The 72,089-nt window shown below is 36.3% G+C and overlaps 1 protein-coding gene across 1 annotated transcript; it reads left to right on the top strand.

Annotated features, from left to right (window-relative positions):
- The first annotated feature begins 13,385 nt into the window (after positions 1 to 13,385).
- On the top strand, positions 13,386 to 50,856 carry LOC138934799 (homeobox protein B-H2). Its single transcript, XM_070298887.1, has 3 exons — positions 13,386 to 15,318; positions 31,626 to 31,848; positions 48,255 to 50,856. Exons 1-3 carry the CDS (start codon positions 14,856 to 14,858, stop codon positions 49,141 to 49,143), a joined length of 1,575 nt encoding a protein of 524 aa, XP_070154988.1. The 5' UTR covers positions 13,386 to 14,855; the 3' UTR covers positions 49,144 to 50,856.
- The last annotated feature ends 21,233 nt before the right edge of the window (positions 50,857 to 72,089 follow it).

The raw sequence follows: 72,089 nt of genomic DNA, 5'->3' as shown, positions 1-72,089 counted from the left end.
TTTACTTACTCGCAATTCTTCAGAGAGCGATAAAGTTGCTGTCTGTGAAACTGAAGATGTAATGTTGCAAAGTGCCCTTTACCTGGGTTTCAAGGCACTTGCTCGCTATCAATGCAAATTGTCCGTAATGGAGGCTCTTAGACGAAATCCGATCTTCTCGGGAATGGATAATTCGCGAGTGTCGCGATAACTATCGCAAATCGCACAGCATCGAATCGAGAGAGATACTTAATTCTTATTATTAGACTATAGACCGGAAGAATTGACATTGAAATTATATAAACAGGAATAAAAAAAAATATATATATATATATTGACTTTGCAGATATAACATGCAAATTTTACAAACGACCTACAAGAAATTTTTAGTTTTTAATAGAAAACAAGATGAAAATTATGCAAATTAGAAATTTACACGTTGCTCCTTAAAGCGAGCGAGTTTTTCAAATTTGGCTTCCTTATAGAGGAAGCAAATTCAATCAACCGACTATCCTTTAATGATACTTTATTCATATAGAAAGATTTAACTCGATATCTTAAAATTTGCAAAAGTTAAGATGTGTACAGACGTTCCTCAAAAAATTAAAAATTTTATAAAAAAAATGAACCTCCTTATCGATTCTCACCAAATTCAATACCAATCATCCTTTAACAATACTTTATCCATGTAAAAAGACTTTAGCCCGATGTGTCAAAACTTGCGGAAGTTAGAGGTTGTACAACGCACATACACACAACTATACTAACGGTCGGCGAAATTTTTTTTACTCAGATTTTTTTGTACGAAAACAAATTCAAGAAGGTACCCGAAGTCTTACCCTACTTTCCCCTACATACATACATACGTATGCAGACATTTTTTCAGGAATATAATTTTTCGACGATTTTTAGAACACATCGGCATAGAAAAGTTGAAAAAAAATTCTGTCACGAAAGCAAAGCTTCCTCTATAAGGAAGCAAAATTTTTGTTACGCTTTTTGACATCTGTTTTTTTTATTTGTATTTTTTTACTTCTTATCTGTCAATTATCTTAATATCTAAATAAAAAAAAAAAGGTGTATAATTTCATTTTTATTAATTGTCAAAATTTAATACCACTAAATTAAATTCAATTATATTAGATTAAATTAACTTGTCAATATTGAATATTGAATATTAACGATAATGTAATCGAAAGATTTAATAGAGAAATTTTGCTGTGCAATATATTATTTTGTTAATTACTGGCTATGATGCACTATGGTATACTAAATGTATTTCGTAACATTCATTAATATTTGAATGCAAGTACAATGTTAACAAATCCATTTCATCAACCGCGACGGCGAATTACCGATTTAGAAATACGCTTTGAGCAACATCCGCTTTGGAAGTATATACTTCCTACCGTCTATCCTTTTTCATACAGAACTTAATTAATTTCTCATGCACGCCTTCTCATATAGAAACTCGACTGTCTTGTGCAATTTCGTGCGTAATGAGTTGACGCAAAAAGATATTAACAAATCGACTAGCTATGCATCTCTTAATTGGCCATTGACTTTCCATCCGATAGCTCATTATTCTTTGAATTGCTAATTACGGATTGTTATATAATCACTAAATTACAAAATGCAATTTATGATTAGTCTTTTATAACTTGACTGCGTAGTAAAAAAATCTGCGTTATAAATTAATATCCATTCAAAACTTTATATTTTTACATATACATAACGGTAACGAATTAGCCGTAACTTTTATCGTTATTTTTTAGTTTTTATTGTCTTATATCTATTTAATAGATGTATTTTTTGAAAAATATTTTGTAACCTTCTATCATAGGCTGTATTCTGATAGTCACTGCTGTCAGTACTGAAAATCTATACTAACGTAAATTATAGATTTTACAATACTGATAGTGAATATTGGGATACACTCTTAATAATATCAATATTTCTCTTATCAATGTTTAAAAATAATGTTTGATAAAAATTTTCAACATAATTGAAATTTGTAAATTACAATTTAAATTCTTATAAAGATAAGTGTATTAAAAAGTCAAGATATTAACATAAAGAATTAGAATCATTAAATAAGTTTAATATAAAAAACGCCTGCTATATAGAGACTAATTTAGAATTTTTAATTGTAACATAGATTATTACATTTAATATTGATTATTAAATAATTTTATAATCTAATCCCATACAGCACTGAAGCTTGCAACAACATTGCTGCAACATTGTAATATTGCACATTGCAGTTTAATGTTGCAGAAATATTGCAAAGACATTATTTTACAATATAACTTTAGCAATGTTACAGCAACATTCCGAAAATATTACAAAAAAAGTATTCAATAATCGCTAGTTCATTCGTTTACCATTATGCGGCGCATGTTGCGCTATCTATTCCGCATTTAATTTTTAGTCATGATGATTATAGAAAATTTACAAAGAGCGGCTAGTATGATTAAAAAGATATAATAACTATTTTTGTTAATTTAAGTCGTATGATATGGCCCCAATACAGGGGCTCAGACATTGGACTAAGAATTCTTTTAATAGTTTCCATTCTTATATAAAATCAAAAATTTGATAATAATTTTCTTATATGCAAGATACTTCAGATTTTAATAAATAAATTTTGATATTATATAAAGATAAGAGAGATGTGAAAAAACTCGTATGCGTAAATTCACCACAATCTTTTTGCATCCGGATATCTGAATATTTCGGATACAAAGAAATTGTGAATTTACACAATTGCAAATTGAGTTTTTTCTTATTTCTCTTAGATATTCTGTCAGTGAAGGAAATCGAATGTGTACTGAAAAATTTACATTTTATAATTTCGTTATTATTATAATACAGAAAATCTATATACACGCTAGATACTGACTCTTACAGGCCTAATTTCTTATTATTTTTTTCATATGTTAAGGATATTATATCGATAAATATACATAAAGCATTATTGCATATATATTATATTGCTATGTTGCTGCAATATTATATTGCAATATTTCTGTAGGCGGACATTTTACTGTTGCTGCAATATCATAACAACGTTGCAGCAACATTTCGCAATGTTTCTGCAATGTTGCAATCTTGCAGAAAAATGTTGCTGCAATGTTATTGCAATCTTGCGGTGCTGTATGGGATAGCTTATTTTAGAATTGCAAAAAACATAAACATAACGAAAAAGTAACGAATCGTTACTTTCCAAGTAATGGTAACGGTAACGAGTTACTTTTTAAAAAAAATAACGCTAACGGTAACGCATTACTTTTATAGAGTAACGTCCCCAACCCTGGTATAATCTTGTCTAATTATTTCTTTCACAATAATTCACAATAATATACGTATATAATTCAAGCGCGTACAAAAAACTTTATATATATATATATATATATATATGTATAATTAAATATCATATATTTTTTATCGTAGAACAAATACAAGTTCTCGTTTATCCGTTTATACACAATATATTTTGTACTGAAAAAAAAAAATAAATAAATATATATTATTATATACGTATACATATATTATATATCAGTATTATATATATAAATATAATAATATTATATTAAATTAACACACACTTTCTCTATAACATAATTTCGCAATTACTCAAGTGTTTAAAGTGACATTTAATTAATATTAGTTTACATTAAAAATTTATGCAAATATGATGTAAACAATGTGTATACAATTCATGTAAGCGTAATTTTGAAATCTACGACACAACTCTGGTGCAATCTCTTTATTTCTGGGGTACGCTATTAAGACTTCTCGATTAATCTTCAGCCAGAACGTATACGGTTTCTCCCTCGTGCGCCAAATTTCCGTCGTCGCGTCCGTGAGAACGCATTACGATCTTAATGAGCACTTAGCATAACAAACGCAAGATCGGATCGGGTTGCTAAGCGGAGAAGCGCACGCACGATGAGCAAGAATGCGCGCGAGCGCATCGGGTGGGCTCCGCCAGAAAGGAAATTAGACGATCGTCCGGAGTCTCGTAAATGCAACGGTCTCGTAATAAGTCTGTTAGACACGTATGTATGCCAAATCCTTAACGTATATAATACAAGTATACAAATCTCGAAAAGATCGATAAGATTCACGCACTAAAAAAATGGAAACCCCCAAAAATATTCTTTTATCAAAAATTAATTTATTCAAATACTTGCAAAGGCATTAATTATTTCAATCAAGCAGCAAATATATTTGAATTGACGAAATATAAAATAAAAACAAAGTATGCCTTTATCTGCAAATAAAAAAAAAACAATGTTTTTTAGATTTGTTACGCTAAAGTACTTCCCCCCTCCAAAAAAAAATAATAATAATAATTTTTAATTGCCTGTTTCAAAAACATATTTTCTTTATTTTAATAAATAATTTTTTTTTTCAAATATAAATATTTTTTGTTATTAAAATTTTAAATGTTTTCAAAATTATAATTTTTATTGCATCGAGCTTATAATTTATTTTACATAACAAAACATTTTTCAATCAAGCAGCAAATATATTTGAATTAACGAAATATAAAATAAAAACAAAATATGCCTTTATCTGCAAATAAAAAAAAAACAATGTTTTTTAGATTTGTTACGCTAAAGTACTTCCCCCCTCCAAAAAAAAAAATAATAATAATTTTTAATTGCCTGTTTCAAAAACATATTTTCTTTGTTTTAATAAATAATTTTTTTTTTCAAATATAAATATCTTTTTTATTAAAATTTTTAATGTTTTCAAAATTATAATTTTTATTGCATCGAGCTTATAATTTATTTTACATAACAAAACATTTTTGGAAACAAAATATATATTTGTTTAAGTAAAAAAAAAAGAAATCAAAATTAATAGAATAGATTTATTTAATTGAAGAAAATTCATTATAGTGCATGTATAAAAAAAAAAACGGGTTTTATGAACATAAAAATCTTGAGAATTCTCGTATATTCACAAGATTTCTCACGTATGATTCATTATCGCTTAGAATATCTTGGCAATTATTAACAAATCTAGTCTCAGACGTAATGCGTTTTTAACGATATTCAATTATAAAACGTAGATTTTTCAAACGCAATATGTAAATTAGCTAAAAAGATATTATTTCTAATATTCCAGATATACTTTTCAGCGTTACAACGTACCAAAATCATTTTCGCTATTCGAACATTTAAAGAGCAGAATATCCCTGGTATCACAGCTCGCGTAATTCAGAATGCCCACTCAAATCTTATAAAAATTCTGCGATTTTGTAAATATTTTTATTCAAAATATCAAATAAAGAGAATACCTTTTAGGCAAATTTTTAAAATGATCTTTTTTATCGTATGCGTTTTCTAATGTTTCTCTCTTACGCAAGGGAAAATATAAAATCTCTAATAAATTAAATTGCTAGATTTATAAATGAACCTTAAAAAAAAAAAAAAAAAAGAAATTGAATAACCTTCGTAAGATAAATATTTTTCACTTGCATAACATTTTCATTTTTTTATGTACTGCATATTTAATATTTCATTAAGACATTGAATATATAAGCAGAGAGAGAGAGAGAGAGAGAGAGAGAGAGAGAGAGAAAGAGAGAAATATATATTTAAAATATATATGTATAATAAAAATACATAATTTTCACTTGGCTTGCTGACTGATTACAATATAAGAAAAAATTAAAGAGAACATTTTTTTAAAAAAATTTCTCATGTCTCAATAAATATTCCCTTGACTTTTCCAGGTACGAAGAAAAAATTCTTGAGAAAATATTTCCACGTTTTTCCAGAGGGGCGAGGGGGAAGGGGAGGAGACGTCCTATATATATATATATATATATACATATATCGAAAGTAGCCAAAACGGAGATGACGTGGAAAGCGATCGTTGGAAGCGGCCTCGCCGCGTGATGCGCATGCGAGCGCCTTTCGACTTATGGAAGTTTAGCCGTTAACTTAACCGGCGTTTACCTTAATCTAAGATCAGCTACGCGGCCCAAGCCGTGCTCTTGCGCGGTATAATATATGGCCGTATGAATATGCATTGGATACGGTACGAGGTCTTTGCCGCGTGCGTGTGCCGAGTGTATGTACGCCCCGCGTTGACGTGCTTGCCCACGCTCACTTTGCTGATACACACGAGCGACGATACGCTTTACGCGGTGCACGTTACACTCTCGCGCGCGCGTGTGTGTGTCGCGCGCGATCAGTGACGTTGCTGTCAATCGGTATGGGTGGTGAGCATCTATCTCTCGGCGTGCGAGAGAGAAGCTCGATATGCGATTATTACTTGGACTTTAGTTTACAACGTAATAATTCTACGACATTCTGCGAAAAGTATTTATGGAAAGGAGATCTCTCGCCGGTGAGGAAAAACAAGCAAATATACATGCGATGTCGTTAATCATTCAGCTTTCAGTGCTTGTTGCACGATAATCATGTACATTGTTATCTGAGGCGTCGTTATCAGACAGTTCGCGAAGATATTATTCATACAATTGCATATGTTATTTATAGATATCGTTGAAAAATTTCTTGCATCTTGTTTTTCGTCCGTCGTGAAATATATAAATTGAACTCTAAGCGGAAAATAAAATTTTTGGAACTCCAAAAAGAAGCTGTTTAGTTGATGATTATTACACATATCTAATATATAGGAAGTTTCTTTCTTCTATCAAATCTACTTTTTTATTCAGTTTTTAAGAGATTTCAATAACTTTAGCGCAATATGATAACAGAAAAATTTATTTTCTGTAGGTATTTTTTTTTATTATAAATATAGCAATATAGTACAAATAAAATCAAAATATTAGTTAAATTTGATAATTTATTTTTTTTGTCAATATATACATTACATAATTATATATAATTTGCAGAATTCGTTAATAGAATTAGACTGGATAAAGTTAGGTTAGGTTAGATTAGGTTAGGTTATGAAAAATACATTTAAAGGAGACTAATTATGAAATCTTACAATCTCTTTTCAATATCTATTGATTGTGAATTCATTTATTTAATAAGACACAAATTTGTACACATATATATGGTATATATCGTTTATTGTAATTAAATTTATCAGTTTCTGATAAATAATTAAATCATTTAAAATTTTATATAACGGTTTCTTTTTTAGTTTAAGCGATAAATATTTTTATACCGACATTTTTTTCCATGCAATTAATAATAATACTTATAATTCAAAAAGCTATTGCGCTCTCTAGGACCTGTTGCATTGTATTATATTTTGTTTCAAAGAAATAGCACTTGGAATGAAGAATAAGAATTGTTAAATCGTGTCGTCAAAAATTATCGGAATCGTACTTAGTTTCTATAAAATCTACTTTTTTATTCAGTTTTTAAGAGATTTCAATAACTTTGGCGCAATATGATAACAGAAAAATTTTTTTCTATAAGTATTTTTTTGTTATTTTATAAATATAACGATATAGTAAGAGTTCAAATAAAACCAAAATATTAGTTAAATTTGATATTATATTTTTTTTGTCAATATGTACATTACATAATTATATATAATTTGCAGAATTTTAATAAGAATTAGACTGGATAAAGTTAGGTTAGGTTAGATTAGGCTAGGTTATCAAAAATACATTTAAAGGAGACTATTTATAATTATGAAACCTTACAATCTCTTTTCAATATCTATTGATAGTGAATTCATTTATTTGATAAAACACAAATTTGTACATATATACCATGGTATATATATATTGTTTATTGTAATTAAATTTACCAGTTTCTGATAAATAATTAAATCATTTAAAATTTTATATAACAGTTTATTTTTTAGTTTAAGTGATAAATATTTTTATACCGACATTTTTTCTCATGAAATTAATAATAATACTTATAATTCAAAAAGCTATTGCGCTCTCTAGGACCTGTTGCATTGTATTATATTTTGTTTCAAAGAAATAGCACGTTGGAATGAAGAATTGTTAAATCGTGTCGTCAAAAATTATCCGAATCGTACTTAGTCTCTATAAAATCTACTTTTTTATTCAGTTTTTAAGAGATTTTAATAACTTTGGCGCAATATGATAACAGAAAAATTTTTTTCTACAAGTATTTTTTTGTATTATAAATATAACAATATAGTAAGAGTTCAAATAAAACCAAAATATTAGTTAAATTTGATATTATATTTTTTTTTGTCAATGTGTACATTACATAATTATATATAATTTGTAGAATTCGTTAATAGAAGTAGACTGGATAAAGTTAGGTTAGGTTAGATTAGATTAGGTTATGAAAAATACATTTAAAGGAGACTAATTATAAAACCTTACAATCTCTTTTCAATATCTATTGATAGTGAATTCATTTATTTAATAAGACACAAATTTGTACATATATATATGGTATATATTGTTTATTGTAATTAAATTTATTAGTTTCTGAAAATAATTAGATTATTTAAAATTTTATATAACAGTTTATTTTTTAGTTTAAGCGATAAATATTTTTATACCGACATTTTTTTCCATGCATTTAATAATAATACTTATAATTCAAAAAGCTATTGCGCTCTCTAGGACCTGTTGCATTGTATTATATTTTGTTTCAAAGAAATAGCACTTGGAATGAAGAATAAGAATTGTTAAATCGTGTCGTCAAAGATTATCGGAATCGTACTTAGTTTCTGCTTACAATTAGTTTACCAATACTATTTTTGATAAATAAAAAATGCCACTCGCGATACGAGAAAATATTGGGCGTCTCGCCGGTTAGCGAACGAGAGCGGAGTGCGTTACTTTCGTGAATGCGTGTGGGAGTAATTTGTGAGTAGCGGACGCGATACCATGTGCGGACGTCGAGCAAGTAGAAGGTGTATTCTTATCTGGGCGAATTTTACGAGCGTTTTAAAGGATCGTTAATTCCAGGACTTTTATCGTATTCGCCTCGGGCCTCTCATTCGCTCGGGCATCCGCTTCCAACGGCAGCTGCTGAAAGCGGATTGTAACGAAAGTTGAGCATCCATGTTTCGCTGCTACGTTAAATTAGCGACTCTCTAAATCATCGAAACGAATTTACGTTCGAGTGCGTTTAACCGTTCGGTTGAAGATCAACGATAAATAAATTTATTCGTCTTGTGTACGTTTTACGCAACATATGTCAGCTTCCGATTGTTTACTTGACACGAAAGATACTTTGTCAAATATTTTATCCTTTTAATGACGAAACACACGTTTACACAGAGCATCTTCTTTCAATTTTGAAAGAGATTAAACGTGCGCATTGGAAAAAATTGATTTTAATTTCAGATACATTTAAGATTTTTATAAGCAAAGTCATTTTGCTGGCATCTAAAAAACATTTAATCATAAATTTAAATTTTGGGAATATATAAATAATGAAATAATTAAGCAAGTTCTAAATAATATATTATTATCCTTTATTAAAAAAAAAAAAAAAAAAAAAAAAAGAGAGAAAAGCGACATGTGTACTTTGTGAAAAATTCATAAAACTTTGATAAAAGGAACAGTGGAGATAAGATGATGTATGTGCAGATTATGGAAAAATGTTCCCTGAATACGTTGAGCTTAAGTTTATACATTGTTTCAAAGTGACTGAAAAAATGTCGTCCAACCGGAGCGTCTGGGATTTATGAGACTTAATTGACACGTTGATGGGAGCAGTTTTAACGCTCTTAACTTTTCACTTCGTCTTTCTGAGTCGCGACACTCAAGTCGCAGCCTCATGTAAATTTAATGACGTATACACATGGATGTTACTTGTCCAGGGATTAACGCGATACATCCATATTAATCTCTTCAGACAACGTTCCGCTCTTTGAAAAGTTCAAAGAGCCTGGAGGAAATTTTCCTCGAGATTTCCAAACACCTACTTTAACGATATTAGTTTCTCTGAATTTTTCAAAAGATATACAACATTCTATGTACATTATGTTAACTATATTCAATCATTTTTGGCCGTGTTTTTTTTTTTTCTTTTTTTTTTTTTTTTATGTGCACATGAATTAAAACATACAAACCTACGTATTTATTACTTTCCTTGTGGTGGGGCAAAACCGAGTATTTACACATGTCATTGATTTTGATTACAATAAACCTAGATTTTGTAATTACACGATGTTTTGCGTATTTTCAAATAGGTACCCGGTTTGACCCTACCGAGTACTTTGATTTCTCCACAAAATCTTGTTATTCTTGATATCGGAAAAATTTTTTTTTTTTTTTTTTTTTCAGCAATCAACTTTATTTTCTCATAATTTAAGGTTCACTAAAAACTACTAACGGTCGGCAAATTTCTTTTTTTTTTTTTTTACTCTCAGATTTTTTGTAGGAAGGCAAATCCAAAAAGATACCCGGTTTTACCCTACTTTCTCCTAATTACACATAATTGATAAAATAATTAAAAAATTATAAATATATAATATGATATTAGGTGTACAACTTTGCTTCCGCCGTTTTCCTATAGATGGCTTTAGCGGTAAGTAGTGGTCGAAATAAATAGATCATAGACGTCATGCGATAAACTTGGGCATCTGTCAACATAACCCCATAGAAACATTAGTCGATTTGTGTCTGCATCATAAAGTTATTCTTGATTGAAAATGTCAGTTTATGAGCCAAATTCTCGTCATTTGCGGGAGGTTTTAATTTTCTGCTTCAATATGAAGAAATCTGCGGCTGAGGCTCATCGAATGCTCTCAAATACTTATGGTGAAGCCGCTATTAGTGAAAGAACGTGTCGTGAGTGGTTTCAACGCTTCAAGAACGGTGATTTTCACGTCGAAGACCGGCATAGCGGTGGAAGAGAGAAGGTTTTCGAAGATGCAGAATTGGAGGCATTACTTAATGAAGACTCGAGTCAAAGTCAAAAAGAGGGAGAAAGTAGTGGCCAGCGATGGACAATACTTTGAATCATAAATATATAACCAGTTTTTTTACAATAAAGCCTTGAATTTCGGAAAAAAACGGCGGAAGCAAAGTTGTACACCTAATATATAATTAAAATATATCGTACATATACATACATGTTAACGAAAATAATTTAATATAATATATGATATTAAATAAATAAAAGATTACGATTGCTTTCTTATAATAAACTTTTTATAATATCTCATAAAACTTATCTATTTTTCAAGATCCATTTTAAAAAGAGACTTTGTGTACCAAGTCTCCTTCGCAAAAATAAACGTAATAAATCAACTATATTTCGACATGTGTATAATTCAAAGTCACGTATATCTAACATGTTATTATTTACGTTGTGATTCCTTTAATCAAGATCATCATGAAGTAATATCATCATGAATCGGCCTCACTTTACTGGCGCGTGTTCATAAGCTTACATCGAAAATATTTAGGCGTTATAAGATAAGAATATGTAGCGATATAAATGACGATTCCTGATAATTAGCACAAGGAAAAAAAAATTTTCGCTACCATAGCTAATTATGATTTGCAAAATTAATTTCTAAACTGCAGCGAAACGGTTTGCTGTTGCACCTAATAAATAGGTATCACAGCTAACATGTTCGCTGTTGCACCTAATAAATAGGTGTCACAGCTAAGATATGTTCGCTGTCCATATATTACAACTGAAATCTAATTACCAGTTCTTAGCTACGGCAGCTAATTTTTTTTTCCGTGCGTCGAGTATTTTTTTTACACGTTCAAGTTGCATTCGAAACTTTCTATGAAGATTTCAGTAAACTAATTACACACCAAGAGAGAGAGAGAGAGAGAGAGAGAGATCGTGCGTTTATAAAGTTTACAAACCTTCGCGCGTATTTATAATATACAATATGTAAATACAGTCTTCTGTAATTAAATAATATCATCATCCCTAATTTCTGTACTTCTATCATTTTGTATGTGCGTGTACCAACTCCGCCATACCTAACTCTCTATTTCAATTCGATTCTGCTAATGTCAGAATAATGGCTCGTTTCAATGTACTCATGTAACATCACAAATTGCATTTATGTTACAGAAAATTTTCTTTAGACCTAATGATTCTGAAAAAATTTTTGTATTACGAATTTCAGATATATATATTTCCGCCAGTATAGTTTTTTTCTTAATATTTAGGAGGTCGAAAGATATAATTCGGATCGCGTTTTGAATAAAATAAATGTTGCTTTATTTTCAGTTTACTAGATTTTAATTGAGATGAATTAATTGAAAAAGAATGTGCAATATTATTCAATGCTGCTTAACAGAAATTTCTGTTCTTGCTCACCCACTAAGACTGCAAATTATTTTAAAGTAGAACTCTTTAAGGGGTAGACTTTCTTTCCGAAAATTACAACAATATCGTTTTTTTACACTGATTTTTTTTTTTTTTTTTTTTTTTTTTTTTTAGATTTAAAACATTTATCGTATGTGTGCATGTGTCATGCAAATTTATTCAAATGACGAGTACAAATCATGTTGTTAATTGTAGTAATTGTGCGATGTATATAAAATGTCGTCATTTTTAAAGATTTTGCGATATCTATTACAGAAATAGTTATCATTTCTTATCAGATTTTTTGTAACTATTTTCTTACTATTAGGCTTCACTATTCAAAAATATTCCAGCGTCACGATTATTCTGATCGACCCTATCATGGCACAATTTAACGCTCAACATCACTCTACGACGACATTGGTAACACGGCCAAGTGTAGTAATCAACGCGCTTCTTTGATATGCTTAACGAGCCTCTTCTTGAGCCTCGACGACAGGGGAGGGATGAAAAAGTTCACGTGGCAAAAAACTCGCTCGCTCGCTCGCTTGCTCGCCCGGACTTCCGGAGCTTCGCTCGTCGCTCCGTCTCGTGAATTCGTAAATTCGCAGAGTAACTTCGTCGGAGCTGGAACCACCCTTCTCCCTTTCGATGGCACTTCACCCCTTCCACGTGGTCTCGCTGGACCTTCTGTCCCCCTCTTGTTCCGCGACGATCCATCGCCGTTCCATCTCGAAGAGAGCTCTCGGAGGAGAGTAAGCTGGAAATGGGAGGCCCAGTATCATCGCCCGCTCCACCCTTCACTCCTGCTCTATTCTTTCTCCTGCTCTATCCGATCTCCCGCCGTTGTCCCGACACCTCCCACCATCATCGTCTTTTGCGCGAGGCAACCTGGGCACCCCCTGCTCCCCTTCACCCACCCGGACTATAATGAAAGATATTAACTACAATTTTATATCGAATTACCGCTGAAACACATTTCAAATTACTTGGGCGTAGCCGCGCCACGTAACGGAGACGCCGTGGTAGCTTTAGTTGGGATTGGCGGGATACTTAACGGCGAAACGCGGGATTGGCCGGGGTTGAGCAACGGTGGGGTGATTGTGGGGCGTGCCAGAATCTCGATATGGCCGCCCAGGACGAGCAGAGGTGCTCGACGTCCTCAGTACGGACAGACCAGTCGTGGCAACTCGGTGCACACGTACGCACGCGACGCACGCATACCTCGCGTCACGATTACGGTTTCTACAGTTTTGGAAACAGACCGATCAGAGCAATTCTTCTTTCAGCAGAGTGTCTTTCGCGCAACGGATTGATCACTGCATCGAGATTGTGCGTTCGCGAATCCAGAAGACGCTGTTGATCGATCAATCGGATTGTGTCTCGAAGAATCTTGTATGGTTCGTCGTAACGAATGCTCAGACTTCAGAGCAGGCTAATAAAAGTATTTATCAAAATTCGACTCGAATAATCGCAATGATCTAACGCAACAATCGAGTGATAGTGCGACTTGAAAGAGAACAGTGCCAATAGGCTGTAATGGTGTATTGACAGTTCGAAACCAATAAAAAGCCTCGTCGCGAAAGTGATCAATTATGCCACGTGTGATGGGTAACCGCGACAAGTCCTTAAACATAAACACTCGAAATAAACACGAATCGAAACAAATCAATCCGGTGGACGGTTACTGAACTGATAGAGCTCTGATAAATGTGATTACTTGTGGTCGTTTATGCAGCACGCACAACTGTAGCAGGATAAAGACGAAGGCGCGCCAATGTTTAGGAATTATTTCTTAGAACTTTTGTCACGTCTGTTTCATGCTTGAATAATCAGTCAGCGAACAATAAAAGGTCAAAGTCTCAAACCCATTTGAACAAACAATTTGTCATTTTACCATCGTATAATTGTGCAAAAGTGAGAGGGGGGACTTATATAAAAGTAATTAATAATTAAACGTGCAAAAGGAAAAGGAGAAAAAGGAAAGCGGAAATGGTCGGCGGCTTCGCTCTTACGCGCGGCAATTATGTTAAGTGGCCAATTAGCAATTAACCGGGGAGCTGAGCCGAGCGGCCCCTTAATTGCTTGGGAAGAAGGTGGTAGCAAAGGTGGAGCGACCAAGTGAACGGGAGGAAGTGCAAGGTGCACACGCATCCCGACGCGAATATCGATTTCACGCGCCATTTATGTCAGATTTTCCCCGCATGATTTTTGCCAGCAGATTCACTAAACTGTTTTTCAATATTTGCGCCATTTCAAGGCCCCTTGATGCCTTTGTAAATCGAATATTCATCTCTGATAGACTTATTAAAACGATAAGGGTGATTCATGTCCTCGATGCGAACGAAGGAGGTTTCTTGACCTTTTCAACCAAAAATCAACGCACCGCAGCGAATTCGAGATAAGCGTCAAGAATGTCAGGTAATTACGTGCTCGTCGCACACGTAGAAGAGGAGAAGTGATTCAGAAATCGAGTCTATCCGGAATTACAGTGAAGTGAAATTGAATTAGTGAGGGCACGATCTTCTTGGCGTAGATTACGTCGTCACCGTCGGCAAGATTCTGTCTCCCAGGTACCGGGCAAGTCCTGGGGTGGCGACAGAGGCACCTGCAGGTGCCCGTAGCCCGAAGGAACCACCTGCGTCTACCGTGATGACGGTCCATCACCAGCAGAACCACCACGTGGCCGCTCTCAGTGGCGTTGCCGTGGCCAATAACGGCCTGAATCTCAGCAGGATGTCCGGCCTGGAGGCGCATCGGCTGGAAAACATGGTCGATCGAAACGGCGTCGCCGTCGAACGTCTCTCCAACGGGTTGGACTCGCGCAATAACAATCTAAACAACAACAACAACAATAACAACAACGGGCTGGAAAGGGGCGACGCCTCGACGACGATGCCGCAGAGATCGAGGTTTATGATCACCGATATCCTGGGCGGCGCGTCTAGCAAGATGCACCAGTCCAGCTTGCCTAGCCAGGAGCCACCCGGAAGTCCACCCTCGACGCCGCGGGACCTCAGTGTCAGGCATCAGTCCAGAACGTCCTTGAGCACCAGTAATCTAGACGAGGACAGCGACGCCAGCCACCACGACGGCGCTTCCGTTACGTCCAATGGTAAATCAGCCTTTATTACGCTTTCGAAACTGCTCGTCGCTCGTTATAACGATGTAATGAAACCGCAACAATATCGATATGTATGACCCATTCTAACGATATTTACATGTCAGTAATAGAGAGAGAGAGAGAGAGAGAGAGAGAGAGAGAATCTTTTAAGCGAAAAAAAAGATTATATTTTCGACACAGTCGGGTAAAAAACGAGTTACGGGTCAGCTTATATACGATACATTATAATTTTCGAATCACACGCGATGTGGAAGAAATAGAGTTCGATACACGAGTCAATTGATCAAAATTGAATATTTTTCTAATAATTTTTATAGCAAAATTTAAATATCAAAACATCAAGCAATTACTTTAGGATCTATTCAGTTTTATTCCTGGTTCCTTACTAAATTTTTCGCATTTCTCACAAACTAGACTTTATATGACCATCCGATAATTTGGTAAACTCCGTCTCTCTTCTCAGGACGTATAATTTATAATGATTGTTTGAATAATTAAAGGCTTTATTCGATTGAAAGATGATCAAATGAGTCATAACGGCGCTATCTTTCCTTGCGTTTTGAGATTTTGTCCACTCATCTGATCGCTTGCGTGGATTTTTACGAAGGTGTCAAGGATATTTACGGGGTACATGGTCCCTTTCGACCGGATGTTACAATCGGTGAGATCACGTCGACCGTCGCTGATTGTGATTGTATGGAGTGCCTCTCTTTCGAGAATCAGATATATCTCTCTCTGCGGAGAGAGGTAAACGTTTCTCCTTTTCTTACTCTTTCTCTCTCTCTCTCTCTCTCTCTCTCTCTCTCTCTCTCTCTCTTTCTCATTTCAAGTTGTTGGGTCTATTCGACCGACAACGTTTAGGAATTCTAATGGTTCTAAATTGGAGCTCGGCATTTTCGAAAGCTTTAATTACGTTACCCTCATTTGTTTCATTCATCTTTTCTACCTGTGCTGCTGTGTCCTCCGGAGTTCAATCCCTGCGGCTGAACAAGTGCTAAATCGTCGTTAACTTCTTCGATCGGATGACGCCGAATTTTGTAAGATGTCGAAAACACTCGTATTACGCAGAAATTCGTACGCACACATAATAGAGACGCATATAAAACGAATGGAACCGATTCTTAATCGTAACGCAGTTATCGCGTTATTGATTGTCCGAAGTGGATATGAAAATTACTAGTCCTATGATGCGCGTAAATACAAATGTAAATCGTCCGGAAAGTGTTACCTGCTAACAAAAAATTGTTACATCGCTACGAATCACACAATGATCGTAGAAAACCGCGTTGCGTTTCCTCTCCATGAAAGGGGCTATTAAGGTGATCTATACCAAGCGTAATCGGCAACCAATCTCCATTAATTCTTTTACCGATCCGTCCTCCTTTTCGCCCGGGATAGTTTGTTTTCTAAACGCGAAGCCGCTCGCGACGGCTGTTTGTCCCGTAATCGGCTTATTTTCTCAAAGAAGCGCATTACCAACAATTACGCGGACGATGACGATGTGATTAGAAGTGGCGACACCAATACTGCTTCTCGCTCGCGGCGCTAAATTCAAAATGCTGCTTCGTTGCGAAAACAAGCAGCAGCGAACTGTCAACGGAGGCGCCAATATTTCCACGACATTGACTCGCCGCGACGGCTCGCACCTTGCAACGCCTGCGTCGCTATTTATAAACCGCCCCTTAAGTGTTTCACGGACAAGACCAACGACGGTGTGGCGTTTGTTGGAAATCTCGAGAGTCACGTCACGGTAATCGATAATCGTCGTCCTTGCCTCGGTGACACGAGAAATAGGCAAAAGTGCCGCGTGTGCGATAAAGGGATATAGTCAGGGTTGGGAAAGTTACTTTATAAAAGTAACTCGTTACCGTTACTCGTTACTAATTTTAAAAAGTAACTCGTTACCGTTACAGTTACTAAAAAGTAACGAGTCGTTACAATTTCCGTTACTTTTTTACAATACAAACTAATAAATTATTTGGCATAAGAAAAACTTTTAAAAAATTGTAAGCAAGATTTCATTCAAGGATTATTACAAAATAAATGATTAAATTTTATCGAAATTCTTTATTAATTTTTAATAAAATTTGTTGCTCCATAGTATCATCATTTAAATGCCCTCTTTGTGGTGTTAATACAGAGCCACCGATGCTAAACATTCTTTCTACAGATGCACTGCTTGGTAGAGCTGTATTATATTTAATAAAAAGTTTTTTAAGTTTTGGATAGTCGTTTAACATTTCTATATTACAATTATTTGATTTTAAAAACCGTTGCAATTCTTCTTGTTCAGATTCATTTTGCACCGTTTTTTGCTCAAAAATTAAAAAATCATCGTGATCGTCAGATTTTCCAGCTTATGAAGAATTTTCAGTTGATCGGATTCCCAATAAATCCTCCAAGTAATTTTCAGCACGTTTTCTTTTTTCTCCGATTAATTAGTTTAATTTAAATTTTGGATATAAACATGCTGCTATTATTAATTCTTTTGTTTCAAATATTGTAAGAAATCTAAAATCAAATATAATAAATTAAACGACATTGTTTGTTTTATTGAAATTAATACTTTTGAATCAATAGTTTAAAATAAAATAATATTTTTCAATTAAATCCTTATTTAAAATTAAATAACATATGTATTAATCAAATTAATAAGTTACCTTTTATTTAAACCTTGATGAATAGCTTCAACTAATGAATGGCAATCTATAAGGTCAGATTTATTGAGATTTTCTAATTTTCGTTGCAAGGTACTTAGAACTGGTAGTAAATGAGATTACAACATAATAAGAATGCTAATTGGTCGATTTGCTTACGGCTTTACGGTTAAGATAAAAATTTTATCACGCACAATAGCAAGAATAATATCTTAAATAAATCAAAAAATTTGAAAAAAGTAACGATAAAAGTAACTGTTAAATTCGTTACTCGTTACCGAAAAATGTAACGAAGTTACTTTTTCCGTTACAAATAAAATTTGTAACGCGTTACCGTTACAGTTACCGAAAAAAAGGAACTGTAACGGTAATGGCGTTACAAGTAACGCGTTACTTCCCAACCCTGGATATAGTATATGCTGAACTGAAATCGACACGATCGTATGTGTTTTCGTTCTAAAGTTTAAACTAGGATTAAATATACAATAACTTGCAGAAGGTTGAACTAAAAGAAAATACATATATATACCATATATATATTTCGACATTTTATATATAAAATTCTCTTCCAAGAGCAAGCCTATGATCATGATTCATATATTTGTTTGAAGTAACACCTTGCAAAGTAGCATTCTACATTTATAAGAAATATGTTTATAACACACACCAAATGTTTTTTTATAAAATATTAATACTTCATTTCAACGTAAGAGTCATAAAAGAAAATCCATCAAAAAGTCATTTATGTATAACTAATTATTATTGTGATATATATATATATATATTATATTTGCGCAAGATTGCCTATATTGCGGTCAAACCATTCAGTTCCTTACACGAACCGGAGCCCTTATTCCCATCAAGACGAAGAAGATCTTGTAAAAAGTTGGTAACGCTTTTACGAGAAAAAGCGCGAGCACACGAGCGATATTAAAACGCGGGGTGTTCTTCTTTTGATTATTATCTTTCTTCCTTTTAAGCTAATAACGCGCGTTCGTTATTGGTGTTACCAGTCAGCGGCCGACGCGCGCCATCATAATCGTAAATGGTATCCACCTTCCGTGATACGCCATCCAGGGGAGATCGCGGAATTATTAATGAAGGACAATTAGGAGAGGAGTAACGCCGACGTATAATTGCACGCTTTCACGTACATTGGCCCAGACGATTTTTTTTCTCCTTCCACTTTTTTTTTTTTACACGGAGGAACGTTCATTCCAATTTCCCGTCTAGATTATTACATTTCGCCATCATCGTGCGGCCAGCAGCAGCAGCAGCATGTCACGATACAAATACGATCGATCCTTCACACGGCGTTGATTAGAAAATTATTAACGTCGGACTAACAGCCAGACGTAATCGTCGACGGATTTACGCATCGATCATATACGCCGCTGATTGCTCGTTATGCTGTTTACATCTCCCTGAGAGCCCGAACCCTTAATTATCGTATCTCCGGGTATGTCCTTAGCGACAATTACACTGCGTTGATGAGCGAGCAAGTGTATGATAAGCAATAAGGGCAATTTAATGTAGCCGTTCTAATCACAGAGCGGAATACATATATGGTAATGCGTATAAGAAAAGATATTGTATATTTAATTCAATTTATATTTATATTTATATTATATATAGTATGATTCTAAATAAGTGTAAAAATTTTAGGAGATGATTCTTTGTCGAAAATTAAGGGGGGGGGGTCTTTCATATAAATATATACTTCTACATCCCTCCCTAAGAAGTTACACTCTTTTAAAGGAAGAGGTAAAAATTAGCTGTTTATTTTTTTTCTCAAATTTTGGACAAGTTAAACAAATGAAATTTGAGTGACATTTTCCACTAGTAAAAAGGAGATACTTATTAATTTTGTTTTATTAATTCAACTTCTTGTATCTCAAAACCTATGCCATTTAGCAGCATGCTGGTGAATAATAATGGTATTCTTTTTTATTTCTTGAAAATTATTAATTTTACGAAGAAAAATGAAAAACATTTCTAAAGAAATCAAGCTTCCTAATGCATATTTCTAGATGATCATATTTCGGCCCGTTAAAAAGTTTTAATAAAAAATTTAATAGGGGTTGCTAGTTTCATCACCTTATAACGATACGGAAGGATTAAAAAAATGTTAATAAGTATCCTTTTTTACTAGTAAAAAATGTTCACGAAAATTCATATTTTTAACTTGTCCAAGATTTGAGAAAAAGATAAAACCTAATTTTCACCTCCTCCTTTGGAGGAATGTAACTCCTCGAGGAGAGATATAGGAGTATACATTTCTATGAAAGATCCCCCTTAATTTTCTGATTGCTTTCTCAGTCATATATATATATATAATTGATTTTTTCCACGCATTATTATTTATTTACACGGTAGAATTTGTATTGATAATTAAAAACTTATGTATATAAGATTCGTGTATTATTACTTGACATCAATTAAATTTCTTACGAATCAAAAGAGAAAATAAGAATGTGAGGAGGAAATTTTTCATCCGACAAGTTTTTAAATTTAAAAGAGGAGCATTAAAATCTCAATCCTTTTATGAAAAATATAAAAATTATGAGTTTATATCGCTATAGAATTTATGATTATACATTCCTCGAATGCATTGAATTTAAAATATAAACATACACACACACACATATACGTGCGTTTGAAACATAATAGATATTTCTCTCATTTCTACTTTCTCCTACATATATTCCTCTTTTTAATACAAATCTTAACGTCGGATCAATGCATCGCCGTTCTAGCCGGTTAAGAAAAACGTGGAAAAAAAAAAAAGAACCGATCTTTCTCCGCGCGGGAATATCGTTTCTCGGACGCGTGTGCAAGTCGTTTGTAATCCGCTTACGAAGCCGGCACATTCGTCCCCGGGATCCACATTGTTGTCATCTCCGTATCATGGATCTGTCCGGAAGGTCCTGCTGCCAGAAGCCGTTTCACTCCCTTACGGACGAGCTCGCTGACTTTTCGACGCGCGACTAATCCGAGAACCGGAAATGATTGGCAACCGTTTAGATCCCGGCATGGATTAGCAGTCCTATATCCGAGGGACTTTCGCGAGACGAAAGCAATTTCGGATCCCGAAGGCGCCTTTTTGCGTGCCGGCTGTCAGACTTTTGACGACACAATCTACGAGGAATTAATCCCGCGATCTGAATATCAAGAGAGATTCAACGACGAGCGAAAGCTTCGACTGACTCGTATAAAATGAAAAGAAGACCGATTATCTGAGTATCCTGAAGAGTGACTGTCTATTTTGCAAAATAATTGGAATTATAAAAAAGATCTTTAAGATATGAATTTTTTTTTTTTTTTTCAACAAAACGCATACTTTATGGGCCTAATTTAATTATTTTTGCACATTCATCATTAACGATATGTCTGAAGGGAAAGAAAGAAAGAAACTATTGATTTTTTATAAATACTTGAATCTGTATAACAATGAACATATATCCAATGTACAATAATTTTTTTAAATATCTTAAATTTTTCACCAAAATAGATAATCATTTTAGGGACACTTTGTTCATAGATTATACAGAAATAAAATATAATATAAAATAATTTTATAAAAATATTTCTGAAAATATTTATGAAGTTTTTAAAATGTAAAGGATTCTCTCAATCACATCTCGTATCAACGAACCAATTGACCAATGTTTAATCCTGCGTTTCGACGTATTTAAGATTTGTGGCAATTGTCATGATTTGGCGCTGCACAAAATATCCTGGATAAATCTAATCGTAGATCGCGAGATTTAGCTTACGACGCGTAGGAAGGGTATATCGTGTTTACAAAGCGGGTGATCTTAGATTACGGGCGGGTGATTAATTATTCCGTCGGAGGCAGACGTTTACGTATATGTATAACAATGCGCAGGAGCGCATCGTTTGTTGTACGATGATGTAGAATTTCGCGGTATTCGAAACGAAGCGATCGTTTAAATTTTCGTGACTCGAATCGACTCTTCGCTCGATGATCATTTCCAAATCTGCTCCACATTAAGGCGACTCAATCGATCGAATTAATCAATTCTCCCCGCAATTCTTGCCGATAATCGCCTGTCGGGCATGATCTCGAAGTCGGTATCGATTTCGAGAGAGCGAGGTCAAGTCTGTCAACGCGGATATGCCAGGCGCTTAAGAGGATTTGAGAATCTCGTTAGGCGAACGCTGGAAAACAACCGCGCGAATCCCGACAATGACGGTAAACACCTGTCGGCGAGGAAGTTTTTAACGAAGTCCGACAGTATATAATGTGACTCGAGCCGTGTTCGTTTAAAATAATCAGATAATTATTCCTAATGTATCGCGGTAGATTAAAAATTGTCCAATTATGTCGATAATCGCAATATTCTTTTGTTCTGACAAGAAAATGAAATTTGAATTGTTTCTCACCGATTTTGATGGACTTTGGATATGTCATAGAATAGTTAAAAATATGAAACATACAGGGTGTCCCATTTTAAAGGACCCACTCAAATATCTCAGAAACACTGCGTTAAATCGGAAAATGTTTCAAACAAAAGTTGTGTGGCTTCAAGGGGGCCATAAGATGGTGACAATGATTTGACTTTGGAAAATCATTTGAAGGTCATGTGAAGGTCAACTTTAAAATTTTTAACAGAAACCCCCATTTTTTATTTAGTATTCTTATAGCTGACATCGAGAACTTTCCAAAGTACTATAATAAAGTATTTTTTTATTAAGTACTTTTTGAGTTATTTTATATTTTAATCTGACATCTTTTGATATAAAAAATTAAATATCTCATAAAATATTTAGTTTTCGATAATCTTACCGTAATACTTTTGTGTACAGAATAATGAGACAAATCAATTAGTGCAAAAAAAAAATAAATAATTGTTTAAAAAAATACATCGTAAATAATTTTTTTAAAAACTATTATTTTTTTATACTAATTGATTTGTATCATTATTCTGTACATAAAAGTATTACGGTAAGATTATCAAAAACTAACTATTTTATGAGATATTTAATTTTTTATATCAAAAGATGTCAGATTAAAATATAAAATAACTCAAAAAGTACTGAATAAAAAAATACTTTATTATAGTGTTTTGGAAAGCTCTCGAGGCAAGCTACAAGAATACTAAATAAAAAATGGGGGTTTCCATTTAAGATTTTAAAGTTGACCTTCACATGACCTTCAAATGATTTTCCAAGGTCAAATCATTATCCACCTTGAAGCCACACAACTTTTGTTTGAAACATTTTTCGATTTAACGCAGTCTTTCTGAGATATTTGAGTGGGTCCTTTAAAATGGGACACCCTGTATGTATGTTTTATATATGGGCTTACAACTCGGAAATTATTGACGTCCCGACATTTTCGCTGAGGAAAAAAATCGTCTTCGAATAATCTCAAGAGTCTGCCATTAGGAAATAATGCTATGATCCTTGGAATACTCCGTATATAACGATCTAAAATATAATTTATATAGCTGACAATATTAAACAGTATTAATTTCCTGCAGCTGATTTATTACAGTAATACCAATATTTCTTACAAGACGTAAAACTGCAAAATCTCATTAGTATTTTGACAAATATAAAATTCTATAGATAATAAAGAATAAAAAAATAAATAAAATTCACAAATGTTAAACAATATGAATATAATATTGATAATAATTATTCGATAATTATAATTCGATAAACATAATTAGATAATTATCACAGTCTTCAAGACTTTTATAAATCATTTAAGATTAACATACAAAAGATTACAAAAAAAGAATATATTATTTGAAAAATAAATATGAATATTTACATAATTTTTAAAATTATCCAGCAGACTTGTTGAAATCGATCTTTGTAAAATGGAGAACTCGTGTGTTGATGTTTTCGCAAGTAAACCGTTGAATGCGCTCGTGAAATTTGAGAAACACGAGCGTTACGCACCCCGTGGAAACCTTAGGCTCAAGTATAATATGATCTGACAGTAACATTCGATTGCATTTTTTCCTATAATGTTTCCGCGCTGCGATAGCTTTGTATCGTGTAAACCGACACCATCGCAATCCTTATTCCGCTATATGATCCTTTAAATAAATTACGAAGCTATAACTATCGAGGAATTATTATGATCGCGCGAGATAATCGCCGATCTTACAACGTTACGACGTGTAACTATATCATTTATGTATGACGTAATAATGCTATTATTGCCTGTCCGCAAATGTTATATAATATTTATCTGCATTTATATAGATTCTTCGTTTACATATTTCTTTTTGCGTTTTGTATAATATATATGAATTTAATTATTCTTGCTCATTTATCATTAACGATATGGATCTAAAAGGAAAATAAAAGAAACAATTGATCTTTTATAATTTGAGAATTTGTATAACAATGGACGTACAGCCAGTGTATAAAATTTTTTAAAAATATCTTTGATTTTTCATCCAAATAAATAGTCGCTTTAAAAACACTCGGTTTATAAATTTTATAGAAATAAAATGTAATATAAAATAATTTTATAAATGAAATATATAAAATAAAATAATTTCACAAAAATTAACGTAATATTATATTATATATAATAATATTTTATCCTGTATCTTTATTTTATTTTGTATCTGTTTCGTACATATTTATATACTTTACGTTTCACACACGGGATTGAAACGTTGACAAGAGTATTGAAAATGTAATACACTTTTAAAGAATACAATCAAAAGTCGACTTAATACGACGTATGGGACGCTAATTTGGTTCAACCCCGTAAGTTTGTTTTTAAAATTCTCGCCGACAGTTTGTTCCCCCCCGTGGGATCGCTGCGAAATAGAGTGGGCAGGCAATAAAACGTTGCCCCCATAACATTATCCCCAGTGTTTTCTCCCCCAAAGGTGGTGACGCGGTAACACAATACAGAAGAGGGGTCAGATTCTGTCCCGTCGAGGGCCACCGCCTTTGTATACGATATACGAGGGGTTGTAGGTGGCGATGGTAAAAGAACATCCCGTACGACACGGGGCCAAGCGAAGAGGTGTGACTCGCATTTGTAAGCAAAATTCCATAACAGCTTTCATATATAAAAGCTTCTATAGAAAAATACCCCCGAAACTTTAATCGTTAATTTTTTTTCCTAAGAAATTTGATCTTAACTTGTGTACAAAAGACATGCATGCGATATAAATTAATGTTTTTGATATTGTCTGGGGGAATAAAGATTTTATTCTTTAGGGAAATTAGATTAGAGAGACAATGTGCACGAAATACTTTTGTCCATGTGTCATAGATCCGTATCTGGAATATTTTGCAGTAGATATAATTATCTCTATTAAATCTATAATTAAGAAGCGAAGAAAAAAAAATCCATGCATCTTTATGTCTCTTCCAAACCGCGAGCTTTTTATAATTTTTCCAAACGATCACGATACTTAATTCGTGTATAAAGGCAACAACATATTTAACCTATACTTACATTTCTCTTATGCATTAATAAAGATTTTATATCGTAAAAATGTAGATGGTACCCAAGTTCCCCTTAACTCTCTTCCGGATTACTTACGCGACGCACTCGGCGCGAAATAAAGCGATAAGCAAATAAAATCGCGCAACACACAATGGGAAACTCCGGGCTTTTCCGTCCCCCTCTCTCTCTCTCCCACCGAGATCATAAAGTGCGCGAGGCAACGTTTCGCGAAAGTTTTATTATTCTCATTTTTACGATCCGTCCGGCTGATTCTTCCTCTCTAGCTGCAGCCACTAGCGCCCCCTGCACTCTTCTCCGCATCCTTCATCGCAATGTCTGCGAGTTTCGCACAAAGTCCTTGGCCCAGTAACGATATAACGAAGAACGCGATCGCGCCTGGGAAGTTGCCTGCCGTTACTCGTGCATTCGATATCTATTCGATACAGTTTCTTTGTGTAAAAGAAGATCTACACGAGTTACGCTTACGCGACATATTTATTATTAACAATCGCTCGAATATATTTAACAAAAAAAAGAAATCCATTACTTTCGACGAACTTGATATTAAGTATGCATCGTTAAAAGTCTTGGCGAGAAAAATGTAAGAGTATTGCAAGAGAATTTTGAAAAAATATTAATTTATTATAATTAATTAAAAATTTTTTAATAATTAATTATAGATTTATATGTATATATATATATATATATATATATATATATATTTTAGGTTATTTTTAATTTTAATTTTATTACATACCATTTAGATTTGAGATTTATAAAAGAAACAGAATAGCAATGCAATTTCTTTTTTTATTAATTTTTTAAGATTTTACTTTTTATAGATAACCATTTATTATTGTAACAATCACTCGAATATCTAACAAACATAAAATCCATCACTTTCGACAATGATCTTTGCGATAAAGATGTATTGCGGGAGAATTTTGAAAAATATTAGTTTATTATAATTAATTATAAATTTTTTCATTAATTATAGATTTTTATATACACATTTACAATATTTTTTTTTATTTTTTTTATTTTGAATTTTATTACATATCATCTAGATTTGAGATTAATAAGAAAAACAGAAATGCAATGCAATTTTTTTTTTTTTTTTTTTTAAATAACTTTTAAGATATTTTACTTTTTACTTCAATCTGATTATATTCCGTTAAAAATTTGTGGACCGTTTCGTTTATACAGGGTGTCCTAGACGACCCGTACATCCCTTTTCTTTCAAAACCTACCATAAGCATTTTAGAGAAAAATGTTTTGAACAAAAATTGTATGGTTTTGAGGGGAACGAAAGATGGTGTCATTGGTTTGACCTTGGATGGCATCGTTAAGGTCAAGTCAAGGACACCTTTAATTTCTCAAATGGAACCCCCTATTTTTTATTGCATATTCTTGTAGCTTATGTCGAGAGCTTTCCAAAACACTATAATAATGTATTTTTTCATTAAGTACTTTTTGAGTTACTTTATATTTTAATCTGACATATTTTGATATGAAAAATAAAATATTTCGTAAAATATTAAGTTTTCGATAATCTTACCGTAACACGTTTTTGTACAGAATAATGAGACAAATCAATTAGTGCAAAAAAAAAAACAAATAATTGTTTAAAAAAATACATTGTAAATAATTTTTTTAAAAACAATTATTTTTTGTACTAATTGATTTGTCTCATTATTCTGTACATAAAAGTATTACGATAAAATTATCGAAAATTAATATTCTTACAAGATATTTAACTTTTTATATCAAAATATGTCAGATTAAAATACAAAATAACTCATAAAGTGCTTAATGAAAAAATACATTATTATAGTGTTTTGGAAAGCTCTCGACATAAGCTACAAGAATATGCAATAAAAAATAGGGGGTTCCATTTAAGAAATTAAAGGTGTCCTTGACTTGACCTTAACGATGCCATCCAAGGTCAAACCAATGAAACCGTCTTATGTTCCCCTCAAAACCATACAATTTTTGTTGAAAACGTTCTTCTCTAAAATGCTTAGTTTTTGAAAGAAAAGGGGTGTACGGATGGTCTAGGACACCCTGTATAATGTATCGCGCTGCAATATCGCGGAGACCATTGCTATTAATGACGTGAACGATTTGACCGCGACGTGGACGACGACGGCAACATGCTGGCACTAATTGCAGCGGCGCATAATTGCTCGATAAACATCCTGTTAATCTCACTTTTATGTGCCATACATTGTAACGCGGCGTTGCCTGCAGCACGCAAGTTCCCTGCCCGCTCAGCCCTCCCCTCCCCCCCCCCCCACCATCCTCCTTTCTCTCTAACCCTCTCGTTTCCTATACCCCTTCCTCCGTCTTTCCCCTTCGCTCTTTCTCCTTCGGCGTTAATGCGTCTTGAGAAAACAACGTCATGATTTTCACTGGCGCGTATACGCGACGCATCCGTTACGGTCGCCATGTTTTCGAGCAACCCACCTTTAAAATATACATTTCGCTCCCTAACACAGTGGAATTGGAATGTTTACCATCATAACTTACGGAGATACAACTCTGTCCGCGAGTGTTGGCGTTAATTCACGCGAGAGTAAGAACGGGGAAAAACGAATTCATATATTTGAAACGTTAATTTTTCACTTGAAAAATTAAAAATCGAGACCCATTAATTATAATCTCAACATTATTAAAGTGCCATAATGGAAGAAAATATACTACGTATTAATATTGTTAAATGTTTTTATCGTTATAAATAAAAATTATCTTTATGCGTCTTTATACATGGCATCTGGAAATTTTTCGAAATAACGCCAGCTTCGAAATCCGCTGGAAAATTCTTGGAATCGATACGAAGATCTAGGATCAAAAGAAAAAAATTATTAATGACGTATAATTAATGTATTAATATACATTTACAAATAAAAAAGTGTAAAATATTTAAAAATTTATTTTACGAACTGAAGATAAGGAATGATTTGAGAACGTACGATTAGTGAGATTTTATCAATGAATTGAATAATATTGGATGTGACTGATGATTGGCTTTATAGCTCTATAGCGTAATGAATTATGTGAGATTTGTGACGTTAAAAAAGAGAGAAAGGGAGGGTCGGGGCGAAAAGAATTATTGTTACGGATAAAAAAGATATGGATCATGTTGTGGAAAATTATTAAGTTACAAAATTAAATAAAATTACGATGCCGAATGAATTACTACACGAATGGGACTTGAAAGAATTTTCTTACCATTTCATAATTTTCGAATTTTGCTAGACGCGAACGGTATTAAATTTTCTCTTAACCCACAAACATACAGCAAATATACAGCCGTGACAGCCATACGCAGATATTACATCAATTTTGATGGATAGCAAAATTTCCATTATAGATATTTCGGAATAAATTATTTTATATATTAAATTTTAACTCATTAAATTCATAAATTATTTTCCTTTCTCCTTCAACAAAAAAAAAAAAAAAAAAAAAAATGCTTATATAATTTAAAAAAATATTTTAATCGATAATATTTTTATTCTTATTTCGCGCAAACGTTCATATGACGTATCTGCTTTTTTTTTTTTTTCATTGTTGCATTTTGAATTTTATAAAATAATACATAGAGGTTGAAAGACGAGTGTCTCGACGCGAAAGGTTAATGAGATTACTCGTTGACACGTTGCGTTTTAATTTCTTCTCTGAAACTTTCGTATACGATACGCGAAGATCGAAACGCAGGTGATCGTGTGACTTCAACTCTGGGGTAGAAACCACTTTGCGCACAAGCCGATCCTCACGGGCGTCGCCATTTCGCGTGGAAGTGAAAACGCGGAGTGAGAGAGGGTGGTGCGCGCGAACACGTCCTCGGTAAGGACCAGGCGAACACATATAAGCCCCGCGTCCGGGGGACGGGTGGAGAGATCGGGGGGCGGAGAGGGGGGGGGGCTTACGCGCCACGCAGACGAACGTGTAGCGCGGAAAAAAAAAGAGACGGATGTTTCCCGGCGCGGATGGTTCTCGAGTTTCGCTGCGCGAAACGTAGCGCGGATCAGGAGGAGGGGAATGAGCGAGGGGGGTAAAAAAGTTTCGCCTAACGTCTTGGAAGTGTCTCTCTCGAAAGTAGAACTTCGACCGGCTCTGTTCGGAGGGCCCCCGCCCCCCATCCACCCTCCACCTCCTGCCCCTGCCCCTTGCCTGGCCTCTAAGTGTATATCACATAGTAAATTTAATTTTCCAACCTCCGTTTCCACCGTTCCGCTCTTATCCTTCCCCCCCTCCCCACCGCCTCTCTCTCTCTCTTTCTCGCTTTTTTTTTCAAACCACCCCATTCCCTCTCGCAGACAAGTCTCGGGAGTCGAGCTGCGATGCTAGGATGCAATGTCAGGACGAGGTTTCTTGCTCGTGGCAAGAGGAGGAGGGAAAGAGGTGGAAATGGGGGAACGGGGAGAATCGGGTGTGCGCGCGCGCGCGCGCGCACCGTGTTAGCCAACATGGCGCAGCGGGCTCTGGACCCGCTCGAGCGAATCTGGCCGATCAAACGGGGGCTAAGAGCCGCGCTTTCGTCCGGGTTAACTCAATCCACGGAGCTTTCTATCTTCCCGACCTCTCTCTCCCCCTCTCTCTCTCTCTCTCTCTCTGTCTTCCTCCCGCCGCCTTCCTTCCGGCTCTATATTATTTCCCGGTATCTCTCTCTCTCTTTCTCTCTCTCTCTCTTTCCCACGCACATACACCCCCGGATTTTCTCTCCCACCTCGAGCAGAATGCTTCTCCCATCGCGCCATCCACGACCGTTCCAATCGATGAGCTCGCGACAACGGGCCTTTAGATACTTTCAGAAGCCTGTACGGACCTCCGTTCCCTCGGGAGATTAAGTCTCGATGGTTTTCTGATCGGGACTACTCGGGAGGTTGCTCGATTTACTCGCGGCAAGATACATCCTCCCCAGCTGCGGGACAAATTCGCGAGAAGGGTCTATCTTTCTATCTCTCTAGAAACGAGGCGTTTCTAATATATACTTGAGAAGAAAGAAGAAGATATTTGAAACGCGTTTCTATATTTAGAAGAAGATGATATTCGAAATGCCTACGTCACAACTTGGAAATTATATCTCAGGAGCCAACAACATTTGTAGGAATTAGGTACCCATATAGGCAAAGATACTATCACCATCATTATACGTTAATGCTTAAAAGTCTACGCTCTTTTCTCTCGCGTTAAATATACAAGCTAAATACACAAGGTGACACATCTAATTTGGGCTTCTAATTGACGTAAAAAGTATAACATTCCATTTAAAAAGAGAAAATTAATCTTTAGGTATCCAAAGAAAAACACCTCCATTTCCAAACAAACCGCATAATATCGTTCATTCGTCTCCAATAATCCTTGATTTTCCGCTCCATCAAAACGACGCGTAAAATGGAAAATCACGCATCCCCCATTATTTCCTTCTATAACCGAAACAAGGATGATGGGTTGATACGAGATTTAAGAGGGATGAAATGAGAACAAGCGCGCGATTGTGTGCCGCGTGTGAGCGTGACTCGTATCCTAGTGTAATCGGTCCCCTCGGGGAATTCCACCCCCTCTCTTTCTCTCTATCTCTTTCCGGATACGGCTATACGTATCGGAGGGATAATTTGCGGCGTCTCAACGCGGCTGCGTGGTCCAATCCGCGATATCAGCCAATCGGCTCTCGGCTGCGCGGAGGAGAGTTGAACTGAGAACAAAAGGATCACATTCTCTCTCTCTCTCTCTCTCTCTCTCTCTCTCTCTCTCTCTCTCTCTCTTCTCTTTCGTCGATAGAGAGGCAACTGCAATCGCCATGCAGCCAACGACCACAGCATATAATCTACGCGCATCGATTCCACCCTCCGCGAAAACAAAAGCCACACTCGGCCCTTTACAGCCCCTTTCCTAGCTCCGATGATAGACCGCCAATTCTTCATAGCGATCTTTTTGGCAAAACGTTTGTACCAGAATTGGCCCCGTTGATATATGAGTACCATGAACAATTCAGGATTTCAGTATAAATATTAAATAAAAGCTTAGTTAAAATATAAAATTTGTTTACAATTCTGAACAAAAAATTAATAATTCAGAATACGTGTTTGCCTTTTCCTCGAACGTTGCAGCTAATTGCAAATCGTGCCGACGAGACGGTATAGAAAAGAAGACATTCAATATCAACAGTTTTGCAATTTCAGGTGGCAAAGAGGATGATCCTAAAAGCTCGTCCTCGAGTTCCCTGGGCTCCGCACAAAGTAAGAAACAGCGTAAAGCCCGCACGGCGTTCACGGATCACCAGCTACAAACTCTGGAGAAGAGCTTTGAGAGGCAAAAGTACTTGAGCGTGCAAGACAGGATGGAGCTGGCGGCGAAACTGCAGCTGACGGACACGCAAGTGAAAACGTGGTACCAAAACAGAAGGTAAGCGAAACACGAAGAGAGAGAAGAGAAGGGGCGCGTTACTAATTTTTCAAAAACGAGACACGAAGCGTGACATATGCGGACGTTAATTAATTTCGTGCCCACCGTATGGACGTGCGAACGATCCCAATATGACGATAGTGGTTTCTCGTGTCTACAAAATTCCTTTGAATTGGCACACAATGATAACTACGAATTGAAAATCTATATCGATGAGACTTTTAGCTTTGTAATATTAAATTTTGGAAATTTTCAACAAGCCTTTCTTCCGCGCGAGCAACGAGAATACGAAAACAATTTTCAATGTTGCGTTCGAGTTTTTCAATGTCGTTTGTCATTAAAATATTATAGATATATGATAAATTTTGAGATTTTTATTGAAAGATAATTATTAGATTTCTTCGCGCGCGCTCGAGACTGCGCATGCGTAAAAAATTTGAATAACCGTTAAAAGTTCGAGAGACTTTAAAGAGACAAAGCATGACGATCGATCGACCCTTCGATGCTCGCCTTACATTGTTGAATATCGGATAGAAAGCTCCGCATCACGATCCCCCGGTCTCGGAAGCATGGCGGCGCGGTCCTTTGTATCGGCGCGTGTCGAATCCGTAAATGGAAATCGCGGCAGCCAACAAAGGCGTTGTTTACGTGGTTAAACGCGAGGATCGTTGGCCAAAACTCGAGCAAACATCTCGAGAGTCATGCGCCTCTATTACCGGTTTTGCAACTTAAGAATATATATACATGTACAAAGTTAAATATATATATATATATATATATATATATATATATATATATATATATATATTATAGTATACATTTTTTCCCATTTACTACAATAAATAATAAACAATATATATATATCTTTAAGCCAAATATAATTTTGATTATTATAATAGATTTCTGTTTGAAAGATTACACGTGTGTAATTAAAAATTGCATAATATATTACACGGAATGTATGCATATGAAAACAAACTGTTGAAAAATTTTTCAAAACAGATATTTATATACGTTAAACGCAATGTGTGTGCATATGATTTATATCAAGTTAATTTGATTTATTTTCATTGAAATCTAGATTTGTTTATATTACAAAAAAAAAAAAATTTTTTTTACTCACATATATTTTTGCTCAAGAATATATAAATTTCATATAAAAGTATTTAAAAAATATTTAAAATTTTACATATTATAATTATATTATATTTAATATTATAAATATGAAAAATATATTTATATATTTTATATATTAAACAATTTTTTTTTTTTTTTTTTTAAATTGTTAAAGAAACTCATTCAAATATATCGATATTGGAAAGGAGATAGAATTCGATCTAAAATATTGAGATTATCATTTTATACATTACGCTCATCGCGTTACGAGCGCTCTAAAAATCCGTCGTCTCGGTTCCTTTACCTTTATAAAGGTAAGATTACCCTGTTGGAGTCGGTTTCCAAATCCTCCGCGGCATCCTTTGTAAATGCGATTTCGTAAAGTCATCCAGTGGCGCCTGTAGTAGTCTCGCGCTCCTGATTCTTCATGAGCTTCATGGGCTATCCACCTCCTAATTACCCACCAATCTAATCATCGAGTTCCGTTGTGATTCGACTCGCACCGATACCGCGCGGAAAGTTTACCGAGTGAAATTAAAATCGCACGAAGGATAGTTTCATCGGAATCATTTCGACACGGCTTTATCCACCACATAAACGAATGTAAAAAATTCGGCAAGGAAGATACCATAAAAGTTCCCCCTCTCATGAAGAAATAATACCCGAACACGTACTCTATTTATTCATCACGCCTTTATTGAATCTCCCATGTGGCGCGCAATTTTTCGCTCCATTTTATTCATATAAACTAATCTTTTTATTAAATAAAATAAAACTTATTTTTTTTTCTTTTTTAGGTAACAAAAAGAGAAAGTCTAGAAATTCTATAGGTTTGCGTTTTTCTCCTCTCATGTCACTTTGATGGCTTTCAACCAGGACTCCGATTCGCCGTTTAAAATCATGATCTTAACATTCGAGATGCGCAAAATTCTCGCTTCATTAATTTCGCCATGTACTAATTATCACAGTTCTCTCGTGTGATTAGCAAGGGAACACCCACAAGTCATGACTCCGCGATTCCCCGCCGGCGGCCGTTTAGTTTAGACAAGCGGTGCCGATCGTGCACAAAGAAGGCGAATCATTAATGAGAATGCCCCGTACGTGATCGTGATGTACGAAAAGACGAGGCGAGCGGCGAACTCTCTAGACTGTGTCATTAGACTGTCAATTACCGGTGGTGGGCGAATGGCGTAATGACAGGCAGCGGGCGCTGCCAAGCGTTGCGCCGCTCGTGGAGGAAGACTACCACTACCCTGCATTTCGGTGGCCGTTCAATTTTTCAAGCGTAATTGTGCGTCATTGGCGATTTTTTTCCTCTCTTCTTCTTTTCTTCAAAGACGCTGCCTCGTTTCCCATATCATGACACGGCGGCCTCGCTTACGCGACTGTAATCGTTACGGCTATTTATTTCTACCAGTCCAGCAGTTTGTTCGTAAAATCACGTTGAATCGCAAAAATAGATTGAAAAGGAACAAAAAAAAATTTTGCATTAATATATAATGATATATAACAATTTTTATCGTATGTCCTTCGTAAAAAAAAAAAAAAAAAAAAAACGATATAAATTACGTTCGTATCAGCATGATCAGCGCGCTTCGAGATCTCCGCGATATCTCGGACCCGTGAAATCGAGCCCGAGAACGCGCTAATTAATTTTCTCCATGTTGACATTCAGCCGCGCTTAATTAGGACGAGAACGACGACAGGGTACCCGAAGCGGGCACGTGTGTCCCGCGCGAAAGGACGCGAGAGAGATCGGTGGGGGAAGGGGTAGAAGAGAAGGGTGGAGGGGAGTGGTAGGCGCGCCCCTGGGCAAAAAGCCCGGGAAAATTAGTGACGCTCCTGATTGACAGGCGGCTTCTTAAGTGCCCGCTTAAAGTCTTGCTGCTCGTTGCATCGTCCCGATGCGATTGTGACTCGGCGCTTCTTCGACGTAGGCGCCGGCCACACCTCGGGCGCCACGTCGTCGACGAAAGAGAGAGAGAGAGAGAGAGAGAAAGAGAGGCTTTCGCGTTCCCCTTTTCCTCGAAACGCACGTTCGAAAACAGAAGCCTCGGGGCTCTTCGATATCGGGGGCACGTAACGTAATATTTAGAGGCACGTCGAATCAATCTTGCGCTTTTCACTCAGATGGCGAATTTTAAATCGAGATCTACGACTCCGAGTCGCACCGTGAAAAATTTTCTAACGAAAAATTCAGACACATTTTTTATCTGAATTCTCAGATCTCGTTTGTCTGAAAGAAACTTCAAATAATCCGTTTTAATCAGACATGTTTTCTCTGAAAGTTCAGAAAAATGTGCCTGAAAATTCAGATCGCGCATTCTGTCTGATAATTCAGACAGAGTGCGTCCGCGAAAGAGCTGTAGACATTGTGTCTGAGGTTTCGGTCAATCTCTTTTTACGATTCCTCCCGAGATATTATCCGTGATAAAGTACCGTCGAGATGATAATCTTTCCGAAGTAAATCAACTTACTTTTGATTGTAAGACAAAATGTGCGGCGAAATTATCTCGTCTTTATTTTTAAACGCGCTAAATTTTAGAGAAATGAATTTTAATATGCGTAGAGAGAAAGAGAGAGAAGACACGATGTAGATAAATGTGTTCTGTGATGGATAATTCACAGATGTGATAATTAACAAGTAATCACAGTAATTCCCTTGGAAAAGTATGGATTTATCTCTAATGAGTCTTCTTTCGTATATTTTTTTTTTCCATTCTCATAACCGTCTTATTTAATCGTTGATCTGCCTGTGCGCGCGTCATCAATTGTATGTTAATTACGCTCAATGAATTATTTGAGCAACTGCTCGACTCACGCGCGATGTCTTCATTTTTTCGCTTCATGAATATTAGATTGATTCTCTCTTTGAAAGAGAAGTCAGATCAAAAAATCTTGTGCGCTTATTTTAAAATTACACACATACGCATGATAAATAAATAGTTTGAAAACGTTATGTTTAATTCCATTTGCTGATGTGTCATTCATCGGGTGATCAACTAACGCGCACGCGAGTGAATCACGCGTAAGTCGCATTCAAGAATGAGTCACCTGAACACAATTGCGCATACATGCAGAAACCAGGATGTACTCTTTAGAAAAACATGGAAAATCTGGAGTTCACAGGGATTTCTTTCATGCCTGAAAAAATCAGGGATTTTTCATGGAATTTTATCGGGACTCCGGGAATTTTTTAAACAATTTTCTCTTTTTCATAATTTTCTTCTTATATTGTAAGCAGTTGGCAATTCGCCGATAAGCCAAATTGTGAATTATAAATTGTTGTAATTATAAATGTGAATTATAAATAATATACAGGGTGTCCCATTTTAAAGGATCCACTCAAATATCTCAGAAACACTGCGTTAAATCGAAAAATGTTTCAAACAAAAGTTGTGTGGCTTCAAGGGGGCCATAAGATGGTGACAATGATTTGACCTTGGAAAATCATTTGAAGGTCATATGAAGGTCAACTTTAAAATCTTAAATGGAAATCCCCATTTTTTATTTAGTATTCTTGTAGCTGACATCGAGAGCTTTCCAAAACACTATGATAAAGTATTTTTTCATTAAGTACTTTTTGAGTTATTTTATATTTTAATCTGACAAGAATGTAACGAAGTTACTTTTTCCATTACAAAGAAAATTTGTAACGCCGTTACCGTTACCGAGAAAACTGTAACGCGTTACTTCCCAACCTTGGTATTCAATGGCTCAACAAAATATTGAATATACAGTATACATTTTTTATTATAATTTTTAGTAATAAAAAAAATATGTTATGCGAGTAAAAAAAGTTTAACTTACAAAACTATTCAGTTTTTTTTTTTTTTTTTTTTTTTTGGTACTGGCTCTGTATTTTTCCTTTACACGAGAGTGCAATCTAAGCATTAGAAAACGCATGTATTAAAAGAACTTCTTTTAGAAAGTTGCACGCTAGAAAAACTTGGAAATCTTCTCTTTACCTGGAATTTTAAACAAAAATGTCCGAAAAATCAGGAAATTCTCAGCGAATTTTTTTACAAGATTTCAGTAGACATCCTCGACATATGTGTTCGCGTATTAAACACGATTGGCTCAATGTCTTTCCGCGCGAAACTTTCCGTGAAAATTGACGCCGAAAAGCTAAACGCGCAGCGATTCGCCCGCAAGAACGCTTTTCCGATAATTACGCTTCTCTTGCATTTTCACGGCGCATGCCTGGAACGCACACGGTCGTGCAAGTTGTTTAGAAGACATTAGGACTCGTTATGTTATTCGCGGCAAATCGCTTCCACTTATCGGCTAATTACACGCTCGGCCATAAGTGAGCCGCGGTAAGTACACGCTAACGCTGAGCGTGCGCCTTCCGATCTTTAATGTTGGAGTGCTTATATTAGGTGTACAACTTTGCTTCCGCCGTTTTCCTATAGATGGCTCAAGCAGTAAGTAGTGGTCGAAATAAATAGATCATAGATGTCATGCAATAAACTTGGGCATCTGTCAACATAACCCCATAGAAACATTAGTCCATTTGTGTCTGCATCATAAAGTTATTCTCGATTGAAAATGTCAGTTTACGAGCCAAATTCTCGTCATTTGCGGGAGGTTTTAATTTTCTGCTTCAATATGAAGAAATATGAAGCAATTTCAAAATGTATAACCAGTTTTATACAATAAAGCCTCGAATTTCGGAAAAAAAACGGCGGAAGCAAAGTTGTACACCTAATAGCTCAGCTCGCGAAAAGTGTATTTTAATCGCGATACCAACGAAACTCGGCGTACTTGTGCCATTCGTAACGCACGTCGAGATTCATCCGATCCTAGAAAATTAGGGACGGATACCTGTATCGTCATCATGTAATGATTAAGAAAAATTTGATCTTAACACACATCTTTCCACATTTCTTTTTTCATTTTTATTTATTTATTTTTTATCTACAATTTTACGTTGGTCCTTAAAAAGTATTTATTATTTTTATACGAAACGTGCCACGCTTTACATATTAAATTTGACATACGTCTTTTAGAAATAAATTTTTTTAATAACCCCATTGCTCACAACGCATAATCTTTCATTATTGAAATTAAATATTTTTCGATAAAGCCTTTCTATTTACAATTATTTCTTATTTTATAATACGATCTGTATGACATAAATTAAATTTTTTTCTCTCTTCATCTTATTTCTTCAAGAAAAATATGATTTAATAAAAAAATGTTTCAAGAGAGAGACAAAGTGTAAAATTCAACGTGCGTATAATTGAAGCGAGATGCTGAAGACAAAACTTGAGATTATGAGTTGAGGATATGACGTGCAAAGAGGACCTTTTGGATCGAAAAGCATTTTCGAGATAATTTACGGAAAGGTCGGGAAAAAAAGCGCAATTTCAGTTGGTAGCTGGTTCGTTTTTACATCGCTGTTTCATCTTTTTGCGCGCGTATGTGCGCTCGCATACGGTTCCTGTGCGTATACGTTGTTTCACCTTTTGCATGGCTCGCGGGGAGACTGGATCCTGCCCCCGGGACATGACTCGTAATTTTAGAGTACTATTATGCAGTGGCTCGCTTTTTTTTTTTTTTTTTTTTTTGGAGACTATTACGGTGCGTCTCCATCGTTCGTGTTTTCCGCGCTGTCGCGTAATCCGTTGCAGTTAGCGGACGGATGGTGAAAAAATATAAAAAATAGAGAACATTGAAGAAATAACAGAATATTCGCGCTGACCAAGGTTTGTATTTAATAGTAAAAGCCTGTAAAGTTATAATGATAAATTTGTTGGTCGATCTTTTTCACCACGTCATAGCTAAACGTGTTAAAGCTAACGAGAGGTAAGAAAAAACTCATTTAAATGCTTAATATGCGGCTGTAAATGTAGGCTTATAAGCATCGATGATTTATTTGCCAAGCAACGCGAATCTCGAATATAACCGTAATCGCTCTAATGCTCATAAAAAGAAAAAGAAATGTCAAAAAAATTAGGTCGCTCGCGACGCGGTTCTCTTATCCCGCGAGAGAAAAATCCTCGGAGCGCAATTTAAACTACACGGCCGAGACGAGAAACACGTGGACCTCTCGGCGAAGAGGGATATGTGCGAGGGTTGAATCCTTCACACGGTTTTGCGCTCGTTACGTACCATCAAGTGTGTTACATCGTAAATGCGCGCAGTGGTATTTTACTATAGCCAGAGAGAAACGATAATTCGCGTCCGCGAGGAATGCAAATGCGGGATTATCTGTAACGGGGATAACGGCTTCCGAAATGCGCCGCGAATGACTAATGACAGGTCTGAAATTCTGAAAATTGAAAGGGAAGAATTATTCGCGTTTCACACTCGGCCGACAGGGTCGCGCTTCAAGATTAATGATAATACTATGTACGAGCGATAAATCTGACGCAAAAGAAACGCACATTACTTGTTAACTCACATACATGGGGGCAATCAAGGTATCGCAAATATCTCGGTTCGATTTTTTTTTCTTCTTAATGCGTTGACACGCGCGAGAAAGAATTTAAAAAGAAATAAATAAACGATCAATGTCAGACTCGAGACGAGCGTCTGAAACCTCCAGTATCAAACAGGACGTCTACTCCCTGAGGGAAAACCTGCGATTCTCAGAGATTTCTTTTCCACCTGGAAAAATCAAAGAATTCTCGTGAATTTTTTTTTTTCAGATACAGAGAATTTTTAGAAAAAAACCTTTCTGATAATTTTTTCTTTTTTATATAATAAACAGCCTAGGTAGCAAGATGTCGTCGTTATAACGTCATTTTAAGGTCATTTGTCGTCGTATGATGTTAGTCGACTAAATAATTACATAACACAGACGTGATATTTTTGACGACGTATTTATTGTCACAGAAATAACGTCATTTAATCGTTTTTTTAAGGTTACTTACTGATCAATTAACTAATGTTGTAAATACGTCAATATTAAAATTAACATATTTATATAAAGAAAATAAATATTTTATGATACTTATAAAGTTTACATGACTTTCTGTTCAGAATCCTTGAAAATACGCTATTATTATATTACAAAACTATGAAATATTGTTTAATATTAATAATTAAATTTCATGCGCATGTTTATCTATATCCTAAATTAGTATTTATTTAATATTTCATGAAAAATGTTAGTGCGCGCAACATTTTAAAACTTTACAAAGAGATAATTCATATTTCAGCCGCTAGTTCGTTTATTTACCGCTATGCGACGCGCGATGCGCCCCATCTCGTATTTCTTCTCTTCTTCTTCTTCTTAAATTGTCTGGGAGCCATCTCGTATTTGAGCTTCAGTCATGAGAATTATATGAAGCTTGCAAAGAGCAACTGGCAGGGGATTAAAAATATAATTATTTTTATAAGTTTAATTTTTAATGCGATTCCAATATAGGGAATTCAGATATTAGACTGATAGTTTAAAAATTCGATAGATAAGTATCCGAGAAAGTTTAAGGTCATCCGTTTATATATATATATATATATATATATATATATATATATATATATATATATATAAATGTATTTATATAAATCATATTTATAACATTTGTAATTCCATTAATATATTTTATAATAATTCTATGTTTATTATTCTATTTGATAAAGAGTTAAAAATTTGATGGATTTTTGTACTATTGAAAGAATGGTAAATTTTGAAAAGTAGCCAAAGATTCACCAATTTTCTTATTATCGTCATCTTATATTAGAGAAATGTGTCGTCATTTTATCGTCATAGATACGACGTCAACGGTCTGTGACTTAGGATCGTCATTTTAACGTTACTTTTACATCGTTTCAAAGGTGAATTTGACGTAACCCAGTGATTAAGAAACGACGTTATAATGAGAACACCTTGCTACCTGGGAGTCGGCAATCAAACAAGATATATATTCCCTGGAAGACCTGAAATTCTCAGGGATTTCTTTTGCACTTGAAAAATCAGAGAATTTTCTCATGAAATTTTTTTGAGACCCAGAGAATTTTTTTACATTGTAAACAGTCGACAATCTGTTGATAAGAGTCAAATTATGAATTATGCATTTAAAATTCTCTCTCTTTCTCTCTCTCTCTCTCTCTCTCTCTCTCTCTCTCTCTCTCTCTGTTTACATATACGAAAGCTCTATTCAGTTTCTTTACTATTCACTTTTTAGTATATTTGCAAATTCTAGCACTTAAACTTAAGTGGCGCTATCTTTTCCTTTGTGATAAACATTAGAAAACATACAATAAAAAAAAAATTTATTTTAGAAGGCTGCGTTAAAAAGATCTTTGAAATATTCTCTTTACCTGAAATTTCGAACAAAAAATACCTGAAAAGTCAGGGAATTTCCAGAAAATTTTTTTATCAAATTTGTGCGGATCTCACACACCCAACAATACTCCCTTGTCCAATGATGACCAGATGACACTGCGTCATTACGATGTATGTGATGACATTTCGCCAACGCGTTACACACTTCGCAATCGTGAGAGCATTCGCTTCTCTCCCCCTCCCCCTCTCTCTCTCTCTCTCTCTCTCTCTCTCTCTCTCTCCGAGAGTCCTCTATGCTTCTGCGCCGCTACCGGAAGTGCGGGCTTCCCACGCCTCTCCGGTAAACCGCATTATAACGGGTCGTCTTGATTTCGCGGATACTCGTGTCGAACGAGCTCGTTTCGATCGCGTTCTTACGTCACGCGTCGCGATACCATTTCGTGCCGCATGCGGGGATTTCACGAAATGCCGGCTAGAAAAACGGGGCTAATCGGGTAGCGCGCGATAACAACGGTCAGGCCGCACCCACCCTCCCCCCTCCCCTCCCCACCATTCTTTCAGTAACGACATATTTGCATGCGCGTTTTGTCGGCCCATTCTCCCGCTCACGTGGATATATAATCACCTGATTAACTCTTTTATCCCGCGGGATACGCTTAAACCGACGCGGTTTAATTAACGCGCGCGTTCTCATTCGAAATGAGGTTGTTTGTTTTTCGGTAATTTCGCCGGGGATGGTAATTTGCGACTCTTCGAGCTTTTTATCAGGCTAATCGGGTTGTTCAGTTTACAATCTGTTTATTCAGTATTTGATACAGAAACAAAATATTTTATGTAAAGGGAGAAGAGAGAGAGAGAGAGAGAGAGAGAGAAAGAGAGAGGGGAGAAATAGTAAAAACGCAATTAGTAAAATGTAAGATATTCTTAAATATTAAATTTTGTTTTTTTTAAAGTATATTTACAAAGATTACATAATTAAGTTTGAATCGCGAGTAATGAAGTCTTTTTATACTTTATCTTAACATGACATGTTGAATATAAAGAAATCGTTTCCAGAAGAATGATAATAACAACGTAAATATAAAATCTATTATTTATATGCACAGGTTAGGTTTCCGATTCAGATCAAGTCAATGAAACTTCGGAGTTTTATAGAGAATTGAATTCGGAACAAAAAAATTATAAACTATAAACATAAATCTGAAAACGCTTCGTTAAAAAGTTATAGTTAATAAATTCTTTGTAAGTAATTAATTATCATCAATATTTAATGAGAACATTTTTATGTTTGCGTTTGCAATGTTTGCATTACGAATGTATTGTTTACATAAAGACTGTCGAAAAGTGATTTCTTCAAGTTTCTGCTTTTTTCGTTGTTTCGAGGTTATTTACTCTCCGAATGACTTATCAGAATTAAATGGAATTGGTATAATTTAGTTCATTTAATTACCCATCAAATTTATTTCGTTACTTTTTGTCAAATGAATGAAAGGTTTCGAAGTTATTTTTAAAAATCATTAAAAAAACGTGACCTTTTTTTTTTAGTTGCAACTTTTTAATAAAATGTTTCCGGATCTATGTTTATAGGAACTTATATTGTTCCAAATTCAATTTCCTATAAAACTCTAGAGTTTCATTGACCTGATCTGGAACACCCTGTATATAAATATCTCACAGAATTCATAAATAAAAGAATCGCAGAAAAAAAAACCATATTGATAACTATATAATAATCGTTCTGACTGTCATCTGCGATTTCGGACAAAAAATGACGCACAAGCTATAATAAGTAAGATACCAATTGTGAAACATGTGTCTCGTAATCATTGAAGCGAATAATAATTTGAAAATATGTTACCCTTTCACTCTCTCTCTTTCTCTCTTTCCTTCTTTCTTTCTTTCTCTTGCGGTCTCTCTGTCGCCATTATTATCACAAAGCGACCCAACGGCTTCGGCGCATTAGTGTCGCACGGGCATGTAACCGCAAAAGCAACGAACAGACCCAACCACCATTATAAATGCATTAACCCTCCCCTTAGTTTCGCCCTCTTTTTCTTACCGACGTGCCATTTTTTTTTTGCCTCCGACTGTTCCAGCTGAACGTTTCTGACATTCGTCTTTGGCGAGTCGCGTTTATCGCTCGTCGACTCGCTAATCGTTCTACTTTCCTCGTTGCCAGCTTCTCAGAGATTCCAGTAAATAATCGAACGATGATTGGATTTAATTTTTAAAACATATACGTAAGAATGAAAATGAGAAGAGTAAAAAGTAACGCTAAATATTATACATAGTTATTCTTTCCCTTATACTTGGAACGCTGTATATTAATGAGAAACAATACTTGCTACCAATCAATCCTTTTCATTCTTTAATTATTAGATATCAAAATGTAATCGCGCGTATATAAAAGAGAAGATACACGGAAAGTGTCAATGAAAATAATAAGAAATTGTTTGAATTATCGCAAGAGCAATTTTCGAGTCGATTGGCGTTACGACGTGTTGCGTATACGATCTTTTGAAGGGTGTCATGCTAGTCACCCCAAGATTTCCAAGCAACATGTCACTTTGACACCCGACGATGACGACCGAGGGAAGGCGTTACTCGGGACGAGGCGATCGATTCTTAGGAGTTTGTCGTCGGAAGGAAGGACGGGAACTTTTTCCCGATCCGGAGAGCTGCACCATCATTAGGATAGAAGCGCGATGGAAGCAATCGTTACACTTTCTTTGCCCCCCCCCCCTCTCTCTCTCTCTCTCTCTCTCTCTCTTTTTCTTTCTCTCTTTCGCTATTTCCAACCCCCTCCTCATCCTCTTTTCGTTTTAGTCGAGCGAGATCAAGCAGCACCCTCGAGCACCTCAGGAGCGATAAATCAATGATTCTTCTTTACTCTCTTCTTTTCTTCCCCGTCTATTCCCTAAGAGTCCCCCTGGTTACTTCCGACCCCCTAGCTTCTGTGGCAGATAACAATAAAAAAGCCAACGGGCAATTAAGGGTGTTTTAGAGTGGCTGCACTCGAAAATCACCGGACAACCCCAGTCGAAAGTGGGGGGAATTAAAAAACATTACTCATCATATAATCGCACAAGCGGTTCTCGGTGCTGTCTGTATCGTTGCGCACATTCTCTTTCTCTCTTCCCCCCCCTACCCCCCCTCTCTCTCTCTCTCTCTCTCTCTCTTCCTCTCTTTCTCTCTGAATCTTGCGCTTGGACACGCTTGTCCTTCTTACACCTCCGACGTGCCGGCAGAAAAATGAGAAATGATCGTGGCTCGATTCAGAGAGGTGCCTGTTTAAAATTCATGAACGATTTTACTGCAACCTCCCCTATCGCAACCCGTCACAAAAGAGCGAACAGAACTATATCGAGGGAGAGAAGAAAGAGAGAGAGAGAGAGAGAGAGAGAGAGAGAGAGAGAGAGAGAGAGAGAGAGATCGTGTAGCCCATATTCGCAACTATACATCAGTACAAAATCGCGAGAGAAAGAGGAATAGGGAGGGACAGGGGGTAGGCCCTCGACCCCACGAAATATATTAATTGTCGAATTTTCCGTGCGAGTTGCATATCCGTTAGAGCCGCTTTGTCCTTTGCCAGGCGCGGATCTCTTGATTATTAATTACTATGACCACCAAGTGCACCCCGCTCTCCATTCCCCCCCCCCTCCCTACCCCCGTCATGGCTATTACCCTGTAACATTCGCGACCGCGTTTCGAAGGTACGGCCTTTTTCATTTTTTTATTGCCGCCGCAGTTTTAACAAAAAAAAAAAAAAAAAAAAAAAGAAAAAAGAAAAAAGAAAATGTGCGAAACAAATGTATACGCCGGCGGCGGCCGTTAATTATTGCCCGAATTTCGTTAGCGCGAATCGTCGAATTTTTATCGAGGCACGACTGTGGGAGACGGTTTGATTTATTATTATCATGAATAAAAGCGAGGATCTCATCATGGGCAATAAAGCCGACAAAGATATTTGATTCAGAGATATTTTAATGTAAATAAAATTCTAATAATTAACGCGATTAATTATATTTACGAAAAAATTGCAAATTATTTTAATCAAGTTTCTCAAGAATTATCGCAATCCCACCGTTATCTTTCTCTTCAAATAAATTAGTAATTTTTATATCGACAGCTCTTTCGCGTCTACAATTCAAATCGGGACATTTATAGATACCACGTTTCATTCGTCAAGTGTCACGCTGTCGCAATAACGCATTTGTATCATAATTACGGCTGAATTAGTCGAGCTAAGGGAAACGACAAGGGAAGCATACACATTTTTTTTTTTTTTTCCCCGTATAGTGACGCTAGAGTGAGAAGAGGGGGTGAGGGGGTTGGCAAAAACTACACTTGCATTTATCGAGCAAAAATGTCGGATGTAATTCACGCCTCACTGTCACGGAAGGGTTGTAATTTTCTTAATATTATTCATGAACGTTATGGCAGGTTGGCTTATGTAATATAATAGCCCTTCTCACAGCCGTTTTCTCTTTGCGTACATTTTTCTCTGTCTAATCCAGCGTATTTCTTATTAAGCCGATATGCGGCACTTTAATATATTTTTCTCTTATAAAGGACGAGTTTTGTTCCCCTAATCGCGTGAGCACGCGCTCTCATATCGTGTTTATCAAAAGAAGTTTGTAACGAGTTTGATTTTGTACGAAGGTTACACAAGAGTTTGATAATATGGTATACAGGGTAGGGCATTTATATTGAGACACCTGAATATCTAAAAAATAAAGCAAGATAGAAAGAAATGTTTCAGACAAAAGTTGTTCGGTTCTAAAGGGATGCCATTAGTTTGACGTTGGGCGGAGGCGCTTCGGAGATTTCAATGTCAATCTTGTTTTATTTTCTTTACATCAATTGATGTCTCTCATTTTTTTGAGTTTAAAATATTAAGGTAACATTATTGCAAAATAAATAATTTTATGAGATATTTCATAGTTTATGTAAAATTATGTCGAAATGAATTAATAAAATAAAGTATAAAATATCTCGTAAACTGTTAAACTTTTGCCCATCATACTCTTCTAACTTTTTATGCAGAATATTGCAAGGAATCGACTTATGTAAAAAAATTGGGGTCTTCCTGATTAAAAAAACTAATTGACATTGAAATCTCCGAAGCGCCTCCACCCAAAATCAAACTAATGGCACCATCTTATGACCATTTTAGAACCAAACAACTTTTGCCTGAAACATTTCTTTCTATCCTGCTTTATTTTTTTAGATATTTAGGTGTCCCAATATAAATGCCCCACCCTGTATAATTCGTGCAATCTGGAACTTTGATATTTTTCTTCCGATTTTTACGTTTCTCTACCTCGCCTCTTGTTGATAAATTTTAAACAACATGGAAAAAAACTAAAAAAAAAAAAAAAACGTTTTATCTAGATTTTATTACGACAATTGAGAGTTCATTATGAAAGCGTTATAAAAACACATTATTATTCTCAAATATTTTTGAAACATAACTCTCGTATCTCCATTTTTAAAAACGTACGTAGTTTTTTTTTATCACTAATTGGAAATATGAATAAAGTGTGATCTCTCCAAACATATGGTTTTTTTTTCGCAATTATAATATTTTCAGCAATTCTTGTTTATTTTAATTTTACCCAAATTTTTCAAAAGCTCTTTTTTTTTAATTTAATGTTTTATAAATTAATACTTGTAGAATATTTTCACACAATCTCAATAATTTCACAATCGCTTGTGCATTAATTTTTATATGCACACTTGATCTCTCTCTCTCTCTCTCTCTCTCTCTCTCTCTCTCTCTCTCTCTCTCTCTCTCTCTCTCTCTCTCTCTCTCTTTTCATCCCATATTTTCTACCGCGCACACATTACGTTCTTCTCTTCATATTCAACTGCTTGCGTTTCATGCACGCCATTCAAAGATTCCGTTAAGCACAATCTTTTTTCACTGCACACAGTGTTAGGCGATCGATTGTAATTCGCGCCTCGATTTTGTGGAAAGTATCGCGATTTTCGCGGTATAATTCGCAGCATTACGAGCAATAATAGTTTAGTTAATGCCGCGGCCTTCGGGAATTTTGCCTCGTGTCTCCCTTCGTGCCCCATCGCGTTTCGTATCAACCCCCCGCCCTGTTGATATATCTCTGTCTCGCGCGCGTCTAAGGGCGCTTTTACAGGTTCGCAGGTGCGGCACGAATATATGTATCTATGTATGCGTGTGTCTGTGTGTACGTGCGTGCCATGATACGCGATGATTAGGCACTGAAACTCCACGGGCTATTTGTTAGTATAATAAGCTCCCGGTAGTGTGGCCAACGTAACCACTTGGCGGCACGCCACCCCGTTTTAGCGTAATTGTCCCAGATCGAGATTTACATATGTGGGAGGTGGAGGACGAAGGGGACGGCGGGTGTGCCCGTGTGTGTATGTGTGTGTGTGTGCGGATCCGGGGAGAAATTACGGAAAGCCCGTGATTGCTTTAGGCGGTGGCCTCGAAAGCCCAGTCGAACCTTATATGAAACGAATACTTGGAACGGATCTTATCGTTGATCGTTAGAATCTGGAAAAGTACCGTGGAACTACGTTATGCTTGCATGTTTTTCCGGCAATCAACCCCCCTCCACTCCCCCCTCCCCCTATCATAGTATCGAGACTCGCATGAGTCTGATGCCGGGTTTGACATTGATCGAACCGAATCTTAGATATATTTTGCCGATATTATACGTTATGAGGATAACAATCGCTTACGGAGATCTATAAATATTTAATAAACAGAATGCAACCGGTCATTATCGATAGATGTGTAGTTTCGATTAATATGAAATATCGTAACAAAATAAATTTATCAAGCAATCTACTTTTTTAATGGCATACGTATTTTTGTGACGCACACGTACACACACGAGAATAGCCGAATTCGCTCGTATTCAACATGAAAATTATAGCATCCCTATTTTAAAGAATTCTCCCGATACGAAGCTTACTCAGGGATCTTAGATCCCGTGCAAACCAATCATAAAAGCTCTCACACCGATTGTTGTTGTTCACCCATTTGCTTCCTTTGTACTTTCAGAACGAAATGGAAGCGGCAAACAATCGTGGGCTTCGAGATCATGGCTGAGAATAATTTCGCCGTCGCCGCCTTCCAGCAGTTGTACGGCAGCGGCGCCGCGACCATCCCCGCGCATCCCGCAGCAGGACGTTACTGGCAATACGCACCTAGCGCGCACACATTACCCGCGAATGGATTCTTCTATCAGCAAGCGTCGGCCGCAGCGACTCTACAAAAACCGCTTCCCTATCGTCTGTACCCACCCACGATGATTCTGGCCGGACCGAGCAATCCCCTCGGTTCGTTGACGGCGAGCTCCAGCCTGTCGTCCCTCAGCAACTATTACAGGGACAGTCCGGAAATAGTTGACGGCCGGGAGTCGACGAGAAAGAGAGATAGGAGCAAAAGCCCGGAGTCGAGGGACCGATCGCCGACTAGGAAACAGACGAGACTGTATCCGCTGTCGATGATGCAGGCAGGTCCCAGCAATCCTCTCGGCACCCTGACGGCGACGTCAAATCTCCCCAACATGAACAACTATTACAGGGGCAGTCCGGAGGAGCTGGGGGAGGGCAGAGAGAACGCGGATAGGTCGAGGAAACAAGAAAGGAGTAAGAGCCCGGATTCTAGGGACAGATCACCCCTAAGAAAGGACACCAGAGCTTATCCTCCCGCTATGATTCAAGCGGGTCCCAGCAACCCGCTCGGCACCCTCGCGGTCAGTTCGAATTTATCGAATTTGAACAACTATTACCGGGATAGCCCAGAGATAATGGATGGGAGGGAAGGTATAAACCGGACGCGACAGCGGGACAGAAGCCAGAGCCAGGATAGATCGCCCATCCAGAGGGAGGACAGTCCTCGGAGCGTGAGGGCCGACAGCGATGACGAGAGCATACACGATATCTAGGACATGGAGATCCCTAATATTGCCGTTAGTACATCAGGAATGCTGCACGATGGCAACGGGAAGGAGGATGAGTGTATCTTGCAAAAGAATTAAGAAATGAAGCTACACAATTTTCTTGCGAAGGACTCTGAAAGGATATCTTTGGAGAGATGGTTGAGAGGAGTCGAAGAGAATATCGTACCAGAACTGTCGAGGGAAGTATGATCAAAAATCGAATGACTCGAGTAGCTAGTGGAATCTAAAAGAGAATTTGAAAGAAATGATTGATGCCGTGATGATAACTCATCGTGAGAAGTTGACGCAAACAATTAAAGTTAATTTCGTTCAGCGAACGAGATAGCGAGATCGCTCAAACTTCAGCAGCTAACAGTTCATATATAGAAGTCGACGTGGCGGATGTATAATCAAATCGATTTTCTGATCCTGGAAAATCAATTGATAACACAAGCGTTGAAGGCTCGAGCTGTATATATATATATATATACCCTGGAGAATTCTTGCACTTAACCATCGAAATCGCGCAGCTATCATGAATTATAATCGAATGCAGCCAACGTAACGAGACTGTTTAGTGAAAGGCTATCGAGATACGTATCAAGCTTCGTGGGAGAACAGAAGCTATGGATAAAAATTATTCGTTATCATCGGCGCAGTAATTTCGATATTTAAAGGTAACATGTCCGAAGAAGATCTCTGGATTCGCGGAGATTCTGCCAAGCCAAGTCGACGAAATCGGATGAAAACGAAACGCACGGCGGCCGATTATTTCGTGAGGTAGAACAGGAAGTGACATGGCACGGGACGTCCGGGATTTTGTAGATAATGAGAGCGAACAGGAAATATCGTGCGGTTAACCGAACTTCGTGATTTGAGCGTTCAGCGAATGGCGGGTTTTACTGTGAAACTACGTATATTTAACGTCGACGTGCGCGATCAATGTGTAGAACAAACGAAAATAAAAATCCCGAAACGTTGTACTTCGGACTAATGAGGACTCGTTATGCTCATTCGATCATTCATTATATATTTGTTCATTATTTTATTCTTCCGTATGGAACATACGATTGTTGGAGGGGGAAATTTAAAATATATTTATTTTCCAATATTTTTATAAAGTGAAATCATTTATGTTTACACGGTGTTTTACATTTCGATCACACAATTATCGTTGATTATACTGTTGATAATTATTATTTAATTCAAATCATTACTTCGCCGTGCAAAAAATCCATCTAACTCTCTGATAATATTTTATATAATCCTAAATTAAATTCTAAATTCTCTCGCATCTCTGACAGTGAGAGAATAAAAAGGGTTTTTCATCTACCTGCGATGAAAAACTCGATCGATATTCACAATCATTCGGTGATATTCGGCTTTTCAAATTTACTTCAAATATATTACTCCAACCAATCCAATCAATCGGTGCCCGTTATCATGGCGTAGAATTAAATACCCGGCTCAGAGAATCCAGGTCGGGGTTTTGCCGCGACAAGGGTGGGGAGAGTGGGAGGGTTTCGTGCGTCAAGGAACGGTTATGTGGTCGCGCCAGAAAACGGGCCAATCGCGAACGAACGCGAATCTACAATTAATATGACATTAGGGGGGGACCTGGCCGCGGGGGGAAGAAATCTAAAATGACACGAAATTACACGCGGTCGCCGCGAACGACAGAAAAAGAACAAGAGGGGTCAAGGAGGGGGGCGGCATCGAATACGCGATGGAACGATAGGGGGGATAGGGAGAGGGAGAAGAGAGGGGGAAAGGAGAGGGAGGGCGTCTCAACTATTCAAATAATCGGCCTTCTCGTGTATCGGCGAAGCGAAACCGGCATTTTGCCCATCGACGTTCTTCCTCTCCGGAACGAGCCGGGGCCGGGGCTGGGGGGGGAGGGGGCGCTCGGTTAGTTAATTAATATCGACGAGACGATGAAATGCGAGCGATGGTGGCGAAAATTGCATAACACCGCCGATCGATGATTTGTAAATGATGTGTGGGGGGAGTGAGAGAGGGGGCGGGAAGGGGGGGGGATTCTTACGGATGCGAGGGAAGCGTCTCTCGGAAAGAGAAAGAAGACTTTCGGATACTTTGGATAGGTTTTGCGATCGTGCTGCGAAGTATACGAGGTATATATTATACGCGTGACATATATAAAAGGGGGAGGGGAAGGAGGAGGGGGGTCTCGTTGGTCCCCGCTGTCATTGAACGACGACGTGATACACGCGATTCGCACGGATTAAAACGACGATGACGATGCGATGTTCGCGTCGCGAGCAACAACAATTACACGTTTCTCCTGCGAAGAGACAATTACGTCGCGAAACGACATCCTTCTCGGATCTATTTCGAAAAATCTCGCATTGAAAATTGCTAGAATTTCTGCTGCCGAGGATACTAGATCTCGCGTCGTGATTGAAACAGAAGCAACTGGCACGTAACGAGAACTCGGAGAAACGATTTTGGATCGTGGCAATTTTCGCTGATCGATTGATCAAATATTAAATCGATCGGAGAGAAATTTCAAGATGTCAGAATCATCGCTAAATATTTCTTAATGAATGGGAAAATTTAGTTTTTTTATACACAAAATATCGAATCGATTCATTTGACACGGTCGATTCCGCAACTTTCGCCTCGTGACAGGAAGTTGCGTCATTCTGTTCTGTAAATAAAACTTAAGTACGATCTACATACACGGAAGAGAGAGAGAGAGAGAGAGAGAGAGAAATACGAGCTGTAAATATAAAGAAAAAAAAATTAATCGTGGATATGAGCTACGAAATGGAGAAGTCCGTCGCGGAATTTGAGCCAAGGTATGAGAGATACAAGATATTTCAAAGTATTTTTCAGATTTCAATAGATGTAGCGAATGCGAGACACGTTTTCGAGATATCGGACGTCATTCTTTTCGTTATTTCCGCGTGCTCCACCTCCGGTAAAAGCGCTTGACGTTTCAAAGATTTCGATAACACACCGCGCGTTCTCGATAAAGACATACCAGTATTATAAATGTATAAAATTAGGCTGTACGCGCGCGCGAGAAGGAGAGATGCATCGTCGAAAGAAATCGCATCTAATTAAGCGCGTCTACTAATTAAGTAACGCAGCAAAAGATACTTATAGTATATAAATCATGCTTTGTAAAATAATGTCTGTATAGCGAGAATTATTATATGGAAAATATATTATACTGAATTTAATATGTTCCGTGTCCCTCTCATTCAGTGTGTCATTATCATCCCAGAATGCGTTCTTGTGCGATTTTAAATCGATCAATCTTGTTTATTTTTATCGACAAATATTAACACACATGTGTTGCTTTAAGGATCTCTCATTTTTATAAAGAAAGATTTGCGAGAGGATTCAACGAGATGATGCTCCAATTTCTTATTTATATATACTGTTAAAAAATTTGACTTAAATTAAACATGTATCGCGTGTCCCAAATAGTCCATACAAATCTTTTTCTATCATTTTAACATAAATATATTAAATGGCGACACTAATACCACGTTAATATTTCTTCACTAATACTATGTTTATATTTTTAAATTAAATGAATGCAAACTTCGTAGGAATTGAAATTAATATTGTGTAAAATCAATATACTTTTAATGACGAAATTAATTTGGAAAAATCTTATTGACGATCTGTAGTCACCCTTACTTTTATTATAGAATAAAATCAACTTTTTTTTTTTTTTTGTAATCTTTAACAGATACATCTTGTCGCTAATAATACGGAACGTATCTAAAATTAAAAATATATGCACATTGTGTCAATAGACTTTTTTCAATTCTTTTAATAATTTGACATTTGAGTTTAATTGACACAACAGCAATATGTTAAATTGCTGAATGTTACTATGAATGTATTAAATATTGAACACAAAAATTTTAACCGGCATATTTTTTAATAAGAAAACTCAAATTTTCCAACGACGCGTCAGATTCTTATCCTCTTCTAATTAAATCACGTTATAATCGTATAGTAGTGTATTTACATAGTGTTTACTCACTGAGTGCCTCGTTTACGAAGAAATAATGGACGGTGAATTTATAATTGAAAAGAGAGATGCAAAATGCGCTGCCAATTTCGATTGCCAAAATCGAAATTACATTAGTCACGGAATAGTCTCTTCGTTTAACGATCGATTTGCAATCTTGTGCTTAATATAAGACGATCAGATTGGCGTTTGGGCAAAGCGCACTTGGGAATTTTTTCACGCGATCATGCATATTGTAACGATTCGGGACGTAACGCGCTTGGTGAAGATTGATAAGTGTGATCGCTTACCTTAAAAACTGCATCGACGTGAGTAAATTCGTAAATTCGCAAAATTTATTTCGCGCAACTCGATTTTATCAAGCAGCAGTAGATTCGAAGAGGTGAAAGTATTCGAGGATAATTTTGCATTTATCAGCAATTTGGTTCACTTCTATTCTTTTCTTCCGACCTTCTCAAGCATGATAATTGAATGAGATTTGAAATCCTTTTGTTTTTTAATAAAACATTAAATGCCGTTAATTGACTTTTGCAGAGTTTTTATCGGTATTTGTACTCTTATACGCACGTGTCCGAGCTTATCCGTTGACAATGGCTAATTAAACGGATTGGTATTTTCTCACATCGTCTTCGCCGATGTTTCGAATGATAAAAATTCTCAAAACAGTCATTATTCGAAATATTCCTTAATAACAGCTAATTTCATTAATAACTTGATGATGATTTTGCGCCACGAAGTAGAAACCTCAAAGCAATTAAAGCTTTACTTTCTACAGTGTTACGTGTAGCTCTGCTAAGCCTCGCTGAGTTTCATTTTGCTACATCATTATTCCCGCTTTACAATTTCCGCTGTGTATATAAATGTACGTAGAATGGAAAAGCTCCTTAATATAATATCGGTACGGACGAGAAATAAAATTCAGAATATACGCATCGTAAAATTCAAGATTCAATTGCATCAAATCTTTTAAATGTAATATTAAGTATATAATTAACGTAATTTTATATTTTAAATAATAAAAAAAAAATTTAATTAACTCGACGATAATCGATACGTCAAACCTTACAAGGAAACATTAACCACAATCTCATTTTAGATTTTATCTCGCGTCCACGCAACGCGCCGAATAAACTGTCTAAAATATTTGACATCGCGATACTCTGATTGTTTTTTTTTTTTGCAAAAAAAGAAAAAAGACATCTGTTGATTATATTTGGACGACAAATTTCACAGAAGAACGGATGGACATTCCCCGGGCCCATCAAGTCGAAATTTCGGCTACGTGTAATTTGACGAAGCCCTTATGAAAGTCGTCGAAGGCGAAACCCGGCGACCGTGACAGTGTGCACGGGGCTTAAATCGGGTTTGCTTATTTCCACCGGTGCAATTATGTGGCAGCGCGCGCGCGCGCGCGCTCGCGCATAAGGGCTTATTTTATTCCTATTAGGGTAAAACGGGTAGCCGGGGACGCACACTACCGTGTACCCACAATTACGTGAAATTAATTTGGGCCCCATTAGCGGTCGGCCGGGGCACTAACGATTTTCCCCAGCAGCGGATACGGTCGAACGAGGCGGCCTCTCTCTCTCGTGACCATATATATATATATATATATATATATATATTATATATATATATATATATACATATACATACATATATTTTTGCCACGATAGTGTCTTCCCGCGAAATACGCGTCGTGCGTGAAAAGAACTTATGGAAATTTTTAATCGCGCCTCGGCATCGTTAAGCTATGATTTCCACCACGATATACATAAGGTTTTATTCCACTACCGCTTATATGCGACTCGTCACCGTAATTAAGGACGCAAGAGTATGCAATTATTTCCATTAAGGGACCATAAAATGCGCTTGCCTTTGGATTCGAACATATGCGTATTGTAAAAGACAAAATATCCATCTCTTAACGGATGATTCTTGTTATCTCTGGATTAGCTTCTTTTCTTTATAACTTGTGATAATTAAATCGGATATCAATTATACATTAAACAATTTGGAATAAATGTTTCTCTTTTGTTATGGAAGGCTTAATTGATTTACGCAAAGATTAATGTTACGTTATATTGTGTAATTACTAAAATAGCTAACATTCGCGCAAGGGTCTTTGGATGTAATCGCGACTTTGCATCGCAAGTACCTGTTGTATACAGGGTGTTAAAAAGAAAGAGTTCAGGATTTTAAGGGCAAAACAAAATAGAGGAGAGAAAGTCCTAATGAATATTGTCGGAGTGTGAACAATTCTTCATCTTGGTTAAAGCAAGTGCCTTGCTCGCTTCTGGCGCTCTCGTGCGACTTAGGAGCATGGGTGTAGTCTTCGCGATAAATGACAAATTACAAAATACCTGTCAAAAATCGGGAATTTTTTAAAGAATTTTCACGATTCTGTGGTACAAAGATGTGAAGCGTATATGGAAATGGGAGGAGTCACATATAGAAAACCTTCTGTAAAGTTTGGAGTTCGAAGAATTCTTCTTTCTTCTTCTTTCGAAAGGACAAATTCTTCTTTTGGATGAAGAAATGATAAGATAATCCGTTGTTGAGGAATTGTTTATAACGATATTAATTTTTTGACCCATGCTTAGTAGAACTCTTTTCCTCCATTTCGTGAATATTATCTACCCTTAAAGTCCTAAACTTTTTTTTTAATACCCTGTATGTGTAAAGAAACTCGTCTAACAAAAAGATCCTAAACGATGGTTGCGCGTGCGATAATGATAGTTATTACATTGTTTTATCTCGGGAATTTTACTCAAAAGTAGCCAGTGCATGACGATAGAGGTAAGTGCAAAATTATAACAGTACTCCTCCCTACATACGCGTCATAAACGAGATAGGGGACATGTGCAGCTTTGTATAATTGCAGGTTGCAGTGGCGAGCGGATGCGCTTATTAGAGGAGAGTCGGTAGAGGAAATCACAGTTTTATTATCCTCCCTTTTTCCTTCGCGAGTTTGTGCTCTGCGTCCGTTATGGTTCCACGTGGGGCTCGCTTGCCGAACCGATGGAAACCGAAGAAGAAAGGAAGAAGGGTCGAGAGACAGAGGATGTGGTTAACCCGATGGTCAATTCGAGCTTTTGCCAGGTTTCTTCTGCGCATCCTGAAATTTCGCGCGCAGTGACAAAAGAGATTGTCGGCGAACATATAAGTGTATGTGTGTACATGTGTGTGTTGTATGTGTTCAGTCTCTGAGAGTGCTGTCATCCTGTTCCTGTTCTTCGGCATCTATCGCTCTGCGACTTTGTTTCTTCGATTGTTCAACAATCTCTCGCAATGTGTGTATCTTCGAGGAAACCGAGGGAGAGAAAGAGAGAGAGAAACGTATTTCGCACAGCTTCAAAGTTACAGCAAAAGAACTTGGAATGATCTGAGAATGCGCACTGAAAGAATTATTTTTCTAATGGCAAACAAAATATTTGGTAAACACGATCGGCGATATAAAATGTTTTACATGTGCTAACTAAATTTATTACAGAGAGAATAAAATTTTTTCAAAAATTAACGCAATCAAATTATTTGCTTCATTTCTTCAGTTTCTTTTACCAGAAAAATCGTCATTTTTAACAAAATTATTTATAATTATTACGTAAATCTAGCTTGAGAAAAATGTATAATTATACAATTCCAATTATTATATTAATTTATAACAGTACATATACAAATATACTGATAAAATTCTTTATGTTAAAAAACTAAAAAAAAGAAAATAATTAAAATAATTTTTTTACTAATAATTAACAATAATTAATAATAATTAAATACTTTTTATAATGTTAATATTTTTTCAATTATTTTAATAATAATTAAATATTTTTCTAAAGACAATTTAGTTGTGTAAGAACTAAATAAAAGAAATTAAATTCTTCTATTGAAAGAATGAAACAATTGGTTTTTCAATTTTCAACTAAATTATTCGATTCGATCTACCAAATTTTGGTCATGTCGAAAAAATTGTTTTCTCGATGCGTGTGTCACGTCGCGGCTGAAAAATTTTCGCCGTAGATTCGCCTCTTTCGAAAACGATCAAAAAAAAAAAAAAAAAAGAAAAAAAAACAGATCGCGTACAAAAAACACTTCGATTCGAAACTCGATAAGATATGTAAAGAAAGAAAGAAAGTAAAAAAAAAAAAAAAAAAATCGCGCGTTGCTCTTTCGTAATAAAGAAATTAACGAACGTCAAGTAAGATGACGTATCGAGAAACGTTCGCGTCACGTGCCCGATAAATTACGCGGGCGAATACGCATGCGAGCTCGCGTTATAATTCGCGCATGAATAAATATATGATCGATCGGGATCGAGTGGGTGTGTCGATCGACTTCGGGCGCGACCACACGCGATTACGCGACGTGATAGGGGGAGGGGGGCAGAGGGGGATAGAGGGGGGTGGGTAGAGGGGGAAGGAGGGGAGACGTCCGCTCGATATTAAAAGCCGGCTGTGTCCGTTCGTAAAAATGGCCGCGGTCCTCGCCTCGGCACGATTATCACCGCCGTTTGATAAAATGCAAACGAGCTTAATGCGCGCGCGCGCGTGCACGCTTCGCAAAAAATAAAGTTATTAGGTATACTCGTAGATATCGCGCGCGCGCGCGCGCGCAGAAAAACGTAGAGGGGGTGCGAGACGAGCAGGGAGCGAGAACGTATAATGTGTCGAAGAGGCACCTGCCTCTCTTTCGAGGCCCTCGTTATCTTTCCTCAACATCGTACAGGGGAGCGGTCGCAAGAAAAGCAGCTAGACTCGGGCCGGCCGATCTTATCTCGCGTCCGAGACCAGCGAACCACTTATATCGTTAATTGCTCCCACTTCCGGCCTCCTCCCTCCCCCCCCCTCCTCCTCCCTCTTCCTCCTTTCTTGGCCTGTGGTAAGTGACCCCGGTGAGTAACGTGCGCGTGTAAAGAGCCCACGCATTTACTCGCTCTGGGGCGAGTTTCGCTGGTTTCGCTTGCTGATCGGTAGCTTCATGCCCTTTTAAAGCGATCATCTCGCCCAGGAAGCGCGCTTAAGCATCGTGCTTAAACGGCCGACGTGTCAGTTAAAAGCTACGTACGCTTTATTCGAGAATGAGGGCGCGCGCGACGTCTTTAATTTAATCTGCCTGTTCGCGCGCGAAAACGGAAGCGTATATATACAAATTTCGCTTTCGATTTGCGGCACTACGTGCCGGATATCCCCATTCGATAATGCGTCGCATTATATCGAGGAAAAATTTGGTTCGACATTATTGCATAGATAATCAGGCGATAGGATATTATTTATGTTAACAATATAACTTGACGGTATTATATTAATGCCATTATACGGCCGGATTACGCGTAATAATGTGATTGCCGGTTAATTATACGATATCGTATCGGTGACGTAAATTTTGCGAATGACATGTGACGGAATATAAAATGAGTTTTATGAATGACAAGCGGTAATAACGTGAGCGCATCATGTACATCATATAATTACACGCGTATGCTATTTTAAACGTTATTTGCGTTCAATCAACGACGAACGGATATCGTAGCGCGTAAAATAGGATCGCGTCACGGCAAGGAAATTGATAATTTTATCAACGCGTCTTATCGTTAAGCGTGAGGATAAGAAATAAAAACTCAATTATTCAACTCCATTATATCGGCCGTCTAATCACATTTGAAATTTTATCTCCTTTTTTTTTTTTTTTTTTTACGCCTTCTAATTTACTTCCAGTAAAACGGAACACAGTGATACAATGTGTGTATAATTATTATTTCTTATTAAGAGTCATTCGTAACACCAATTTAACTCGTGTATAAGTTATATATGTACTTTTTATAATTAAGTAATCTTCGTTAAAAAAAAAAAAAACTCCGTTCACTTTGATTACGCTCCGAAAATTTACGAATACGTATAAGAAGCTAAATTCTTTTAACAAAACGTTTAAGGTTTCTAGGATTTTATCGTGGATAATAATATATCGCATAATAATATATACCTACATATACACAGTTGAAGAATTTGTGTTAAATTTAACAGAGAGATATAACATGTCCCAAACATGTCCACACAAATTCTTGTGTTAATTCAACATAATATGGATATGTTAAATAGTGACACTAATACTATGTTAATATTTCAAAACAAAATAAATGCAAACTTCATAGTAATATAATATTAATATTGTGTAGAATCAACATATTTTTAATGATAAAATTAATTAGGAAAAAATATTATCCACGGTCTGTACTCTCCATTTTATCGGAGAATAAAATCAACAATTTTTCTCTGTAAATTTTAACCGATAAATCCTGTCACCAATAATACAGAACATATCTGTTGCGTAAAATTTAAAAATAAGTGCACATTGTGTTTACACACTTGTTTTCAATTGTTTTAATAATTTCACAATTAATACAATAGCAATATGTTAAATTACTACATGAACGTATCTAAATATTTAACACAAAAATTTTAATCGGCATATTTTTTAACAAGGGAACACAAATTTTTAAACTATGAAAGATCGAAAAATTTTATTCCATATAATCGAAGCATTACAGGGTGATTACACGCGTCGCATTTCTTCTTTTTCTACGCCGCTATAAGAAGAAAGAGAGAGAGAGAGAGAGAGAGAGAGAAGAAGAGCGAGACAAAACTTTATCGAAGAAGATTAAGAGATGGAAACCAGTCCGTCGACTCGAGGAACAGGAAAGTGAATGTGGAAAAGAGAAAGGGGAGAGGGAGAGATGGCGGGCAGAGAGGCAAGAGAAGAAAGGAAGAAAGGGTGATCGAGCATAATCAACGCGAGCATGCAAATGCTCATGATCTTCGATCGACAAAGCTTTGCACTGCGTGCATTTCCTTTCAGCTTTTGATAAAGCAGTTATTTAACGACAAACTTGCTAGAGTACAACTGGACACCGGCAATCCGGATCTGCGCGCACCTTTTCACGTTTCTCGCCACGACAACTTTTCTTCCTTCTTCTCTTATACTTTTTATGTTTCCGCGTCCTTGTACTTGCAACGTGTATTTTTAATTGATATCTCTCTCTCTCTCTCTTTCTTAAAAGAATTTTCCAGTTTGATTATTTCATTAAAACTATATCTACATCTTTCAAACATAATTTCCTTTATATCTTCAAATATCGACCAATTCGACGAATTGGACTGATCGCGGGCAAAGGTTTCGCGGACAAGCATTAAACATGACATGATACGCGCAATTTGTTATTAATCGACCGTCTTATTTGCGCAATTAATTTCAAGGGGGATATTATACGCAGGTGCGTTAACTATGCGACCCATATAATCGACGGTGATGCTCCGTCATTATCGGATATTATCGATGCCCGTCAATGTGCCACACGAGCGAGATTTGTCGCTCGCATGGTTGCCCATCATCGTGGGCCGACAAATCATCATCGACGTGGACCGGATCGTTTCGATACTAATGGCGTCATTTTCAACGGGCGCGCTTCTGGCCCATATAAAATTCAACATCGATCAGTCGCACGATAAACGGATCCGTTCTTCTCTCCGCGGACGACGTCGTCCTTAAAAAAAAAAAAAAAGAAAAAAGAAAATTCGTAGGATTTACGTGATCGCTGTTTATGGCCCATGATTTCAACCTATAACGATCCTTGAATTAACTCGGATTGTAATTAACAATCTCGAATCCAACCGATTTATTTATTGCCAGCTTCCCGAGAGCGATTTGCTCCTTCGAGATAAATTGATTCATAGAATAATTAATAAAAAAGATCCGTTCTGTCATCTAACTTTGAGATTTGGTCTTTTTTTTATTTGGTTAATTTTCAAATCGTAAAGGGTCTTTTTGCGGTATCAAATGCCGCGAGGAAACGGTAAACGGTGAGCGATCATTTAGCTTAGAGGATTCTCTAATGGTTTAAAATTAATCGGCGTTAAAAGCGCACCGTCTCAAGTACAAATGGATCCGCGATAGAGATCCGGGAACTATCCCGGACACCGGCGACGACATAATTCGCGCAACTGGCGCGGTATCTGATCCGGCCAAGTAATGAATTATCGGCACGGCCGGATCGAATGTTTAGCCAACAGGCTTCCCTTCTCTTCGTCGTAATTTTCGTGCGTAAAACGCCGTCGCGTTCACTCGCCCGCACGCACACGCGTGCAAGCGAGCGTGTCGACGGGCGATAACGCGGCCATTCAGCGGCTCGGCCCAATTGACCCCCGAGCACATGTCGGGCAAAATTTAAATATTGTAATTAGAAGGAGAGCGTAATCGCGATGAGCGAGATCGGGAGATGAGAGACGGTGTGACTCTCCGCCGGCGTTTCGGTGGCCGAGCTCGAAGCGCGAGCATATGGCTGGTCGATTACCGGGCGCGAAACTCCGAAAAGACGAACAAGGATCACGTCGGCAAGCACGACAAGCTTTATCTGCGCTCACGATCCCGCCACGGCCGTTTTCGGTCCCGCCGTCCGTTGAAAAAGTCGTCGGACCCAAAACATTGTGTCGCATTCGCCCCTTCGTGTGTAACGTACCTTCCGGGACTTTAATGCATCAAAATTATGGTGCTTGTGCTGGACAAGAGAAAAAACGATAATCTGGATCACTTCTTGAAATTAGATAAACTATGTAAAATATAATTATTGCATCAATAAACATCGTTAGTCAAACATAATCATGGCAAATATATGTATTGTCAGTAATTAGCGAGAAGAATAAAACTGTTGAAAGAATACTAAAATTTTCGTTAACACAAAATATGTATGAATTTTGAAAAGCGGGATGACAATATGTAAAATAAGCAAATATCTTATTTTTGTTATTATATGAGTTTTTCATTATTAAACCCATGCAGCACTAAAGCTTGCAACAACATTGCTGCAACATTGTAATATTGCATATTGCAGTTTAATGTTGCAGAAATATTGCAAAGACATTATTTTACAATATAACTTTAGCAATGTTACAGCAACATTCCGAAAATATTACAAAAATAATATTCAATAATCGCTAGTGCATTCGTTTACCACTATGCGGCGCATGTTGCGCTATCTATTCCGCATTTAATTTTTAGTCATGATGATTATATAAAATTTACAAAGAGCGGCTAGTAAGATTAAAAAGATATAATAACTATTTTTGTTAATTTAAGTCGTATGATATGACCCCAATACAGGGGCTCAGACATTGGACTAAGAATTCTTTTAATAGTTTTCATTCTTATATAAAATCAAAAATTTGATAATAATTTTCTAATATGGAAAAAAGATACTTCAGATTTTAATAAATAAATTTTGAGATTATATAAAGACAAGAGAGATGTGAAAAAACTCGTATGCATAAATTCACCACAATCTTTTTGCATCCGGATATCTGAATATTTCGGATACAAAGAAATTGTGAATTTACACAATTGCAAATTGAGTTTTTTCTTATTTCTCTTAGATATTCTCTGTCACTGAAGGAAATCGAATGTGTCCTGAAAAATTTACATTTTATAATTTCGTTATTATTATAATACAGAAAATCTATATACATACTAAATCCTGATTCTTATATGCCTAATTTCTTATTATTTTTTTCATATGTTAAAGATATTATGTCGATAAATATACATAAAGCATTATTGCATATATATTATATTGCTATGTTGCTGCAATATTATATTGCAATATTTCTGTAGGCGGACATTTTACTGTTACTGCAATATCATAACAACGTTGCAGCAACATTTCGTAATGTTTCTGCAATGTTGCAATCTTGCAGAAAAATGTTGCTGCAATGTTGTTGCAATCTTGCAGTGCTATATGGGAAGCAATCTTTTTGTTGAATTTCTTTGAATGTAAAAAAAAATTATACTTAAAAAAAAATTTTAAATACCTTCAGAAATTAAGAGAAGTAAGCTCGCACAATTCAAACTGCGTCGAAATCTTTTATGAACAGTTTTATGGCTAAAAAATATAATACAACCATACTTGCAAACAAAACGTGGCGTCAATACTTTTTAGTTATCAAAAGAATCTGATTAAGATTATCATAATCGATAGATTGTAGCAATAATTTTAAAAATAATGTCCATTTTTCATATTATTAATCTTGTTCCATATTCCCATCCTTTTTCATACGTATCTTTTTTTACGAGCAAATGGAAACATACATATATATAAACCAAAGTTAAGCGTATTCATTATTCATTATTAATGAAGAAGCTTTTAGATGCTGCGGAAGTCAGATTTAACACCGCGATTCTAGGAATTCTTCTTATGATATGCTGTTGGAAAATTTGTGTTTTCTTGTTAAAAAAATATGTCGGTTAAAATTTTTGTGTTAAATAATTAACACATTCCATGTGTTAATTGAACTCGAATATTAAATTGTCAAAACAGTTGAGAAAAATCTGTAAAACTAATACAACGTACGCATATTTTTATTTTTATCCAATAGATATTGTATAATATTATTAGTGACAAGATTTGTCTGTTAAAATTTACAGAAAAAAGATTTATTGAAAAATCATTCTACAATAGGAGTGAAAGTGATTGCAGATCGTCAATAACATTTAGAATAACTGTGGATGCGATCTGCTTGAATCGATTTTTATGGTCGATCTAAAAACAGATTTAATTCGATACGCCGCGTATCAGTACGTGAAACCATGGTCTCGAACGGTGGTAAATTGACAAAGTGGGTGACAAGTCGTTAAATCATCTGCGGGAACGATCATCGAGATGCGATTGCGTGCGCAGTCGCACTTTCGCATACGCGACGATCTCGGAATATAATAGCTATCGAGAGCGAGTGAGAAAAAGAGAAATGTCAGATCTTGCCGGAAGATGAAATAAGAATGTTAAAAATATCATGCTTATATACTTCATTGCATTTGGAGCGTAATGTAATTGGAGCGTCTTAATTATTGAAAATTCTACCATTCTAACGGCACATGATTCTCGATTTAGTCCAACGAAATTACAAACAAAGCCCGAGCATTGTTCTTTCGTATACGGAAAAGGGAAGGAAAAAGAAAAAACAACGAATTAATTCCTCAATTTTTTTTTCTAAATTGCTTTCTTTCTTATGGAACACGGTTACTTTATTTTCGCGGCACATTTTCCGGGCTACTGTTACCATTCATAGCGTGGAAAAGGAAAAGCGCCGAATAGACGAAAGAATGAAATTTTACATTTTACAAGGCATCGCACGGGAAGCCAGCGCGTACATGCGTTCCCACATGAAAACAGAAATTGGGCAAATGTGGGAGTGTGATCGAAACTGGGTGAGAACCACTGAGAATTGTTTCACTCCGGTATCCTTTCTACACACGTGGACGTGTCAATTGGTATACCGGTAGTCTCTAAATATATTGTGACCTCTATCATATACCTGAGTCTCTTCTCTCTGGCAACTCTTACATACGCTAATCCCTGACGTCAACCAAGTACGCGCGCTTTCTCCTTCACCGTTCGTACGTTCGTTCTCAACGAATCCAGATCGTAATCTCGATCACCAGAGTCGCGCGTAAAAGAAGCGGAAGTTCCGGCGAAAAAGATCCGGGGAAACGATTGCGCGGATTAGGCAAGCGAGTCTCACGACAATATTGAATTTAAAACGCGTAGAATTCAACATTGTAGTCTCTCTTTTTACAATTGAAATCAGTTTCCCTCTCCTTCTCCCACCCCCGTTTTATTATCAGAAATCTTAAAAGTGATTGTAATGATGACAGAAAGATTTCATATTGTATATATGTGTGTATAGAGTGTCTTAAAATTCTCAAAATACTGTAGCAAAATTAAAACGCCCTAAAATTCAACATTGTAGTTTCTCTTTTTATGGTTGAAACGAGTTTTCTTCTTCTCGAAATTCTCAAAAGATACTATAATAGAAAAATTCTCGAACAATTAAATAATAAAAAAATATTTATTATTTCTTTTATTCTAGATAATAATTTTTGAGATAAAAAGGTACAAAAAACTGGACCCAATCTGAATTCTGTGATTGATCAAATTTAAATCCTTATATATATATTAAAAATTGCTGCTTAAATAAAAAATTTCAAATATTTTTATTATTTAATTTCTCGAATAGTTTTCCATATGTCAATTCGCGAATTTCGAAGCACACCCTTTATATATAACATATTTATACCATCTTTTTATTATTGGTCTTGCTAAGGAATCGATTTTAAAAAATTGGCCAGAGAATCTGTTATTGAAAGAATATATACATATATATATATAGAATGTCTTAAAATTATTTCTCTTATAATAATGGATTTTCTAGCCAATTTGAAATTGTTCTTTTTTCTTAGTTTATCATTTATTATGAATTTTTAATTTTTTACATCATATATCTTTGCAACTGAATGTAATTTTATCAACCTTTTAATTTTACAAAAGTTTTCCTTCTTTAATAGCTTATAACTCGAAAACTGATATTTCCATATTTTTGCTATGGATAGATCGTCTGCAGATTGATCAGAGAATCTACTATTGAATGGACATCCAATAATTTTGAAATATTCTACCACAACAGATTTTTTTTTTAGATTTTTTAATTTTTAAATGATTAAGATGTTAAAGCGTCCCTTTAGGTTGTCTATTGATAACAATAAAAATCCGTCATTGATTAGTTCACGGGTAATTTAATATTAATTTATCAGCAATAAGGAGGATAACAAAGATCTTCCATGCATTCGTGAAAAAGAGGAAATCTCGAAACTTGACATCAATCGGTGCGCGCTTCAAAATCTGTTACTTCTGGGTTCGTTCCATTTTCCCACTTTTGTGCGCGACATAAAGGAAAACGCTGCTGCGTGTTACGACTCAAATTAACGAACACTTACCATTGCTTCGTGAGATGACTGCGCATCGAGGATGCGTGTATTATTTATCGAAATGGCTTTCGAGGTGCCGGGTCTACGCGATCGGCGGTCGGCGTTTCAAAAGGACGACTGATGAAAAGCGTCTCGGGACGAAAATGGCGTCCGCAAGGACAATTGTGAAATTTCGGCCAGTCGAGAGAATTGACGCAGGAAAATGATCTCTTCCGTCCGGAACAATCGCTACTATATTCCCAAGTGGGGCACGATGATGACTCGAACATGTTACTGCCGAGCGATGGGAAGCGGATTCTGGGAAATCGAAGCGCCGAAGAGGCAGCCGAAGACTAGGATGATGGATGAAGAATCATTTAGGGAAGAGGAGCGGTAAGGACTATCGCGCGGGAAGGAACTATTAATTATAACGAAAGGGACTGCGGTTCCTCATCGCATCGGGACGCATAAGCGGCGGGCCCGAAAAGGAACGAGCGATTAGTTACTTTAACCAAATTATCTCGCGGACAATAGGATCCAACAGGTGAGAAGTCTTCTTTTGCTTCGTGTTTCTGCTCCGGAAGAAGAGGATCGTTGCCCTCGCGACTGACGAAAAGAGGATGCGGATGAACCTGAGACCTGATCCCGCGAATTCTCACAAGAAAGGACTAAAATGATCGCCATAGTTGAAAGAAAAAAAAAAAAGAAAAAAAAAATTGTCGATATTTATAGAGATAAAAAATTTCTGTTATTTCATTTATATTTTTTACGGTATTTTTTCAAAAATATATAAAATAATTTCGGATTATAGTGTATATTCTAAAATATACAATGCCTTTCGACGACTCTTTCTCAACACTGGCTATTTGTTCGAAACGACTTGTTTCTTGCTTACTTATCCGAAAAATCAATCCGCCAGTATCTCGTTTTCGTCCTCCATTCATACTTTAACGTGCTTTACCTTCCCGAAAATCAATTACCGAAGACCGTGTATCTCGAGCATCTCGCCATTTTCAGGAGGCGCACAATAATGCCTCCGCGCGCAATTACGTCAATTACACCAAACTCGGTAGCTAAATTGGATGTGCACGCATACGGAGAGAGACACGCGGGCGGCGGAGTAACGGCCGGTTATCCAATATCCAGGACGCCGTGACGGCGATGGTTTCAGGTCACGTCGTTTCCCATTGTGCCCCCGAGTGGACAAGATGATCGTCGCTCATTTGTTTCCTGGCGGGGCGCGACGAGCAGCAGCAACAGCAGAAGCCAGCATCAGCAGCAGCAACAACAGCGCGATGAACGGCCAGCGCGGCCGACAAGACTGCCTGTAATTTCGTACGTCAGCGCCGAATATTAATTCGAATTCCTACCTCTGGTCTGCCGTGACCAGACCAGGCGAGTAGGAGATACGAAACAGAAGTAGAAGGGAAGGGAGGGAGGACAGTTTTTGTCCGGTAAATGAAATATCTTCGGTAGCGGGCGTCCCGCGGCGATCGAGTTCGCTTCCATCGGCTTTTGTACCCGGCGACTCAGATTCTTCGGCGACTCCCCGTAGCGGATAAGTGGAATCATTTCAACGATCGTCTACGTAGATCGAGATGGCCGGGGTCCTCTCCGAGCATCAGCGTCGCTAATACGGCGCTCTCGAATCCGCTCTTGATGAGCGAGCTCGGGCCGTGCTTCCTCTTACGAACCGCACGAGTCCTTCATAGAAATGCGGCGTGTTTCCTACAAACGTTAACTCGTTGGATTGAGACGCGCTATTCGCTATCAAAAAATGACGTGCAAGTCAACCCTATTAATCTTGGCTCCGTTGACATATGAGAAAATTCAAAACCATCGTGTGTACTGCAAAGGGAATATATAATTGAGAGAATTAGAGCTACAAAAGAAATTTTATGTCTGAATAAAAAGAAAGCTTGTGGAACTATCTGGTGCAGAGAAAATTAATTAGCGAGCATGGTAAATCTTATGAATATGATTAGATAGAATTTATGTAAGGTTTTGATATTATATATATAAGCGGATAGATATATAGATATTATCTCGTATATTTATCTACTGTGATTATGAAAAATTACTTCTGCTGATGCAATCTTTTCCGTATTAATGTAACATCCTCTCTTCGCGTCGAACATGAAATTTAGCGCAGCTGATGATGATTGCAAATTAATTCAAGAATACCGGTCGTTCGATAACTAGCATTAATCCATCTCTAATTGACGGGATTATTTGCACTCTTCATAGATACACTCTTTCCTTCTCTAGCTGAGAAATCGCGGAAACGTGAATCGATTATGCTTATCGGCGAGAATGCACTTGCTTGTTGATAGGATGTTATAGCCAGCAGCTGCATCGATCGCACTTAGTTTTACACGCCAGTATCGGTTTTAGATGCGATAAAAAAAGGTCTCAGCTGAGAAAAATCAGGAACTTTTAGAATTTCTGGATGCATTAATTTTTTTATCAATAAAAATAGTATTTTACACGTTATATATGGGATGTTAAAAAAAAAAGAGTTTAAGACTTTAAGGGCAAATAGTATACACGAAATGGAGAAAAGGAGTTTTAATAAACATGAGTTGAAAAATTAATATTGTTATGACCCATACAGCACTGAAGCTTGCAAGAACATTGCTGCAACATTGTAATATTGCATATTGCAGTTTAATGTTGCAGAAATATTGCAAAGACATTATTTTACAATATAACTTTAGCAATGTTACAGCAACATTCCGAAAATATTACAAAAAAAGTATTCAATAATCGCTATTTCATTCGTTTACCACTATGCCGCGCATGTTGCGCTATCTATTCCGCATTTAATTTTTAATCATGATGATTATATAAAGTTTACAAAGAACGGCTAGTAAGATTAAAAAGATATAATAACTATTTTTGTTAATTAAAGTCGTATGATATGACCCTAATACAGGGGCTCAGACATTGGACTAAGAATTCTTTTAATAGTTTCTATTCTTATATAAAATCAAAAATTTGATAATAATTTTCTAATATGCAAAATACTTCAGATTTTAATAAATAAATTTTGAGATTATATAAAGACAAGAGAGATGTGAAAAAACTCGTATGCATAAATTCACCACAATCTTTTTGCATCCGGATATCTGAATATTTCGGATATAAAGAAATTGTGACTTTACACAATTGCAAATTGAGTTTTTTCTTATTTCTCTTAGATATTCTCTGTCACTGAAGGAAATCGAATGTGTACTGAAAAATTTACATTTTATAATTTCGTTATTATTATAATACAGAAAAACTATATACACGCTAGATCCTGACTCTTATAGGCCTAATTTCTTATTATTTTTTTCATATGTTAAGGATATTATGTCGATAAATATACATAAAGCATTATTGCATATATATTATATTGCTATGTTGCTACAATATTATATTGCCATATTTCTGTAGGCGTACATTTTACTGTTGCTGCAATATCATAACAACGTTGCAGCAACATTTCGCAATGTTTCTGCAATATTGCAATCTTGCAGAAAAATGTTGCTGCAATGTTATTGCAATCTTGCGGTGCTGTATGGGGAATAATTTCTTAACAACGGATTATTTTATCATTTCTTTCATCCAAAAGAGGAGTTTGTCCTTTCAAAAGAAGAAAAATGAAGAAGAATTCTTCAAACTCTAAAATTTACAGAAGATTTTCTACATGTTCTCTTCCAATTTTCATACACGCGCTTCATATCTTCGTACCACAGAATTGCAAATTTTTTCAAAAATTCCCGGTCTTGTTTTAACTATTTTATAGCCAATTTGTATTCTCTGATATAATTCGTCTATGTCATTTATCGGTTTATCGTAAGAGTACATTGTGCTCTTAAGCCGTGAGAGAGTACCAGAAGCGAGCGGAGTCATTTGCTTTAATCAATATAAAGAACTGTTCATAATTCCGACAATATTAATTTTTCGACCCATATTTATTAGGACTTTTTGCCTCCATTTCGTAAGTACTATCTATCTTTAAAATCCTGAACTTCTTTTTTTAATATCTCTTTTAACATTCCTTTTTAACTCGCTTCCTGCGTATATACACAAATTTAAGATCTTTAACTGTCTTTGAAGAGTCTCTTGAATGTTTTTTTTTTTTCAGATGTAGTTTATAAACCTTTTCTATACGGAGTAAACTAAATTCTTGAAGAAAGTTTCAATTTTATTCATCAATAATATTCTATAATAAATATTTTTCCCGCGAGAGGATTATCAGGGATAGGGCGTGGATTGAAAAGAACATGTCGAAAAAAGCTCGGAGAGTCGATACGCCGGTGGGTCCGTGTCGTTGGAAGGAACAAGTCGATCGCGGCAGATATCAAGAAGAGTTTGGGTATCCGATACACCGTAGCATCCTGGCCGCGCGAAAAGGGAAGACGGCATCAGGATAATTAAGGCGCTACATAGCAAACGCCGATCTTTGCGTGCGTATGCGTGGCACATTGTGCGCGTATCGGGTCGAGTACATAACTTAGTGACACGTATTGATGATGGTAGCACTGTCATCTTTTAACTGATACCCTCTCGCCTCGTCTCTTTGTTTTCTACCGATGCGCACGATGACAAATAAGAAGTTTGCCGTGCGCAAAATTCGACGAGATCGCAATTGATGCTCATGTAAGAATCAAGTGTAGAATTTTGTAGTGTAATTTGAAAAAAAATATTACGATTATTTATTATTAAAGGTATCTCAATTTTTTATTTACTTCTTTTAAAGAATAATTGAACAAAGCGTATAAAAATTGGATTGGGAATAATCTTTATAAGCTTCCGGTAAACGAAAGAAGATACATGCACTCTGCTAAGAATTGCTAAAACGGCGAGGATCATTAAAACTGGTGTTACAAGGAATTCTCATTAAGGTGATGTTTCGATATAACTATAATATCACGTGTCCGTTACATAATGCAGAAATGAAGAGAAAGAAGCTCGTGCACATAAGTCGGCGACACATATTGATGATGGTAGCACTGCCGTCTTTTAACTACCGCTCGTTTCTACCCTCGCTCCTCCTCTCTCACACACAGAGCGGCGGTTGAATCGCCAACATACAAGAAAGATCGACGAAGACCGGATGACGCGCGGATGAAACGGGAGGTGGGGTACATTAGGGGGCTAATTTGGCAGCGTGCCGGTTGTTAATTTTAATTGCAAAAATAATATGGCAAAAAATATCTGCGCCCTGAACTGACTTTGCGCTCGGGCTGTTACAAACGAGCTTGGATGGAACCTCGAATTTCTTTTTGGAATATCGTCTGTACGATATCGTATGCCTGTACGACCGAGAGAGGTGCCAGATATAAAGACTTGAAAATATTTCGCAGATATGATCGCGCATACCAAAGGCATCAATTTTTTTTTTTTTTTTTTTGTCAGGATGAATAAATTATATTTATGCAATTTCTAACGACAATCTATTAATTCTTTGCCCAGAAGTAACAGAATGGATAATTATATCTTCTACTTTGGACGATCCATAATTTGAAACAAAATTCAAAATAGAAATCTATAATTTTATATATATCGCATTTTGTATGAATAGATCGGGAAACATAGTACAATTGAAAATGAAGTGATTTCTTGTGTGCGAAATCTAATGGAAAATATTAAATAAAAACTTTTCGTACAAGATAATTGAAGAATCGAAAATATCATGTCTGAGCTTAAAATCATTTTATGTGCCATATACAATCGAATTCATCTTGATAGTAATTATTATTAATACATAAAAATACAATTTTTTATTTAATAAAATAATTAAAAATATATTAAATTACTGAAATAGAAAAAAGCAAGAAAGAAAAGAAAAACAGTAGGAAAGAATTATGTATGAAGGTAAAAAATTTTTTCCACGTCTAATCTACGCAAATACAATGTAAACAACCTTTATTTTTTTTAATTTTATAATAGAAAAATCATTAAAATTGTGAAATCATAACTTTAAATATCTCAGAAACTATAAAAGACCGTCGGTTAAGTTATAAGGAAGAGTTACTCAGGGTCATGTTCTTGACAACATATGTCAAGATCAAAATCATCGGTGAGGTGTAACCTAATATGCATATTTACCATATTCTTCAATAGCCGTCGAGATAATTGTAAGATAAATTCAATAATGTATAAGACA

Source organism: Polyergus mexicanus, unplaced genomic scaffold (genome assembly GCF_030449975.1).
Source record: "Polyergus mexicanus isolate NDT 795.1 unplaced genomic scaffold, iyPolMexi1.0 SCAF_7, whole genome shotgun sequence".
Lineage (NCBI taxonomy): Eukaryota > Metazoa > Arthropoda > Insecta > Hymenoptera > Formicidae > Polyergus > Polyergus mexicanus.
This window is presented reverse-complemented; position numbering and strand designations above follow the sequence as displayed.

What these genes read in the sequence shown, in the direction of transcription:
- LOC138934799 (XM_070298887.1), top strand. Translation starts at nt 14,856, where the DNA reads ATGACGGTCCATCACCAGCAGAACCACCACGTGGCCGCTCTCAGTGGC. An exon ending in CGCTTCCGTTACGTCCAATG is followed by an intron (nt 15,319 to 31,625) that starts GTAAATCAGCCT and finishes TTGCAATTTCAG; the next exon opens with GTGGCAAAGAGGATGATCCT. An exon ending in ACGTGGTACCAAAACAGAAG is followed by an intron (nt 31,849 to 48,254) that starts GTAAGCGAAACA and finishes TTGTACTTTCAG; the next exon opens with AACGAAATGGAAGCGGCAAA.